Source organism: Magallana gigas, chromosome 1 (assembly GCF_963853765.1).
Source record: "Magallana gigas chromosome 1, xbMagGiga1.1, whole genome shotgun sequence".
Taxonomy (NCBI): Eukaryota; Metazoa; Mollusca; class Bivalvia; order Ostreida; family Ostreidae; genus Magallana; species Magallana gigas.
In genome coordinates this window covers 44,571,579-44,630,637 of record NC_088853.1, presented here as the reverse complement: position 1 = coordinate 44,630,637, position 59,059 = coordinate 44,571,579, and the positions used below count along the sequence as shown (strand labels likewise).

At 32.8% G+C, this 59,059-nt stretch overlaps 2 protein-coding genes across 4 annotated transcripts; both read right to left on the bottom strand.

Annotated features, from left to right (window-relative positions):
* Positions 1-15,658: 15,658 nt before the first annotated feature.
* Positions 15,659-48,721, bottom strand: LOC105329698 (E3 ubiquitin-protein ligase TRIM36). 2 transcript variants are annotated; one of them, XR_010708237.1, is made up of 2 exons: positions 48,279-48,721; positions 15,659-17,170 (listed from the first exon to the last, which is right to left on the bottom strand). XR_010708237.1 is itself a non-coding variant. In XM_020067811.3 (2 exons), exon 2 carries the CDS (start codon positions 47,990-47,992, stop codon positions 46,880-46,882), a length of 1,113 nt encoding a protein of 370 aa, XP_019923370.3. In that variant the 5' UTR covers positions 47,993-48,013; positions 48,279-48,615; the 3' UTR covers positions 46,170-46,879. The 2 variants fall into 2 exon arrangements, 1 of the variants encoding a protein (XP_019923370.3); XM_020067811.3 differs by lacking the exon at positions 15,659-17,170 and adding an exon at positions 46,170-48,013 and having other exon boundaries at positions 48,279-48,615.
* Positions 34,381-36,968, bottom strand: LOC117687575 (uncharacterized). 2 transcript variants are annotated; one of them, XM_066067979.1, is made up of 3 exons: positions 36,818-36,952; positions 36,197-36,321; positions 34,381-36,026 (listed from the first exon to the last, which is right to left on the bottom strand). In XM_066067979.1, exon 3 carries the CDS (start codon positions 36,009-36,011, stop codon positions 34,395-34,397), a length of 1,617 nt encoding a protein of 538 aa, XP_065924051.1. In that variant the 5' UTR covers positions 36,012-36,026; positions 36,197-36,321; positions 36,818-36,952; the 3' UTR covers positions 34,381-34,394. The 2 variants fall into 2 exon arrangements, with proteins under 2 accessions (XP_065924051.1, XP_065924046.1); XM_066067974.1 differs by lacking the exon at positions 36,197-36,321 and having other exon boundaries at positions 36,818-36,968.
* Positions 48,722-59,059: the final 10,338 nt, after the last annotated feature.

The following is a 59,059-nucleotide window of genomic DNA, read 5'->3' as shown; positions in this document are numbered from 1 at the left end:
AACTCTTAGAATTCCATCGCCTTCTATATACCCGTCATACCTGCTTGTGGACGAAACATGGTTCATGAAAGCATTAACCTTATAGTTTCTTATTACTATTTCGATAACTATACGCGTACTTGTATTATGTCATTGACAAATTGGAACAGAAAATTTCCGGTGGTTGGTTTTAATTATAAGTTATTTGTTCCATCTACTCTATTATATTACATGTATATTATTTGAACATTCGTTTAATAAAAGTTTATAGAAATTAGACTCTGTTACGATATTGAAAGGTCCAGAGTGCAGATTCAGAAAAAAAATTCCCGAAGGGAGGGGGGGGGGAGGGTGTGGGGGTTGGGGTTGGATTAGGGTGATTGGATGTTATTGATAGGTCGTTTGGCTTGCAAGGGAGTCACAGGCCTATTTCCAGTACATTTACTGTTCGAATTTAATAGTAAAAATTTTCTGCGGGGAGGGGGGGTGTCCGGAGCCTGATTCCCCTCTAGTTTCGAGCACGGGTCCACTATATCAATGATCGACACATTTTTACTCATTTAAGCATTGAATGTTTATTTTTGTATGTCATCGGTCCTATGATACACCAATTAAATGTTGCGCGTTAGCGCGGTTTTATTATTTGTCTGCATCGCTTGGTGTGTCATAAAACCGACGACTTTCAAAAATAAGCATTCAATGCTTATAAATATTATATATATAAAATCTAATATATTTTCATACTCATGTCTATCGTCGTATCGTGTATCTTCGTTATAAAACCATTATTTTGCACTCTTAATCAGGGATATGAAACTTGCATGGAACAGCCATATAAAATATTATCTAGTTAGCTTCCGCGACAAAAAATGTAGTGCCAGAAACTTTGTTGAATTGTTTTTTTTTTTATTAAGGAGTAGATATATATATTAATGATTGTTTTTCAAAAGTTCATATCAAATTGGTTATGTAAAATTGAAAGTTTCATATAATTTTATAAAAATAGATATACTCAAAACACGTGAAGACGTTTGTATTTGTTATCATGGCGCATGAATTAGCAAAGTGTATTTATTTAAACAATCAAATGCTTTCTTTGGTTATTCATTCGGGATATGAAGAAAGCGACATTGCGGAAAAAACACATTTGCTATGTAAATTTTTTGTGCAATGTCGAATGTATGAACATCTGCCCGCGATACATAATGAACCCGTCCTACATTTTTCTCATGACGTTAATTAGTCAAACCGCGTTCTTGGTTACCCGGTTCTGGAAAGTTCTATCCCATTCTCTCACCAAGCGTTCTATCCATCAAAACTAAAATCGCGCATTCAAGAAACAAATTGGCTCATTTATTTTGTTCAACATTTGTGAAATCTTAACTTCTGTGCATACTTTAAATAAGTTACCAGTAAATATATTCGTTCTTTAGTCTTTACGTAATCATTCATTTATTTCAGTTATTTCATTGCAAGTAAATTTTGATGCAAACTACCCCTGACTTGGATCCGCCAAAGCGTGCCGACCACCTTACTAACATTTTTGCTATTTCGGGCTTGTTGATCGAAAATGAAAGAAGCTTTTTGATTATTTTCACAATAATTGCTCATCAGGTTGAAATTTAATTATAGCTTTCGGACATCATCTCACAGGTGTTGAAATACCAAAGGTGTGAGCAGTTACTCAGGTGCAGGCATTTTGTAGTTAATTTGCGAAATATCTTAATTTATATGTATATATGGTTTGCTGTGTAGGTCAAGACTGTTATTTTATTCATATTAATGAGAAAACCGAATAAATGCCTTTAAAATTTTACCCTTACCCATCCTTTTAAAAGCAGTAGGAGGTTTTTCAGGCCATTGCTTTTCAGACACATAAAAGTATGTTTTAATATTTAAGATTTAAAGACATGGAACATACAGACTAGACAAATAAAAGATGTGTTAATTATACATTGCTGTTGTTTTCTTCAGTTTGGTTTAATCCCTATTTCAAATAAGAGTTGTTATTGTTGTTCTAACGAGAAGCAAAATTCGGTTGAAGGTTATCATACTGTCTTTTTCAATGAACCACACATCATTTGTCAAAATATAAATTTACATTCCTTCTAATGATCAGAAACACTCATGGAATCTATGAACAACAATCTTTTTGTGAATCATTTGCTTTTTAAGATCCATCAAGGACATAAGTAAAAACCATCAACACTGAAAAACAAGCAGATTCAGAATTTTTTCTAGAAAGAGGAGGAAGGCATACGAGGGAGTTTTCTATAATTAACATTATTTCGCAATGACCAGGGGTTCGAACTTCATGATCCCCTTTTTAGATCCGTGAGTAATTTAATTATAAGCATTTTAAAGGGAATATGTCTTTGCTTTGCTTTCTTTGGTGATGCTGTAGTATTTTAGAGAATGTCCAATTCCGAATGATGTGATAGAGAGCATTTCCTTTTGGGGTTTTTTGTGATGCTTTAGTATTTAAGAAAGTGCTCGACTTCAAATTCAGTGATGGAAGGCTATGTTGAAAGACTGACGAGACATCGATTCAACATTTTTCCTGCTTTCATTTTAAGCATTACATGCTTAAAAGTGCCTCGAACTAAACAACTTTGACTTTCTCTTCAATATCAGGATAAATACTGTATGCATGGTTTTTTTTCCCTGTGTAATTTTCACCCCTTTAACACTTAAAAACAGTTTCGCCCCATGATAAATTCACCGAGACAAAGTTGTTTTAAAACGATAATCTGAGACACTGGAATTCGCCCAGTTTTAATTTCGCCCGCTGACAACGAGGGCGAAAGGGGCGAAAATATAACTGGGGCGAACATTTACCCTCCCTGTATACGGTACTTGAATTTGCATATTTGATAACCGAAGACTTACAAATACATTCCCTGTTGTGTTTCATAATCCAACACGTCTGAAGCATTTTATTCATTTGCATTCTGTTATTTTAGTCTCACTAAAATTTGTTTAATGAAACTGTATATTATTTTACTTGTTCTATAATACATGCATGACTATGCGTATACTTGTACCGGGTACTTATATAATAATTATGTAGTTTAAAAAGCAACTTCCAGCATGGCCGGACATTTTTTTCGAATCTTGTTTATGACAGTTGCTATGTTATCATCTGTTAAAGTCTTTATTATACTGAAGAAAAAACGTTTTATCTACGTATCTTTTTGAAAATGACATGGAAATCATATCCAAACCCAAGGATCTATACAATAAGAAAAATAAAGCGAGAATGCAATTCAAGTGTAACCATTATTTAATGTCTTAATGAAAACACAACGTAATGTTGTAATTATAATTGTTTATTGTGATAAAAATGAAAATATTTGTGGATTCGTACGTTAATTTGCGTAGATTAAGAGTGATTAAAGTTGCAAAGAAGATATAAACGAGATATATATTAAAATTGATAAGCTTTGATTCTCCACAAACACATACACACACTCACTTTAATTTTCTGATTTGTATGATATTCTTCAGAACAAGAACCTCTTTTATAGACTGATGAGTGTTTTTTAACCTTAGAAATAAATCGAAATAACTTTTTTATTCTGCTAAATACATGTACATGCATGAAAAAGTGTCTTTTTAAAGCATGCTCAATGAATAATAACACATACTAGTACATGTACTGAATATGCAGGCATAAATTTGTAGCATAAAAACACAGTAATAGAGTACTTACTGTTTGTGGATTCTCCAAATATTTGTACTACTACTTCATAAACATTTAATTATATTTTCATACATAATATATTAATAAAACTAGACTTTGACCCGTGCACGGGTTGACATTGCATAATTATGATATAATGACATTTACGAAACAGATACATCGACACACCGTATATTCTTTTTGTTGATATTTGCATAATCAAGCTTTAAGCCTACAATAATGCTGTTAATTTCACTACACTCTGCTGAGTTGGAATAATCTAACTGTGTCTCCGGAAAAGCCGTCACCATTTTTTTCGAAGAAAGGTATTTACAGTTTCAAAATGGTTTGTTATGAACAATTTAACTGTCATTTTCAATGCAACTTAATTTCTCCAAAATCGTTTTGGAGCGATTCTGCAATTTTCTGCTACATTTCGGGTTTATAAGAGGCAAAATGCCTCTCCAAAACGATTTTAGAGAAAATTAAGTTGCATTGAAAATGACAGTTAAATTGTTCATAACAAACCATTTTGAAACTGTAAATACCTTTCTTCGAAAAAATAAATTCTATTATTTCAGAATTCAACATTTTTTCAACAACGTTTCTTTTACACATCATGTTTACATTCGAAACTCTCGGGATTTTTTTTATAGTAAATGCACAATGTAAGAGTTATCTCCTGTATTTTCTTTGATAAACAGAAAACGACTTCAAATAAAAATTAACATGAATTTGTTTTATCGTTTCCAAGTTTATCCATGCAAATGTAATATTGTGGAAACATAAAAGCCTCCCGTGATTTAGCGTAAATGTAATGCGCATGCATAAGATTGTAAAATCCAAAAAATTCAGATGATTTCCGGAATTTTTTTAGGAATTTTTGTTGATTTTTAATTAACGAAGCTTGATTGAGAAAAAATAAAAACAAATTGGTAATTTTCAAGTACCAATGATGTTTAAAATATGTAAAACTAAAGGCAGTACTCTTCCGATTTATCGGAAATTCGAGTCTAATATTTTAATATAGTAGTATAGATAATTTACGAGACTAAAAGTCTTTAGCGATTAGTTTTCCACCGCCCTTCTTGAACATAAGCTACATTTTAATCGTTTTTTTCAGACTGCAAACCATCCCTGGATGTCTTGCTTCTCCTACTTAGGCGTGGTCTTGAAAACCAAAAAGGCAAAAGAAAAAGTAAAATAACAATATATTTTACATATTAGATAAAAGTTATTTCCACATATTGTGTCACTGAGCGCGTTTCATTTAGTTTTGTATGGAAAGCATGTATTAATTATCGTCAATGGGGCATGAGGAATTCTATGTTTTTCTAAATATCAAAGATTTTTTTTGGAATTTTGGTCGATTAAATTCATGTTAAGTGACTTTTACTATAAAAAAATGTAGTTTATGTTAAAAATACAACCAGCCAACAAAAAGATATTAAAACATTACGTATGTAAATATGTCACTGAAAACTTTACTCGATGTATTTAATTATCCGGATGATACCCGTCTCTTCTTCTCCAACGACCAAATTGCAGTCAGTATCGATACTCATACCTCCATTGCACGGATACTCAATATAACAGATAAATTTACCGTCACTGTCAATGATATGTACAATGTCATTTGGGAAATCTTCAACAAGTATTTGTTGGATATCATTTGTAACTATATGGGAGGGCTGAAATGGCTTGTTATGTGTACGTTTCGTGATATTGCCCCTGTACTTGAAACGCAGATCTCCACAGATATCTACCACCACCACATTCTTCCCGGCGAAGTCAGACACACAAATATCACCATTCCTATTATCGGCTAGTTTGAGCACGTATCTCTCACCCACTGAGAACAGTTGCTTCCCCTGACTATCAGTTTCAATTATCTGTGTCTCTGTGGTCCCGGTATACCTTACTATTCTACTTCTTTTCTTATCCAACGAGCGCATGCTTACCAGGAGATTGTCATTTACCGTATAACAGAGTCCTCTGGGGCACCAGTGAGAAAGATTTAAAAACGTTGTGACTCTGTAACTTTCATACTTAAAAACTTTTGTATCAGGCCACCTCACTACAAATAAAAGGCCCAGTTGTTTGTTTATAGATAATGAAGATACATCATTAGCAGCTTTGACCGAAACCGTTTCTAATATATTTCCACACTTGTCAATTTGATGAATTTTCTCGTCGTTTCCACTTATCCAGAATTGCTCTGTTCCAGTGCATGCTATTTCCCATAGCGCAAAATCAAGCCCATAAGGACTTTTAATTATATTTAAACAGATTGGATTACCAATTATATTTTTGGGGATAGATTGTGTGCTGGTCTGTCCTTGAAGTTCTCCAAACATTTCCTGAATTTGGTCTTCAATTACTACACCAGGTGAAAATATTGGACAAGTCGGTCCTACTTCTGGAAACCTATATCTAAATGATTCGTTTCTTGATTTGTAGGTTGTGATTGCTAAAGCGTCAACAGATTTAAGGACACTTCTACAGTTATGGATGATTTCGTTAAGTTCTTTTTCAGCTTCTGTTGTCATATATTGCATTGCATTGTTGTTATCTTCAAAGTCTCTTTTTTGTTCTTTCATCTTATCTCGTAATGTTTGGCCAATTTTATGCACAGCCTTGCAGATTTTATCCTCTTGATCTTGAATATTCGATATAATATCATCAAAATCCTTGGTTAATCTTCCTTTGGTTATCTTATTGTACTTTGGAGCAATGATATCTTCAAGCTCTTTCAGGTCAACAATGACTTGTTGTTTAATGTCCTTTATAACTTCATTTATCTCTTTAATCTCGTGATTTTGGTGAGTACTAATCATGCACAGTACGCACGTTGGTTCATTGCAGTCTCTACAGTACATCTCGCATCGTTTTTTATTGTGGATGTTGCACTTGGGCAACACATGGTCTTCTCTTCTGTTGATGAACTCAACGATTTCATGGTTCTTTGTCTTGTTCTGCATGTGAATCTGAGTGCATGATGAGCAAAGGTCCACGTGACAAAGGTTACAATGCCATTCTACGGGATTGGAACACAACCGACAACGGACGATATCTTGTCCGTGAATGGTATTCATTATTGTTGCCGTTACCTAAAAAAAGAAATAAAAACACTGTTAGGTTAACAAGTAAAGAAATACTTTCAAAATAATCAAACTTGTATTGTCAAACAATTGATGTAAATATTTGTAAAAAGAGACTATTAATTCGTGCTCGAGTTTCAGCTGAAGTCGTCCAACATTCCAAATGAGACCAAAATTATCATAGACTGTACACTAGCTATATGGATCAATTTTTTTTTATTGTTAACAATGCTTTAGAAATGCATTTCTAAAGATAAACCGAGTATCAGTTGTAGAGTTACAAGCAAGATACAGAGATCACAATTCTTTGTCATCTAAACAAGGCTGCTCGTGCCTTGTTTTTGTTCACATAGGTTCAATATACCAGTAAAATTCTTTTTAAAGCTTTTTTTAAAATATTTTTTGAATTTGTTTCAAGCATAAATAAACAGTTCCTTGCGTTTATCACATCTGGTTTTGGTCTGAAACAAAAAAAGGCATAATGCTTGTTTATATAGGAAATAATTGGAAGATTTGTATCTAGCTTTTAACTCAACGACTGACACACAGATTTTGGTGTATTATTAGAATTACCGTACTGAAGAATTGTAAACATTGAAACTGGAATAAATTATTTTTGTCCAAAATCGTTACCATGCCCCTTTAAAATTATTAATTTAAGCGTCATATAAATATGGACAAAATTAAAAAAAATACAAATAAAAAATCAACAGAACTTACTTTGGAACACTGGGTCGCTTTTAATTAAGATATGCAATATCCAAAAGAGAAAGAGGTTTCTGTTATGAAGCAGGCGGCTTGTTCAACTGCGAACAAACATATCAATATGGACACCTGTATTATTATTATCTGATAGATTACGAATGTGATAACATCAGGAAGTGTTGATCGTGATTTGGACATTAAGTGTATATCATTTGACAGATGGACACATTTGTTAACGTATTATATAATACTTGCAATCATGTCAGGTCTCATATTAAAGATTCGAAAAATCGGTAACACATAATCAATACATCATGTTTAAATAGGAGCAATAACAGTTTTTTTAAAATGCTGCATGAAAAACATTTCGAGATCGATCAGTATTTCATAATCATTAAAACCAATTACAGCCTGAAGATATGCATGGTGTATATGTATAGTTGGTATGTTTAATGAAGTGTATTGCATGCTAATTAACTGAACGCATACTTTACGTAAAATTGTTAACTTAGTTTTCTCATCTGTCATTGACTGCTGTTAAATGAATTTTGTAAAATTTTAATTTTTTTTCAAAACTTCTTGGCACACCGTGAATTTACAGAGTTTTCAATATTCCGTTTACATATTTTAATGACAACAGGTACGACTATGATGCTTTTTGACACATATGAAGTAGAAATTATGAAAACGTTTTGGTAAATTTCCATTTGAATCACTCGCATGCAATATCGTTTTATTCACTACTTTAATACAAATAATTTCGGGGTTTTTTTGGCCACCGTCTATAGTCGAGAACAATTCAACATATCAACATGTTTTTTTTTCTATTTTAAGTTATCCATATACCTTTCTGCTTGCTAGCCCGTTAATAATGAATAAATAAATGATTCTTTGTTAAATTACATAACACTTTTTTGAATATCTAATCTAAAATTTGATAATATTCATTGCAGCAAGTGCAAATGTTTCGTCTGATCGATTTATACTTTTAAACAACGGTAGCTTGAAAACAACAAATAAAATGCATGTCATTCATACAATTGATTAAACACTTCTTGGTCGCTATTGCGCAGGTACAATCACACCATGCTTACCAACTGCAGGAAATCTATTGAGCGGATAAAACGCTTTATTTAAATCTTTTATATGAAAAACTGTGCACGCTACCTCTTAACACTTAGTTCATGCCAAGTTTAAATTGGTTCAATATACCAGTAAAGCTATTTTTAAGCTGATTTTATCTGTTAATTCGTTTTGAACATAATGAAAAAATTCCTGGCATTCGTTACATTCATTTTTGGTCTAAACCGGGAAATTCAAAATGTAAAGAAAAAACATTATCTAAGCTCTGTTTACATAACAAAGAATTGTGAGCTCTGCATATCGCTTATAACTCAACAACTGACAATCAAATTTTGGTTGACCATTTGAAATGCCTTACCTAAGCCTTGTAAACATTTAAAATTGGAAATAAACTTTGTCCAAAATCGTGGCTATGTTCCATTATATTACACAAGTAATATCAAACTGACTAGTTTTATCAACATTCTGTATATACATTTTATTTATTTCAAATATTAGATTTTTGTAAAATCTCTCCAAGTATAAATAGAGTATAATGCTGTTACGATAATCATGTTGCATACAAGAAAAATTGCTAAACTCAGTAAAATATGTTTAGGTTAAAAAGAAAAAAATAAGGTACAAAAGGCAATCATTTACAAAAAAATGCAATTGAATGTAGAAATTGGTGATTGAAAATGACTCAAGTACTCTCAGCGACAGGCTTCTGAGAAATTTTGTTTAATGAAAGAATAATAGGAAAATAAAAAAAACCTTGGTGTGAAAAGGAGAATAACCAGGAAGTAAAAATTCATGATACATGTGATGTGTACTAGGACTTTTCAAGCATAAATTACTGAATTAAGGTAACTCCATGCTCATATAAATTTTTAATGAAAGTTGAGAAACAAGACTGATTCAAACTTGTTTGACTGAAATTTCATTAATAATTAAATAAAATTTGCACTTGTACACTTGTATACTTTTTGAGATGTCGGGTAATCATAAACATCAAATTACAAGCAGGTTAAGATCAACTATTATTATTAGAATATTACAACATTTTGCCAAATAACTGAGAGAAAAATCAGAAAAGTGGTTTAAAATGAAAATCAATGGGAAATTACTTCCTCGTTATAATATTCATGTAAAAAACTTAAAACTTTCTTGCCCAGTTTTTAAAGAATTTAAAGTTTTACAAAAAGTAGGATACATGTGTCACTGAAAACTGGATCTATCTTATGAAACTGTGATGTTACTGGTAACAATACAAGTACCTAGTCACAATTCGAAGTTTGCGTATGACCAGCCACCTTGAATTAATTTACTTGTCATATTTAATCATTCGAATTTCACCAGTTCTATCGTTTCCAGCATTTAAATTACAGTCAGCATCGACACAGACGTCTCTCTTATAGGGAAACTCGATAAAACGAACAAAGTTACCTTTACAATCTGTTATGTGAATTAGATCGTTCGAAAAGTCGCCAACAAGAATTTAAAGTTTTGTATCATTTGCGATATGGAGAGGCTTAAACAAGCCGTCCATAGATTGTATCGTTACATTGTCTTTGTACATAAATTGAAAATCTCCAGAAGAACCAAACACGACAACAGCATTTCTTGCACAGTCAGTTTTACAAACATCTTCATTGCCATTCTCGGACAGATGGAGCACTGTTTGAGAAAACACCGGATTGATTCCCCTGACTGTCATTCTCAATCACCTGAGTCTCCATTGTTCCAGAATACCTCACTAACTCTGCATCGCGTTCTTTCCAAAGAGCACATGCTTATCAAAAGATTGTCATCAGATGTGTGACAGAGACCTCTAGGACGCCAGAAAGAAAGCTCCAGAATAGCCACTTTACTATTATTTTCGTGCTTCCAAACTTTTGTGTCGGCCCAACCCTTAATGAAAACAAATTCTCGCTGTGCGTTAATTGACAATCCTATCACATTTTCAGTAAGATTGATATTTTTCAAAATGGATCCATTTCTGTTCAACTGAATGATTGTGCCATTGTTTCCACTAGCCCATATCGTGTCTCCATCACATATTATCTCCATAGCAATGGATGTCCACCGTAAGGACTCTTTATGATGTTTAGAACTAAAGGGGTTTCAACTGATGTCAGCGTCCATTATTGTTCGTCTGATTCGTTGTTTGTTTGTATTTGTACAATATCACGCACTACCTTGCAGATTTCATCTTCTTGGCCTTGCATGGCAGAGACAACTTCATCAAACTCTGCAGAGGATGCACCTTTTGCAACCCTTAATGAAAACCAGTTTTCGCTGTACGTTAATTGATAATCCTATCACATTTTTCGTAAGATTAATATTTTTCAAAATGGATTCATTTTCTAATTTCCTGTTTCTTGGGGTCAGAACAATCCCATAGGGCCATGGCCTACATTGTATTGATGCATTATAATACATTAAAAAAGAAAGACCCTTTCCTTCCTATCATAACTCATTTTAAAAGTCTCTACACTTACATGTAATACACAAATTTAATACGAAATGTCACAGGGTCACAAGTCTGACAAAATAAAAAATAACTCTATTTAGAGCAATTAAAATGACAGAAACTTTACAAATGCGATATGATAGGTAAAGGTGATAAGCTTAGTTAAATATCAAAAGATGATGAAACAGTATGCTGGCAAAGGAAGATCACTTATTTAGAAAGTGAAAGTAATCCTTATGTACATACATATGTCTTATAATATTATGCTACTAAACATGTATTATGCTTACCTATATTGGTCAACGTCATAATGATAATCCAAATAGAGCACAATATGATTCCCTTTAGCTGATCATCACAAAAAAAATGTTATGGTATGTTAACTTTATATTTTTCTGCATATGAAAAACATGTATACATACACCATGTGAAACCCTATCTAAACGAAGAGCTGGGGAAAACTAGTACCCGCTAATGAGACCTGCAGTGTGTACGTTACTTCAGACAAAGATCAGTTATTTGTAACATGCATGTATTTTTATGACCTATTCTTCAAAACCCATTGCACTATTTTACAAGGAAAATGACAGCTTTAAGGTGTCCTGTTTAGGACACCTGCATATTGTGATGTATACTTCCTATTGAAATAAACAATTAAAAATAAATACATATTTTCACCCAAAATAATGTTACCTAATATTGAAGCACAAGGGTTAGAGCGTTTACATGTCTGTAAGGGCATTAGGGTCTGGGGTGTATGTTTGGTAATATTACAATTGATATAAATGAATTTTCATTGGGGGGGAGGGTCTGAACCCCTCACTCCCACCCCTTTTCTAAAACCGTGCACACGATGATGTACAGCCGGCAACTGCCGCATGGAGGGGGCATAATTTGATTTTGTTTGTAATAATTTTATAGACCATTATACTTTTTTATGATATGACATGTAAAGATAATTGATAAACTTAAAATTCACATGCAAACAGTTCAACCCGAAATTGCACATCAAGTGCTGCTCACGTGTATTATAATATTGGAAGGGATCTCATCCTTCAGTTATGAAAATCATGATTTTTAAATGTATTACCGGAACTTGCATGTGGCCTTCATTTTTAATTAAACTGGTACAAAACAGTGTTATCTGGAGGCAAACACTCGGTACGGGTATTACTGTCTAATGACAGCACCTAATGCACGTAACATCATGGGGGCTGGAGGGTGCCTGATTTTTCTTAAATTTACATACAAAAAATTGAATAAAAATGGAGTCCCCCCTAACTTTTCTGTGACAATTGAAAAATGGGATTGAAAATAAGGTTATAAACAGTGAAATTAAATTTAAAAGTTTACCTACAACCCCCCCCCCCCCCCCCCCCCGATTAGGAATTTCAGGATTTTGGAAAGTAACCTTCCCCCTCTTTTTTTTTTTGCTTGTCAAGATTTTATTTGTGTACACTGTAGGTACACTGCAACGAATGAACATGAATTCTATATAACCACGACTTAGTTTTCATACAATCTGCTTGTGGTGAATTGTCACCGAAACTATTCAATAGCAGCATTCAATTTTTAGTTTCGGAACACCTCTGATGTAATCCGAAGCGCTAAGTTTAATTCATAGTCCGATAACACTATGTTTACCATCACGAAACTCTGCATTGTCGACTTATAAAGTTGTCTTTGGTATGATAAAATACGAATATAATGTCCATTTGAACGATAGCAATTTTATAGATTACCTGGATAGCAACTATTTAACTCGGCTACGTCTCGTAAAATAGTCGCTGTCTTGGGGAGACCCAGTAAATAGGTGAATGATGTACAACAAAGTTCTAGCAGGTCGTCATCATATATTTTAGAATATAGTGAGAAGTTAAAGAAATTATATTATATTGTCACTGGATCACGACAAACTGACCACAGTATATACGCATATAGAATATTGAAGTTTGAAGTAATGCATGCAACCGCCGTATAATTGATAATCAAGTGAATTATCCAGAAACACTTTTATTTTCGTTTTTGATTATTGACAAATATGTGTGATATTTGGTCCTACTTTGTGTATCAGCCAACTGAATCTCAGGATCAACTGGAACAATATTTTAAAACCTAAAGTTGATAATTTGTATCAATAACAAATAGTTTTGCGCAAAACCCAAAACATTAGACTTTTAAAGATTTAGTGTTAATTAAATTGTACATTAAGGTGACCCTGGTCGCCTTGTTTTAATCAAAGAGTTCTGATATAATTTGTTTACAATTAAAAAGTAATTATTACATTTTTTGGTAAAATGAACTCCTCTTCCATGATACTTATTTACATGTATTTTCTTGTTAATTACAAGGTATGCCATGCATCTAATCTGCAAAATGTTGTTGACTTCACTTTGATGCCACCACTTTGCTGCTCAGATTAAAATGAGAATCCTTAAATTTGTACCTACCATAAAACAACATACAAACTTGTAAAAAAAAAATTTGGGTCGCATGCAGTTTATAAGTCTTAAAAAGATGACAGTATTCATGCAAACTGCATAAATATATGTGCTAATAACTTTTTAGAAACGTTATGCAGTCAAAGTGAAAAAATAAAACCTATTAAATTAAGCTTTACATCATGACGCAATACAAAAAGGACTGTATTTTTACATGATAATAAAATGCACCTTAAAAGCGTCAAAATTTGACGGCTAACTAACTAAACAATTAAAACAGAATGCAAGATGAAATATTTTGATTTGTGCGTAATGATTTAACATTTTGGTACAGAAATCTGCATATAGTTTCACTTTCATTTTTTCTGCGGGTTTCAAATCTCGTCTTATCAAACAGCTTTGGCAAGCTGCCTGCTGTTTTGATTTGTAAACAATTCTTTATAAATGATTTACGACAATTGAAAACAAGATAGTATTTGTATAACAAGGCAACATAAACCTCTAAGTGTCGATAACAAATCATTTGATAATGATTACGTACTTTTCATTTGTGTTTTTGGCAAAAACTTCACAGACTTTTCTTCATAACAACGATATCACTTTTCTGATAAACATTATTTTTACCGTCCTACGTTTGATTATGGCCATGCTAGTTGTTATTGTTAAGAAATGTCTTACAAAAGTCAGTTATCATGTTTACAAATCTAGCAACATTTTTACTATTAAGATTAACGAAAAATAAAATTCAAGAACTACAGTTTCACTTCTTTTTTTGTATGTTTCAAATCCAGTCTTTATCAAACAGCTTTGACAAGCTGCCCGCTCTTCAGATATGGAAACATTTAAAGTCAACAAATTTGTAAATACTTTTACGACAACGGCATTTGATTATGATTATGTAGTTTGCATTAAATTTGGTGTTTTGGCAAGAAAACCTCACAGACTTTTCTTCTTGATGACAATGATATGCTTTCTGATAATCTGTAATTAATCCGTCCTATCTTTGATGATGCCCGCGCTTACAATAATTGCTATAGGTCAGAATAATCTTACAGAAATCATTAATTATGTTTACAAATTTAGCATCATATTTACAATTTAGATAAATGAAAAATATAATTCAATGAATACAAATAAAATGAAAAATCTTAGCAAAAGTAAAAATGTATTATTTGAATTCTAAATAGCAACAAAATATTAATTGTTAATAAATTTACAGTGACAAATCAGCAAATTTTATACCCCTTTTATTACATTGAATTTCTCCAAAAAATATAGTTACTACAATGTACATGGATCTTTATTCTCAGCTATTCATTTTAAGGAAATTGATGAAGTCTAAAATGACCATGACTTTTTAGCCCTCTTAAATAAATAAACATACTCATCGATAACAAACAAAAAACAATATAGTAAAAATGATATTATACAAAGTTGCTTTAAACATTACAAAATATTACAAATCACACAACTAAACTGCTCCCAATACATAGATAACACGTCTAGATTTTTCTAATATAATTTTAACCACAATTATTATTAATTGCATACAAAGATTATGATACTTATCTAGACAAAGAATGCTAAAAACAATACAATTTGTACTTAGAAATAGTGTACACCCGCTGAGTCCATTCAGTACTGTTCATGAATTGATGTATTGGTTTATTTAAAAAAATAACTCTTAAAGTGTCGGAAAAATTGAAACGGTATTTCAAAAGAAACTTTAATTTTAAGTTCTTAAAATGCCCGACACCAGGGCTGCATTTTACAAAAGAACTAACGACAAAGTCCTAAATATTTTTAGTCTCATGGAACGGTCATTTGTGAACACAAATCTGTATAAAACCATTTATTTACAATTATTTTGATTTCCATTATTATATTTTACAGATATAACATTAAAAATTAATTATTTTGTGATTAATAAAAAAATATTAATTTGGTCGTAAGTCGTAAGTTCTTTTGTAAAACGCAGCCCAGATATAGCCAAATGAAGTATGTCCACTGTACGGCTTTATATAAACTATTTCAAACATAAACCATATGTTTGCAAATTATGTATTAAAAATAACTAAGAATTGTTTTCAAATATGTTGGTATAAAGAAAAAATTTCAACAGAAGATGACAATATAAATTATTGTAAGCAGTGGACATTCCACAACAAAAATTTAGCTTTACGATCTTTTTTTTTTTATAGTTTTTATGAATTCCTTTATTTAAACGCAAATCTATTAGAAAAGAACATGCAACGGTAAAAGTAAGCACTGTCGTAAATGTCAATATAACCATCATGGTAATTTAAGCTCCTCTAAACGAAATGTTTCTAAACTCAATTTTTAATGGAAAGCTGTTTCCGATAAAAAATAAAACGCAGTTTTAAACAAACGTGATAGCATCTTGTTTAAGCTTTTCAATTGCAGTGCTGTGGAAGTTTCTGAATCCACAGAAACAACACGTTTTCATATTCTCCGTACAATTCCTTTAACTTTTTAATATTTCTTATTCTTACTTATGATTGGCTTTTCCAAATGTAAAGCCTGACCGGTTGTTTGAACTTCCAAACAAACTTGGTGATTGATTAGAGGACACACTACTCCCAAACGAAAAGCCAGGACCCGCTGTGTTGCTGCTTCCGAACAAGCCTTCACTACGAGGCTTACTTCCGAATCCCACTGAGCCTCCACTATGTTGGTTACCAAACGAAAAACCCGCATTTTGGGGTTTACCCCCAAATTCGAAACCTGCATTTTTGGGGGCACTCCCAAAGTTAAAAGTCGTATTACGAGACGTCCCAAAATTAAAAGATTGAGAACTATTTTGGTTTCCGGATGCACCTTTTGACTGAAAGCCTTCCTTTTGGAACATATTGCAAAACGCAGAAGAAATGCTTGATGGTTCTGTGTTACTAGGGCTTCTCAATACACTGAGTGGTTTGGAAGTTTTATTTATCTGGCATCTTCCAAACATTTCGAAAATTTGATCATTTCTGATTTGTCCAGGTGAAAAATTGGGATAAAGCAATCCTAATTCATTATAGCTATCTCTAAATATTTGATTTCTTGACTCATAGCCCATCATGGCTGTGACATCGGATGATGTAAGGATGCTTCTGTTGCTTAGGATAATTGCTTTCAGTTCCTTTTCAGCTCTTGCTGCCAACGACTCTGTTTCTCTATTCTCTTTGGTTTGGTCTTTTTGTTTGGTAACCTCTTCCCGCATTTGATTGCCAATGTCACGCACAATCTTGCAGATTGCGTCTTCTTGATCTTGTATGGCAGAAAGAACTTTATCATATTCAGCGGAAGGTACACCTGCCATAACACTTCTGTATGCTGGAGCAATGTCATTTTCCAGCTCTGTAAGATCACCGTAAATTCGATGCATGATGTTTTCGATAATTCCTCCAATATCTGCGATGTCGTGTTTTTTGTGTGTACTTGTTATGCAGAGTACACACGTTGGTTCATTGCAATCTTTGCAGAACATCTCACATCGATTTTTATTGTGAGTTTTGCATGCAGGCAGAAGGGGTCCTTCCTTTTTATTGATAAACTCGACGACCTCATGTTTTTTTGTTTTGTCTGCCATGTGGATGGAAATGCACGAAGAGCAAAGGTCAACAAAACAAAGATTACAGTGGTGTTCAACCGGGTTTGGACACAATTGACAGCAGACGATATCTTGTCCTTGAAAGGTACTCATAGTTGTACTTTGTACTGAAAACTATTTTAAATATAAGTTAAACAGAAAACAAAAAATAAAACAGAATACAAAGTCTCTCAATTTTCGATCACCTATCAAAACGAACTGTTTGTTCCGAGTTTTTGTTAAACATAATTATAGACACCATAGACAAAGTAACTTAATGATAAAATTAAGACGCAGTTCCTGATAATTTATAAAACTAGTTAGGTCATTTTTTTTACTTTAAATCTGAAAAAATGTAAATTATATGTCTTTATAAGAAAAAAGTCAACTTACATTGAAATCAAGCGTTTGGCTTTGGATTTGGTAATTTTCTTCAAATAACGTTCTTTCGTAACCTGTTCGCCAGAAAATATGGTTAGACGCCGATAGGAAGTTAGTTTTTTAGATATTAGGTAGCTTAATCTGAAACAGGAACAGGTGATCACATGTTCTTCAGATTTAGTACGTCTCGTACTGTAATTTATCAAAGATTAAAGTCTGCCAAAAAACTTTAAAAAAAACACTGGTTAGAACGTTTTATTTGGGTTGACGGCCCCGAAGCAAAGAACACCCAAGAAAACAATATCATTTGATATTTCTTATATATTTGGAGGTTATGATAAAAATTTATGTTACAAAAGCACATTTTTACAGCAAATACCAAACTTCCCCGATCGTTAAAAGTTGCATATTTAAAACCTTTGATTTCTCAAATACTCTTCTCACTCTTTGGGGTAATCATTTTAGTTTTTTTTATCTTCGAAGCCAAATTATGTAGTTTATTCCTTATATTTCAAAGGACCATTAAGTATTGCAGTAAAATATAGGTCATGTGTACATAGTAAGACACGATCTATAGCTAAATAAGTAACTTAGGCTACAAAAAATATCCACGCTTGGGCTATCCGTTTTCTTTTTGTCTTACGGAATAGCGGGATATTTAAGAAATGGTATTGTTTTTGCATGCAGTGTTCCTCTGGTCTTTATATATATCTGGTAAAATAAAAGGCCTGTGTTACTTCTGAATATTGCTGTTCTGTCAATGTACGATGTCATTTAGCTGTTACTGGGTTTATGCCAAACTATAAGACGCACATTTGTGATCATATAAGGACGAAAATAATCAGGAAATGAGAGCTCACAATAGGTACATGTATAGTTGTTTTATAGCAAAAACATTTAGTAGTGTTGAAACTTTCAGGTTTTCTGAAGTACGGTCCTAACCATTCGGATGTGGAAAAAATCTTCAGTAAACGATAAAGAAAATTCAAATTGATGTTGATTTACTTCGATAAATCCCGTGGTTTTCCCTTCTTCGAAAAATCGTCTGTATAACTGTGTTCAAATAATTAATTGTGGTATTTTGCTTATTCGACACGTATGTTCACAACCAAATTGTATCTGCTGATCATTTTTTCATGCATACATGACGGGTCAAGTGGATATCCTACTAAAATGGGTGATTTCTGTAATCTGTATTCGTGCATTAAGACAAATTAAAGATAATAAACATGATAAACATATTTTGTTGCATCTATGAGAATACATGAAAATCAATCTGGGACTGCCTCCTCCATTGATAAACTATCTAGATCTATAAAACATGCATTTACCAATATGAAAAAAAAATACCAAAAAATATTAAAGCAAGTGTTAAAAATCACCGCAACCCATTTGAGTTTGTGGACTAAAATATATGAAATTTTGAAACATCGGGTTTTTGCATTACGTGAAAAATGCACTCACTGATAAATGGACCAAGTTGTTTCCCGATGTTGTACATAAGCCTTAAAAATTATTATACTCATGGACTTATATATTATTATACACATGAATATCTCATGTATTATACGGACATTGAATATCAAATTCAATGAAATGAACGCTAAACGTTTGAAATAAACATAAGGATTTACTAAAAATTATAATAAATCAAAAAAACAAAAATATAACAATTAAAAAAAATAGATAATTTTAAAAAAAATCGTTTTTCAGTTGGATGATTCTAAATACCAACATGTTTACAAACTAAACATGTGATCACCCCCAACCCCAACCCCCCAACCCCCCCCCCCCCCCCAAAAAAAAATCATCAAAAGTTGAATGTTCCTTTATTTTTCATTAATGTTTGAAATAACATTTTTTAAATTACGGGTCTCGTTCAACTACACCCCCTCTCAAGTTCCGTTGCAAGTGTCTTGTTGGACTAGATATAATAACAACGCAGACGTGCAAAGCTATTTTCTTTCAATTTTCATTTCGTTTAACCGACCGCCTTTTAGTGCCGATTATAATTGTTTTATAATAAACGCAAACCTTATGTCCTTCAATATAATACTGTGGTTTCATTAATATTCAAGGGTATCAATCCTTGTGAATAAAGTGAAAATCAGAGTTTCAAGGACACGCAAATTCGTGGCCCATGACCCTATCAATACAAGATATTAGTAGAAGTTGCAGTTCAATAAATATTTAATTTCAAGAATAAACAAAACAACGAAATAAACAAAAAATGGTATTTAATGAATATTGATGAAACCACAGTAACCGTAAAATATAATCACAGGGCATTTTGAATAGACTTTTACGTCGTTATTTGACGTCAACACATGTCTGTCGCACATGGTAAAAGAGTACATGTATTGTGTTTTCTTTAGGACAACCATCCGATGCAACTGATGTAGTATGACTAAGTTTTATTTTTAGTTTTATATAGTACGTGTATTAAAGGTATTCTAATTCACATCTCATTTATTTAATCATTCTTTCATTTATTTATTCAATCGTTCACTCTTTGAGTTGCAATGCAATGCAATACTAACTGTGTGTGTTGTGTTTTTAAACCTAAACAACCCTAATTAATATAATGTTTAAGTCTAGATATATTAAGTAAAGAAATGGTTTTGGAATATTCAAGCAAAGATAAATTGTTTTATTTTTCCTTGCTTTGTTTGACCATTGGCGGGAGTGTTTCTTTTCTGATTTGGTTTTTTAATCTTTTCTGCAATATTTGTTTAAGAGTAGAAACAGGGAATGACTTACACATGACTTATGATACATTCCTCTTAAAATTTCCTGTATGTAATTCTATTTGAAACAATGATAAGGAATTGCTATAATATAGGTTATGGATATTATGGAATAAATCATAAATAAATCTATTTACCTATAACCTGTCCAAAAATATTTATGCAGCATACTTGGCCGATTTTTAATAAAAATACACATACACTGTACGTGTGTAAAAGTGCAATTTAAATCGGCGAAAGAGAAAATTTCCAAGATATCTTCATTGACCCATTATCATTTTCACTAGGAAAAATTCACAGGAATGAAAACAGATTTCATACGAAGATTTATCATGGTGAATGTTTACATCTTTACTCCATTCGAAATTTATTTAAAGGAATAGGACCCTTAAATTGACCTGATGCTTTTTTTTTATTATGCATTAAAATCCGGTTACACAACGCTTAAACGCCATTCCAAGTAAAGCGTTCTAACTGGCGATTGATACCAGTTGAAGTTATCCAATATAACACTGCAATAAATTATTCGCGTAAGAACATTAGTTAAATAACATTATCAAAACATATACGAAGCATTCTTTAAAATTACAAACCGGAGAAGAAAGCAATCGCTTTTTTTCGACAGAAAAGAGAACGCAGGATCTAAATCAAGGTACTAAGTCAGTGTAAGTTTAAATTTGAAATATTTAAACATCACATGGTAATCTTGTAGTTTGTAACATTCTACATGCTTCGAGTTTGAGCTGTAAGGGTGCAGAGCGGAGGAATACATTGTAAACAAGCCAAGGGCATTCTGTGATATTACAGAATTCTGTTATAAAGCTGAGAGGGTACAGATTGCTGTGGGAATATGTTTTTAGAACGTGTTCATCACTGAATCTTAGTCGGGCTGTTACATTTCTAATACTCAAACGATTAATTATATTTACGATATCAATATTAATTCCCTAATAAATAAGCTTTTATACATTACATGTAGCTTGCTTTGATATTTACTCTGCATATTTTAAAGTGATTTCATTTAATATTATCTTGGTAAAATTTGCAAATTTTCATAATTTCAGACATAGCATTAGAAACATTTAATTTTTCTGATCTAACAAATCCGAAAAAAGTTACAAAGTGAGGATTTCATCATGGGCTTTTTACACCGTGTGTAACACTAGGGAATCATATTTACGTTTTCTCAGGGAATCTGCTTTGAACAAATAAAAAGTCCTTATTAATTTATTCAAATATTTCATAGCTGGAAAGTAGGACAGAACGTGTCAACAAAATCAATATAAATATCTCGTGTTTACCATTCCAGACATTTCCAGTTTTTAAACAACGTTACTGTTCAAAATCAAATACATGTATCAAACATCAAATAATTGATTATGATATAATGAAGTGGCTACCAAATCCAACATGTTCATTATGTCATCAGATACAAACAGTTAATTGTAGAAAAATAGCTATTTTCTCATTGAGATGTACAGAACTTTATGCTTTCATTGTAAGAACTGGGTACGCTAAGTATAACATATCGGCCCTGTCGAAATGTGAAAAATCAAACACATGATATCTTTAAAATGTTCGCCGGAATAATTCATGTAGGACACCCCATGCATGAAAGTAACATTCGTTAGCTAAAATTCACGTGCGTTTGGTAATTGTAAACTCCGAAACCGGACCTTGTTTACGGATTTTGTAAAATATATGGGTTTTTGTAATGTTTGATCTGATATTTCTATAAGGCCGCATTCGAGTACATACACCAATATTTCAGAATAGCACAATTTTAGACTGCTTATTAACATAGAAACGGAAAAAATATGTACAAGACTGCGGCCACTTTCGTTTTTTATTTTTTTTTCTATTTTCAAGATGCACAAAAAATGAATATTTCATTGGTTAGCTAAGACGTAAGATGAGTTTCTTTAATATGACAATGCCTAAATAAATACTTAACTGTAAAAATAGACTTATGTTGACAATTGACTTTAATTAAAGAAAAATAAAACCGTTCCATGGACAAATTGGAGTATTTTTATTAGTTTATTAGTCCTTAGACACAGTGTTTTTGAACTCACAATTACATACCGTGTATTGCAGATAAAATTGTCAACATTGTTGTGTAGTAAAAACAAATATACAATATTGATTTCAGGATGGATATAAGAAGAATTATTTTTTTTAAAAACCTCAACATTTCTTATAATTTGCTATTTAACGAATATAAAGTTATCTGTGTGTCGTTGCACTCTACATAAATGACGTAACAAGTGTAAACAAATGACGTCATAAAGTAGCTGAGAGAGAGAGAGAGAGAGAGGAAAGAGAGAGAGAGAGAGAGAAGTCTATACAGATACATTTAAAATTTCAAAACAGTTTTATTATCAAATCAGAAGTCAAATTCAAAACATTATATTTGTGTAGATTTATATATTCGGTACAGAGTTATTAGAAATATATACTAGTAAATCAGACACTGAATGTTTGCCGATCCTGTTGAAGTAATTAAATCAAACTTTAAAAAAATATTTTTACAAGAAAAATATAATAGTGATCATATTCCTATATGCATGCATTTTAAGCGCCCAGTATATTTACTAGTACATGGATGTCATTAGTCTCTGTAACGGGCCATGTGTCTACGGGTTAGGCGCGTACATATTCTACAGTATTTAAAAAAATACAACATTTTGCGTAAGAATGTAGGAATTCAAAACTAATGATAGATCTAGCTGTGTTAAGCTTTTTAAATGACAACTTTAATTCTAGAAAATACATTAAATACTTTTTTTACATCGTTCACGGATGTCTTGCGCTAATTATTTCTTGATAGATCTAAACTATCTATTACGGTAGAATGTTGGTAATAATTGGTGTTGGGTTATCATTATTAATAAAAATAATCAGTTCAGATTAAAGCTGCTTGGTCCGATTTTATATCAATTTTTTTGCACGCTTTTAAACGATAACTATGCTTAGTATATGTAAAATAATAGACATTGCAGTAGTTTTACCCGTCAATTATGCCACATTTCAATGAAGAAAAATACGTAAAAAATTTGCTAACAAAACAAACGACATTAAAAGGTACCGCGTTATTTCGCCTCATGTTAAATTTCACCCCTGACGACGAGACGGGTATGGTTGTATTACGACTTTGACATCGCTTTAAATAAAGGTCGAAATGATCAGACAAATTACAAATAAATATGTGTACGTTTTGTTCGCTAATATTTCCAAAGTCTGCTTTCTTTACAATCGATGCATAGCATGCGGGTTGAATAACCCCAATCATTCGGGGGACGAAACCAAGTTGTTTCCTTTGCTAAACATTCCCATGATGCATTTTGGTTTGTTTTTTCCTTTGCCCAAAGAGAAATTATTTTTATTTACTTTGAATATTTCTAACTTTGAAAGGAGACTGATTCTGTTGGTGTAAATAGGAGAAAGTCCATAACTTTCTAAGATAAACGATTTGTATGGAAAAAAATTTGATACTGTAATTACAAAAAAATCGGACCAAGCAGCTTTAAAACATTGTCAAATATATATTCATGTCGCTGGAATATTTACTGGAGGAATTAAATCGCCGAACAGGGGTATGTCCCGATTTTTGATCAATTGATCGATTTCATTCATCTTGAAATAATATAATTCGCGTATCTTACTAAATGTACATTAATTAATTAGTAGTCAAGTGTACATAGTGTTTCTTCGATAAATTTCTTCTAAAACATTCAATCTAAAGTATAATATGTATAGTTGTTACAAAACAAATGTAAAAAAAATCATTTGACCCCCTCCCAATGGATTTATTCAAAACATTGGAGATTTAATCCTTTGAGTGTTAGGTAATTTAAAAGCAGGTCTTCGCGCGATAACTTCACATGAATTCATAAAGTTTGCGTGCCGATTAGTGGACGGGATCATGAGAGTACCCCAGAGCACACCGTGTGTACACATGCAGCTTTATAAATATTTGAATAACAAAAACTGTTTCTATTACTTTCCTATCGTTGGAAATGACAAAAAGGCCTTTGAGTTTCCATCTTAATATAACAAATACAATTTAACTGCTTTATCTTTCAAGCTTACATGCAATTATTTGATACATGTACACTTCAAAATAATTTGAAATAATGAAATAAATAATTTCAAATAATATACATATACATGCTCCAGGTATTATGGTGTTCCGATGGGGCCACTTCGACTTTCGCCTTGAGGGCAAAGATGCGAGAGTGTGAAGTTGCGAAGGCGAAATTGCGAAGGTGCGAAGGCGAAGGAGCGAAGGCGAAATTGCGAAGGTGCGAAGGAGCGAAAGTGCGAAGATGCGAAGGCGAGAGTGCGAAGGCGAAGGAGCGATAATACTATCGCTCTTTCGCCCATGCAACTTCGCACTCTCGCCTTCGCAACTACGCACTTTCGCCTTCTTCTTTTTTTTTTATTGCATTCAGCATGAGGTATCGGTCGATTCCAATGGAATCGAATTTGTTGCAGGCACCGTACTCGCCCGAGGTTTGCCGATTAATCTCAGATGTTATTGATAACCATGCGCTATAGACCATCGTGCTTACTATGAAAGTTAATTAATATTTTGCTGTGTTATGTGACATATATGTTTACCGGTGCTCACTATGCCTAATCATTATATGTCCGCAATAATGTGTACACATACACTTCCAGACTCCCGTCAAGACTCCCGTCACTTATCAGCTGTCTGTTTACCTTAAACCAACATCGTGGTTCAAACACAATACCATTTTAATTTAATTATGCGACATTCCTTTTTCATGCACGGATGAGCTGGAGAGGGGCCGGGACCCCCCCCCCCCCCCCATTCCCCCACAGATAATTAATTTCACACAGTAATGGAGAGAGGGTCGGACACCTCCCCCCCCCCCCTCCACCCCTGGAAAATTTAGTATTATTGATTTCACACAGTAAAATTACCAAAAATATGCCTCGGACCTCCCCCCCCCTCCCCACTAGAAATAATAAAAAAATATTGATCTGGGCGGGGTGTTGAAAATAAATTCTCAAAAGTTAATCTTCTGCCAAATATGTTATTTTATACAGCTAAAAATATCTTTAAACGATAGAGAGCTCCAAAAACATAAAAAGGCGAAGGTAAAAGTGCGAAGGCGAGAATGCGAAGTTGCGAGGGCGAAAGAGTGATAGTAGTATCGCTCCTTTGCCCTCGCAACTTCGCACTTTCGCCTTCGCATCTACGCGCTTCGCCGTCGCATCTTCGCACTTTCGCTCCTTCGCCTTCGTACCTTCGCCTTCGCAACCTCGCATCTTCGCCAGAAATTGCAAAGGTCGAAGTGGCCCTATCGGAACACCATAAGCTATATATCGAAGAAAAAGACTGAATTTTCTACTTCCGTTTATGAATTTATGAACAACAGCGAAAATTAAAATTCATGTCATAAGATACGGTAGCCCTTGAATTATTTTGTTTAGTCGAGCAAGCTTTTTGGAAGGCTATTACTTGTACAGCTTACACTTCTGTCAACACTGGAGAAATAGTATGTCACATGCTCAAAACAAGGATGACAGGCACGTGTTATTGCTGTTTTCATTCTCTTGTCTAATCATCTAAAAGAGAGGACAAGCATTGTGGGCAAGTTTATAAGATTATAGGAGTTGACACTGCTGCTGATTTCTATAAAACCAAGCGATCAATCTGGAGCGGGCAAAACCTGCACTTTCAATTTTTTAAAAAATCCGTCAAACTAGATAATGTAATCATGCAGTTTTTAATTTTTACCTCGGCTAAAAAGCTCTTATAGTAACTTTGAAAGAAAGATGTTCACATGCATTAGACATTTAAATTGATTTTAGATTTAAAAAAAACAACAAACAAAAAAACTACATTGATTTTAAATACATTTTGCCGATCGTCTCAATTTGTACATTAATCTTGTACATTGGGCGTTGTCAGAGGTGCAAGCGAAAGTTGCGTAACACGACCTCTGGTGAGAGAATGCAAACTATTATGATGATGATGATGATGTATAAATTTATATAACATGAAACATAATTAATTCCTTACTGCAAAAGGCAAAGAAATAATGGATTAAATAAATCTTTATTTACATTATATACCAGAATATCCTTTCTATAATTATTATTTGAAGAACGTTGTCAATACATTTCATGACGTCATGACGTTTTTGGTTAACTGAATAGCTATAAACAATGCTATGTTTAGATAACTATTATATGGAAACCGGAAAAGATATTTTCAAAAATCAAACTGTTTTGAAACCGGTTAATTCTCCAAATATTTCACTCAAAATTTCATTAACTTTGAAAACAGGGCCGATTTTGCTGCTTACCGTACCCAGTTCTTTAAAACATATTGTAACGGCATTTAATTAGTTCATTATGTTTGTGTATATTTCTTTACATAACATTGCTCCTCGCAAGCAATGTCCAAGTATTACGTAATGGTCAAAACGCATTGCTCCTCGCGAGCAATTGGCACACAGTATGTATAGGGGAATGATTTTATTGAGTGGGTCAGTCAGTCTTTTTGTGTGTGAAAGGGGATCGTTTATGTTTACTTTATTTTGGATTTATAATTACTGTATTATTTTACTGTGGATATTTAACTGTGAATAAATTCTAAACTTTTGTCCTGGCGTATTATTTCAATAGGACACATTTAGTAAAAATGAGATTCACTGGGAGTTATTTCCCTTAGACCCATGGACGAGAACGCTACAATATACAGTTGAACTTGTATTTTAAGTCATTAGACTATTAGAGAGATTCAAACAGGCAAATTCAAATTGACAAGGAAAATTTTCAAAACTTTATTTGCTCAAGAGATAGGATATTAAAAGTAAGTTGTAAATAGCAAATTATCATTTATTCTTCAGAACAAAACTAAGATAACTTTTGTTAATTTGCGATACATTAAATAATGCCCACTATCAACGCTTATAAATAAAATACACGAGTAGATTCTGGCTCTAAATCGTAAATATATTGGGAAAAAATTAGACTGAATTCTTGAAAAGAAATTTCTTGACTTATTTACTAGTAAGAAAGTGTTGCAAAGAAAAAAAGCTTTGTTAACCTGGAAGGATAAAATCAAGTCTTTTTTAATATAAATTTATTCAGAATGGCTGTTTATTTATGGAAAACAGGACAGAAAATGATTTTGCAATATTCACTCTCTGACTGCGAAAATGTCGGACTACAATTACTTTGACTAATTACGAATTTTAAAGCGTCATCCTAATGAACAAAGAAGTCATTTCTTAAGAACAGAATCTTGAAAAAATTTACTCTTACTAAGAAAAGCATATATACCTATTGGCAATTACAGACTGTTAAATATAAAAAATGCACACGTCTTTTGTCTAAATTTTAACTTTTGTCTAAACTTTAACATTTTCCTTTATCTTTGTAAAGAGCAATTTATTTAAAAAAAATAATAAAGCCCAAACTTTTCATGACCTTCTCGCCTTCTTTAATGAAACAAGAGGCACAGGGGCCACATCGCTCACCTATGCAACAATTGCCTTAATTCTGATCAAATTAGCAACACAGTATAAAAATATCTTGACAACTATGTACAGTAGATCTTGCTTAAAAAATTTAAAATCTGCCAAATTTTATCCACCTTTTTTTTTTGGTAAATACCAAGCCCCTTTTGTTGTTGTACCTGTAAGATGATATTTCTCTATTCCTATATACCCTCCCCCCATTTTGTGGCCCAACTTTTCTCTAGGGAATCATGGTTTCATCAAACTTAAATCTGCATAACCTGTGTTTTCAAACTAAGTACTGAGTTTTGGACCGAAAACTTTCGCAGAATATTTTTAAAGATTTTCTCTATATATTCCTATGTAAAAATTCAAACCGCCATCACGGCCCCGCCTACCACTAGGGACTGTGATTTTGCAAACTTGAATTTCTACTACCCGAGGATGCCTCTACACAAGTTTAAGCTTTTCTGGCCAAATAGTCTTTAAAAAGAAGATTTTTAAAGATTTTCTCTATATATTTCTATGTAAAAATCCATCTCCCATTGTGGCCTCACCTTACCCCGGGGGACTATGATTTAAACAAACTCGAATCTATACGATCTGGGGATGCTTCCACTCAAATTTGGGCTTTCCTGGCCTAATTGTTTTTAGAAGAAGATGTTTAAAGATTTTCTCCATATATAAAAATTTATCCCCATTGTGGCCCCACCCTACCCCCAGGGACCATGATTTAAACAAACTTAAATCTAAATTATCTGAGGATTGTTACACGCCAATTTGAGATATCTTGACCAAAAAGAATTTTTTTAAAGATTTTCTCTATATATTCCTGTATAAAAATGTATCCCCCAATTGTGGCCCCACCCTACCCCCTTGGGACCTTGATTTGAACAAACGTAAATCTACACTATCTGAGGATGCTTCCATTTTACTTTGAGCTTTTCTGGCGTAATAGTTTTTGAGAAGAAGATTTTTAAAGATTTTCTCTAAATATTCCTATGTAAAACTTGATCCCCCTCCTGTGGCCCCTCCCTACCTCCGGGGACCATGATTTGAACAAAATTGAATCTACACTATCTGAGGATGCTTCCACTCAAATTTGAGCTTTCCTGGCCTAATAGTTTTTGAGAAGATTTTTAAAGATTTTCTATATATATTCCTATGTAAAACATGATACCCTATTGTGGCCACACCCTACCCCCGGGGACCATGATTTGAACAAACTGGAATTTACACTCCCTGAGGATGCTTCCATTTTAATTTGAGCTTTCCTGACCTAATAGTTTTTGAGAAGAAGATTTTTAAAGATTTTCTCTATATATTCCTATGTAAAACATGATACCCTATTGTGGCCACACCCTACCCCCGGGGACCATGATTTGAACAAACTGGAATCTACACTATCCGAAGATACTTCCATTTTAATTTGAGCTTTCCTGACCTAATAGTTTTTGAGAAGAAGATTTTTAAAGATTTTCTCTATATATTCCTATGTAAAATTTGATCCCCCTATTGTGGCCCCACCCTACCCCCAGGGACCATGATTTGAACAAACTTGAATCTACACTATCCGAAGATACTTCCATTTTTATTTGAGCTTCCCTGGCCTAATAGTTTTTGAGAAGAAGATTTTTAAAGATTTTCTCAATATATTCCTATGTAAAAATCCATTCACCATTGTAGCCCCACCATACCACCAGGGACTATGATTTGAACAAATTGAATCTACACTACCTGAGAATGCTTCCACTTTAATTTGAGCTTTTCTGGTCTAATTGTTTTTGAGAAGAAGATTTATAAAGATTTTCTCTGTATATTCCTATGTAAAAATCCATTCCACCATTGTAGCCCCACCATACCACCTGGGACTATGATTTGAACAAACTTGAATCTACACTACCTGAGGATGCTTCCATTTTAATTTGAGCTTTTCTTGCCTTATAGTTTATGAGAAGAAGATTTATAAAGATTTTCTCTATATATTCTTGTGTAAAACTTGATCCCCCTCTTATGGCCCCTCCCTACCCCCGGGGACCATGATTTGAACAAACTTGAATCTACACTACCTGAGAATACCTCCACACAAGTTTAAGCTTTTCAGGCCGAATAGTTTTTGAGAAGAAGATTTTTGAAAAATACTAACAAATTTTCAATAATTCTCAATTATCTCCCCTTTAAAGAGGACGTGGCCCTTCATTTGAACAAACTTTAATTCCCTTTACCTAGTGGTGCTTTGTGCCAAATTTGGTTGAAATCTGCCCAGTGGTTCTTGAGAAGAATATGAAAATGTGAAAAGTTTACAACAACGACAACGACAGACAACGGACAAATTGTGATCAGAAAAGCTCACTTGAGCCTTTGGCTCAGTTGAGCTAAAAAAAACAACCCAGTATTTTGCCTATGAAAAACTTTTCAAAAGTAAATGTTCATATTAATTTTTTAAAAAAGACAACAGAATGATGAACAAATATAAAAAAACGCAATACCCCATCGAGAATGTTTACAATTCATATATAATAAAAGAAGATTTTTTTTATACTTTTAATAACAATGATAATTGATTGCACACAAAAATTGAACTTCGACCTAGACAAAAAAAGACTGATATAAAAATCCACAATTTTGACAAAAAGTGTTCTTTATAGAATACCTGCTGAAAAAAGCACTGTCCATCAAATGATGTATCTGTTTATTTATAAAACATCTTAGAGACGGAAGACCGGAATTGAAATCTCTTTCCAAGTCAGTAAAACCTTTTTTTTATAATTAAGGTTGCGACACTATCGAAGTTACTCAACGGCGTCGTAATATTCTTCATATTAATATTATAATTTTCCAAGCTTTTAATCATTATTTATAATTTGCTTTCCCGAACGTAATACCTGAAGGGTTATTTGAAATTCTAAACAAACTTCCTGTTGGTTGATTAGAGGGCATACTAGTTCCAAACGAAACAACATTGCCTGCATCATTGCTGCTTCCAAATAACCCTTTACTACGAGGCATACTGCTTAACCCTATACTGTCTCCATTAGATTGGATTCTAAACGCAGAGCCCGCATTTGGAGGAGCATTCCCAAAAGTAAAAGCTGTATCACGAAACGGATCCCCAAACCTAGATACCGCGTTACGAGAAGTCCCAAAATTAAAAGATGGAGAAACACTTGTTGATTGAGAGTCTTTTCTAAATGGTATATTACCAAATCTAAAAGAATTGCTTGAATATCCTTTTGAAGATTTTAGGTTAATATGGCTTCTCAATAAACTGGGGATACTTTCCATTCTAAATCCTCCAAACATATCGTATTTCTAATTCGACCAGGTAAAAAGTTTGGATAAAACAGACCTAACGCATTATAACCATCTCTAAATATTTGATTTTTGACTCATAACTCATTATGGCTGTGACATTGGATGTGTTAAGAATGCTTCTGTTGTTTAAGATAATTTCATTCAGTTCCTTTTCAGTTCTTGCTGCCAACGACTCTGTTATTTTATTTTCCGTAGATTAGATTTATCATTATGTTATTATTTAATTTGTTTTCTATTGGTTGTAATAAGTATTTAGAATTTGAGTTGCATGCTTTTGTTTAAATCACTATTGATAAGACGTAGTCAGAAAACCAAGATAATAATTTTAATGTTTAACGCTGTTTTGTTTGTCAAAACTATTTGCAACATACACGAATTCCAGTGTCTACGCCCGAGTCTTGAAATACAACATTTTAGAAATGTATATATGATTTAAATTATTTTAATGTGATTTTTTATTTGAAGATGATTATAATGTTATTTTGTTTGCATGATGGAATTACAATATTCTTTGACCTCAGCAACATTTCAAACTATATAGAATGATTGCTTTTTTAAAATGGAACAACAAGCAAAAGATTGCGTTGAAAACACAATGCATATGCATACAAGATAATATGTAAAACGTTGCAGTTTTCCTTGCAATACAAAGTAACACTAAAATGTCATTTACTACCTTCATTACCACGAACAAATGTACAAGCATCAAAAGCAAGATGAATCTGAATTTTTAAATATGAATTTTCTGGATATATCTTGATATCTTACATCATGTATCACAGTCAGTGTCTTAGATGAGACCATTATCTACCATTAATCAGTCTAAAATTATGCTTTTATTTTAAAACTTTATTCCTGTAAATGCATGTCATCTAAGTATTTCAAGAAAAATTAAGCAGAGTATTGACGGAAAATGATTTTTACCAAATGTAGAAGACTATAAATAATATCATTATCATTTCAATGTATTACTAAATTGTTTCATCACAATAAATTTCGGCAGTACTGTTGAAAATAACTATATAGATGACTTAAAGTGTATCATATAGATAAATAGGGAGTTAACCAGATGTCAAAAAACACGTTTTCATTGGCTCATGTATATTACTTGTGTCTGTCCTTACACTATTTATACAGACACAGTCGTTACTGTTACTTGATTATAGCTAGTAATTTCTTTTATTATAACTGAGTAAGCATGTTTGTGAAAGTTATATATAATAAAGTTTTTTTTAATCACAGTTGTTACATTTTTCATTGGGGCGATCTTTACACTTGTATTGAACTCCATAAAAAGGGAAGAATCATATGTGATTATAGACACCGTCTATTCCATTTGTTAGACAAAATGATAAATAATGCAATAAATGCAATACAAAAAAGCGAAATGAAAACAACATACTAAAACTTTAGAGCATAACTAAGCAAATGACAAATTTTTAATCATAAAGTAAACCTTTAATGTAAAGCATATAAATATAAACTGTGGTATGAAATCATAATATTCAATAGAACACGTGACATCGTTTTTTTTATCTAATGAACAAAGCAATGAATAGTACAATCAATATATCACAAAATATTGAAAATAATAAAAGTGTGGACAAACAATTTTTTTTTTGTTTGGCTACAAATATGAACACTCTTTTATCAAAAACTGTACCTTTAATGTAAAGCAAATCAATTTTTAAAAATCGGACTATCTAATGATAATTTTTTATGTTTAAAGGGTACCTGCAGCCCAGCCGATGTGAAACATATGTTAAAGAGTTTATTTACCAAAATTTAATGCAAAAAACCGCATCGAAATCGGTGCAAAAATAACGGAGTTACGCCTCTCCAAAGTGGCTATTTTTACCTGCTTTGGGAAATCTAATCAAGAGAAAACAGAATTAGGCGATAACGAGGCTTCAGCGGAAGTGACGTCACGAGGTCAACGGGAGGGAAATTTCCTTACAAAGCTATACAAATTAAATTCGATTTTTCAGCCAAAATGATCGATATAGGTCTGATGTTTTGACGTATCTTGTTATTTTAAGTATTGTAGATCTAGAAATTTGTATCCGTTATTATTTAATTACAATCAGATTTCTTTTTTAAGGATTTTAAAAGTTGATATTCTCGTCGCCTTTTTACCGATGAATACGATATCTTAAAACGCTAACATGGGCTGATTTATGTTCATTATTCATTTTTTGATTACATAATATCTTTCACACACGAGTGATCCGAGACAATGACACAGGTAAACAGGTAAACTAACGAAGCCACTGCTCCAGACACACGTGTATCCGAGTGGGGTATGTATACACAAGGTACACGAGTCTGGTGAACAAAGAGAGAGTTTCACACCTCTAGACTGGTAAATTGATTTGTGTATAATTAGCTTCTCAATTGTTAAAAGATAAAACAGAAAAATAAATAAGACTGTGTAAAATCAAGCATTCGTCAGTTAAAACGTGTATAGTCCGTCAATCAGTGATTAAAGAATCATGCATGATACTATCAAATAGTAAAACTAATGTTCGAAGTAAATGCCTTTATTGTTACTTATCTAATCACTTTAATAATGACCAAAGTTACAATTCATCAAAGGATGTAAATAAATGTAAAATTAAATTCCATTATCGTATTTTTAAAAGAATATGAGACAGACTTAATCATGCAGCCATCTTGGACTTTCGCCTTGATCCGTTAATAATCCCGTGTATGTTTGTTAAAGAATGCACACTATTTTGATTTTTATTGGTCCGATATCAATATTATTGAATAATCAGGCGACATCATTTGTAATTTTATGCCTTATACGAGGAATAGACCCCGAGTTACCTTTTACGAAATATCATTATGTATTATCAATATTATTAATCAGTTAATAATGTCACTGAGAAAGCATTCGAAAGAATCACAATATTAACAAAATATGTTTCTTATAACAATAATGCTTTGAATAATTGTCATTTTGCTACATATGGTGTGCATTTATATGTAAAATGTGTTACACATTTGACGAAATTCATGAAGCAAACAATTATCCGAATTCGGCATTTTTGATCGATAAAATACAGGTTAAACTCAAACAACAGTATAATTAGTCATCCAGGGTTGATAAGGAAATAAAACAACAGAAAAAATTGTTCATATATTGATAAAACAATGCAAGAAAACGAACAGTTTTCATACGATATTCCTGTTTCTCATACAGCGGCGTTGACCCCGTGACGTCACAGTTCATCTCGCGCCAAATCGGCTTGATTCAAAACTCGTTCAGGTGTGAAATCGGGTTTTCCCCAAATATCTCGAAAACTACTTATGCGATCGCTGTAAAATTTTCAGGATGATGTTTTTACACATAGATCTCAATTATATCAAAAATTGACCGGCACTGCAGGTACCCTTTAAGTTACTGCAGACAATCTATTCAAGGTATTTGATGATTCGAATTTTTCCAGTAAAAAATTCTCCAACGACAAGATTGTGATCAGTATCGACACTGATGCCTCCATTACACGGATACTCGAGATACCGGATAAAGTTACCATCACAGTCTATGATGTGGACATTATTATTTGATTGATTATTAAAAAGTATATGATATTTTTCGTCATTAACAATATAGAGAGGTATAAATGTGTCGTTCTTCCCATTTGTGTTCATATTGCCTCCGTAACGAAATCGTAAAATTCCAGATGAATTCACCGCCACTACAGCATTCCCGGCATAGTCGGCTACACAAATATCTCCATTGCCATTTTCAATCAGATGAAGCACCGCTTGAGAATGAACAGAAAACAACGGTTTCCCCCGTTTGTCATTCATAATCACTTGACACTCTGTAGATCCTGAATACCGCACCACTCTACTTTGTACTTCATCCAAAGATCGCATGCTTATCAAGAGATTGCCATTTACTGTATGACAGAGTCCTCTAGGATGCCAGTTAGAAAGCCTTAAAAGTGTCACAACACTGCTATTCTCAAACTTGAGAACCTTTGTGTCAATGCAATCCTGAATGAATGTAAGTTCTTGCTGAACATTAAGAGATAACTCTAATGCATTTCCCGAAAGGTTTATGGTTTTCAAAATAGATCCATCCCAGTCTATTTGATGAATTGTTCCATTGCCTCCACTAACCCAGAGTTTTCCCGTTCCTTCGCACGTTATTCTCCAAAGTTGTGATTTACGTCCATAAGGACTTTGAATTTCTTTTAAGGAGACAGGGGTTTCCATCAATTGTAGCACACTTTGTTGTTTGTCGGAGACATTGCTATCTTCCAGTTGAAGCTTTCCAAACATATCAAGAATCTGGTTCTCTTCAACCAGAACAGGAACGAAATTCGGGCAAGACAGAGCGCTTTCTTTCATTCCATCTCTAAATTCCCCGTTTCTCGATTTATAACTCATAACAGTCATGGCATCAAACGCTTTTATCACCTCTTTATTGTTCTGGATTATTTTACTTATTTCCTTTTCAGTTTCCAGTGCCAAAGATTGCATTTCCTTGTTTTTCTGCTCAGATATTCGTTTTTGTTTAGTAACTTCATCCCGCAATTTGCTGCCAATACCACGGGCCAAATTGCATATCTTATCCTCTTGGTCTTGTATGGCAGTGATGACTTTATCAAATTCTCCAGACGGTACTGTCGGTGTGAAGTTTCTGTATTTTGGAACGATGTTATCTTCAAGCTCTGCCAAATCAGTGATTATTTGTTGTTTTTTATTCTCGATTATTTCTTCAATGTCAGTAAAGTCGTGTTTTTTGTGAGAAGTTGTGACGCACAATGCACACGTTGGTTTACAGCATTCTCTGCAGTACATTTCACATCGTTTTTTCTTGTGTATGTCGCACTTAGGTAAAACAGGTCCTTCCTTTCTGTTGATGAACTCAACAATTTCATGTCTATTTGTTTTGTCCGCCAAGTGCTTAAGAGTGCAGGGAGAGCAAAGGTCAACATGACAAAGGTTACAATGATGCTCTACGGGATTGGGACACAACTGACAGACGACGACATCCTGTCCTTGAGTGGAAGCCATGCTGGCACTTTGATGCTGAAACAATTATAATGAATAAAAAGGCACGAAATAATGACAATAAACGATGTATTAAAATTTATTCAAATTGTCTATATAAGACGTGCAACTATTAATTTTTATTTCAAATAATATTTGAGCTATTCAATTGATACCTTTTAAAATGAAAAAAGCGGATCGTTACTTACGAGTGTTTTGCGTTAATCAATCCTGCGTAAGTTTCATTGTTACAACATTTTCTCTTGATTTTTAAGCTTCAGTTGTTTTATCAGGCTATTTTTTTCTTTCTTGTACTGGCAACTAGACTTGCAAACTAAGAATGAGGTTAAAAAAAATTGTAATTAGTTTTTGATTTTAATACCCAGTAAATATGTATGTTAGATAAATGCAGCAACACTACATAATGTTGAAAACTATAAACATATAAAAATGTAGGCGCTAATGTTGTAAAAGTCAATTATATTGCCTACTATCGTCCAATTTTTTAAATAAAGATAACAAGAAAGAGTGTTGGATACCAGATACCATGCCCAGCAGAATCGCAGTATAGATCCGCCGATGTATTTTATTTTAAACTAGTTGAAAAATAAAGAAAGATATCTCTGTCCTGTTTTTCTATGACAATAAATAACCAATTAAGATGGCATTTTAGGTTCATTGATTCCTAGGTATACATATCATTTATCATCAAAGATAGATGGTTACTTTAGACAAATGTACATATTTATTGTCTCTTGTATCATTTTATCCAGAAACGATTGTAACACCAGATGTATTTGAATTGGCGAAATGGTAACTAGCGTACTTACCTGATCAATCTTGATTTCTTCGGAATTATAACTCTATATTTTGTATGTAGAACTTTCGTTTTGTGTTGCCACAACAAACATGTCCGACTCGATCGTGACAACGACCCTCTTTAAATGTCAAGGCGTTTGTAGGGGTAAAACTGGGCTATTTCTAGTAATATCGACTGTCTGCTGACCTACATTGCGATCTAGTTTAAATATCTAACAATAACTGCGCGTGTACCAAAAAGATTTAAAGAGTACAATTAGTTCATATATATTAGATACAAATACATGTGGCACGCCTTATTAGATGAAATATAAATGCAGGATCTAAAATCATACAACCCTAATGATGAATGCGATGAACCGTGATTAAAACACAGTATAAAAACCCCAGGATTTATTGGTTGAGCTAAAAAAAAAATTCAAACCTCCCTGACGCTCGTTTATTTCCGTTTCTGTTGATATAAAAGCTAAGGATTCTCATTTGATTGTCACAGTGAAAAAAGAAAGGTAGAAGATAATGATAGGGATGGGTTTATAAAACATATTTAGATGCAATGAATAGACACAACATTTCAATTTAAGGAAGAACCACATTTGATTCAAAATAAAATAAACTGCCTTTCTTCGTCTCAAGGAAAATTGACATGTACATTTGTTTAATTTGTTAACTAGAAAAAAACTTCATTTCTCAGATAAACTTGATCATTAATCTCTTTAGGGAGAATGAATGAAATATTACTTAAACACTATTCTACAAAAAATGGCTATAAGGAGTCGGGTTCATTTTATATTACAGAATACTTTGAGGACAGTTATAGTGGTCCAAAACAGAAGGACAGACCGTGAATCCCTAGCTGGTGCCAAATGTTTAATCACGAGAGACAATCTTATTGTATATAGGGTTTTTATCAAGGTTTTGGTATATCATTAACAAGTGCATTTGATTGGGAAAATTACTGAGTCACAACAACACCTATCAAGGCATGTTTACCGGCGGTACTTCAAGTTTTTCATTAAAGTTATTGTTGAGTTATGCTAGTGTTGATTTTCCAATCAGAGAAATATGTGATCTAATCACATTCAATAATGAGTCAATGATTGCTACATGTGTATAGATCTAATATGATGAGACGGACATTCAAATTCTGTATACAGGGTCATTTTTGCCCCGTGCTATTTTCGACCTTTTTTTACTTGCTAACAGACTGCGGTATTTACCATTACCAACATAATAACAATGTGTAACATGGTGTCCGCGTCTATCATTATGAGATTTGTTTTTTGTTTTAGAACAGATGATGTGTTACATCAAACAAACATATGTATATTTATTCCTTTATCTGCGTAAGCTTGAAAAACATGTTATGGAATCTGACATATTAAATTTGCATAATGCCGAAATCTGTGCCTGCATTTAATTTATATAAATAGTGCCTGTTTGGGAAGGTGACATTTGAAATTGACTTCCCGAGAAAACCATTGTCAACCGACGCAAAGTGGAGGTTGACAATGGTTTTCGAGGAGTGTCATTTTTGTATAATTCATCATATACTCTATTATACTGAATGTCTTAATTTTAGAGAAAATTTTACTGCTTTATATAGAAATGACGTGAATTCTACGGAAATCCGTACACGCATAATTTATGCGCATGTGACAACAATTACTTTTGTTTCTGTGGCCAGTAGTTGTTAGATATTTCAGAAATCGCGGCTGGGTTTTCCAGAAAGACAATGTCCCATGCCATGTGTCCTTAAGATCAAATCAATGGACACCAAACAACAGTATAGAAACACTTCCCTTGGACCCCCCCCCCCCCCAAAAAAAAAGCCCTGATCTAAATGTTAAAGAAAATGTGTGGAAAGTTCTGAAAGCTCGGGTGCAAAGGCGAGTAAATGATATACGAACTGCCGATGACTTGAAACAAGGTGTTCTTGACACTTGGAGTAGGCTCCCTTTGGTGTACATGTATATTTGCCGCCTTTACTAGAGTTTACCGAAGAGAATTCGGACAAATTGTTGTCAATCATGACAAAACTTTTACATATACATGCAGCTTTATTTGAAAAAAAAACATACAAACTTCTTATAGCTGTTTCTTTCCCGTAATGAAAAATATAACAGAAATGCCTTTGGTTTGCCATTTTGATATATAAAAACTAGATGTACTCTGCACTCTGAAGTTGACATTAAAGAGATGCTTGAGTTTCTGATAGACAACACCTATGTAGTTTTTGGAAATCAAGTCTTCCAACTATCTGTTGGAATTCCCATGGGTACCAATTCTGTCCCATTGTTAGCAGATCTAATTTTGTATTCTTATAAAGCAGAATGTGTTCAAAAACTTGTACGTGAATAAAATAAATCACTCGCTGTGGCCTTCAACTCAACTCAACATTCAGGTATATCGACGACGTATTATCAATTAACAATTGTTATTTCCTTACTTATGTCGACTCGATATATCCCAGAGAACTTGAAATAAAAGATACCCAGAGTCTGCGTCATCTGTTTCGTTTTTGGATATTTTACTGGAAATGGACATTGATGGTAACCTAACAACAAAAATTTATAATAAACACGATGACTTCAATTTTTCTAAAGTAAACTTTCCTTACTTAAGTAGCAACATACCTTCATCACCTGCATATGGTGTTTTTCGTCTCTCAGTTGATTCCATACGCAAGGGCATGCTCTTCATATGAACCTTTTCTAAGGCGAAGCAAGCTACTGACAAACAAGTTAATAAAACAGGACTATCAACAGTCTCCTTTAAAGTCATCTTTTTGTAAGTTATATGGTCGACACAACAACTTTGTCAACAAATACAATCTTCCACTGGGCCGCATGCTGACTGACGTTTTTCATACTAATTGTTAGACCATAATTAATCACCTAATTGTCTACGAACTTCTCCGTTTATTTTTTTTCAAAATTACGACAAAGAGCACACGGCGGGTGTGACCGGTCAGCAGAAGATGTTAACTCCTCCTAGGTACCTGATCCTACCTCTATCTATTTAGAGGTCCGTGTAGCTCTGCTTTGAATTTCGTTTTATGGATTTTTGAGGTGGTTGACGGTTTGTTATTGTCAGTTTTTCTTGATGCCCCGCGCAAGCGCACGAATTAACTCATTTTTTTCATATAATGCTTAGTATGTTGAATCATTTTTTTTTTATTTCTTTTTTTTTTTTTTACATTCTTGTATATACTTTGTCCTATTTTTTCCTAATCTTATTCTTTAAAATTGAAATAAAAAGCTAACTGCATTGTTGGATATTTCGAGGAGCGGGCAGAGATGAAAAATCTAAACTTAAATTGATAATATATATATGTATATGGCCTTAATCTTTTTTGTTGCAGCTGACTGAAAAAAAATAAATTATTGTATTTATTTCAAACCAGTGAATGGGTATTTAGTGTATCGCTCTCCAAATTTCGTTTCTTTATGTCAATTTTCAATACAATTAGTTTTACCGTCCCAAATAAGAATTTCAGATAAAAGACTGTTTTTAAATGAAAAACGATCTGGAGGGGGGGCGTAGAATACAATAACCTGTTCATTAATGTTTACAAATTAATGTTTAATGTTTACAACCAACCTGTCATAAAACACGCTAGTTTATGCATTATTATCCATTTGCATGCATATTGTAAACCAAAGTTGTTAGATTCAAATTATCTGCCCGATGGTTAACTCGCCCTACACTTCCCGCCATGATGTCAATTAACCAACGTTCTGGGCACCCCGTTCTGAAAATTTCTTTCCATCAATACTATATTCGCATTAATTGTAACATTTTATTAGGGTCTCCTGTTTTCAACGGAAGACCTTCTTGTTATTCTTCGGTTTCTTTTCCGGGTATCTGGTATCTGCCCGCAATGCATGATGAAGTCGTCATAAACTTTTCGTTAATTAGTCAATCCGCGTTTTCTGGAAAGTTCTATCCCATTCTCTCACCAGAGGTCATGCTTCACAAGTGAATGTGTATCAAAACTAAAAATCGCCTACTAAAGAAACGAGTTGACTCATTTTATTTATTCAACATTTGTCAAGTCTATCCTTGACTTTAATCCGCCAAAGCGTGTTCACCTCCTTACTCTCATTTTTAAACGGAGGCTGTTTTACAGCCTCAGTATATTGTGATTGTCTTGCCCGTGACGTCAAATAATGAGGGTTCCTTAAGCACCATCTAGCGGTGGATGAAATAATGAATAATTATGAGATTCAATGAATAAACATAGTGTGCTTTTTTGTCTATGTCGTATATCGTTCGCGTATTATGAATTAATCTTCCGCGGAGACGTATCTTTCTTTACAGCTGCAACCCCCCCCCCCCCCACTTGCAAGTGATTTGGGAAGTCAGTGTGTTTTTACAAGCTGATAAGAGTGTCGCGCGTGAAAAAAAAATAGATAGAAATAACAAAACATCTTTTATAAGAAGCAAACAATAGCCATAATATATATCATTAAAAATGGTACCATATAACTGAACTTGATTTCTCTGCAAATTCAAAATAAATAGCAAAATTAAGTTCATGTGTTTATTTTGTCTATAGTATCAACGAGAGCGAGAGAGAGAGAGAGAGAGAGAGAGAGAGAGAGAGAGAGAGAGAGAGAGAGAGAGAGAGAGAGACAGACAGAGAGAGAGACAGACAGACAGAGAGAGAGAGAGAGACACAGAGAGAGAGAGAGAGGGAGATTTCTGTTAAAAAGAAGTATACGAATCAAACATCACAAACACAGTATATCAATCTTTGAATCAAACATCACTAACAGTAAAGAATACATGCATTTCATTGTTTGGCATGCTTCCTTTCTCTTTACTTGAAATCAAAACATCACAAACAGATTAGAATGCTACATTGTTAGGCATGCTTCCTTTCTCTTTACTTGAAATGAAAACTATTAGAACGAAACTTTTTCCCCTTATCTTGGAAGGAACAGTTGTGCACCTCGCGCGTTGATTTGATTTGATTAACAGGGGTAACACGTGGACTCGGACTAAAACTGCATGCTGGATTGAATAACAGTGTACTATATTCTTTTGTGGATACTAATTCTATGAATACACAATATTAGTATATTTCAATATTTCAAATGAATGTACATAAAATTAAGCCTAAAACAAACGCTCTCTCTCTCCCTCTAATGAATGACGTTGTGCAATATCTAAAAATAGATTTGATTTCATCAAAAATATGTATCGGTACTCGGAATATTTCAAAAATTGTATGGATCCAACCAATAATGAACTCTAGTCTCGTTTAACCAGATGCTCGACTGTCTCCGTAAATCTCTGACAAGTAAGAGATACCAGGTCACGTGATAGCTTGATGATGCGACCTCTAACTATATACCGACTCTCTGCTTGTCGGAGATGTACGGAGACAGCCGATGGTTGAACGAGACTATATTGAACTCTGGCGTAGGAATACATACGACTGCAAAAAACTTCTAAATTGTTCTTACTATTTCAAATCTAAATATTTTCAAGGTATTTATAAATAAGTTTCTTTTTTAAAAAATGATTCAGAGTATATTACATCGAATTTATCGATTATTTTCAAGAAATAAGTCTTGTCAGCGGTGATGATTTGTGCTTAGGTCCAAACACTGTTTCAGTTTCGGTCTGCGAGACTAACTGCATAGGAGAGTTGATTAAAATCAGCTCCCAATCAAGAAACCCCTTTTGTAAGATAGAAAGAGGGGAGGGGGTTGTACGGTTAGACGAAGTTGTTTGCAATTTAGAGGTTATCTTTTGTCTTGAACAGGTGTGGAAACATGTCGTTTTCTACCTTTGGTTTGCAAATCACTATACACGGAAAATAATTATATCGACTTAAACTAAATATACACAAGGAAAGGAACGTGTACATACATGTAAATAGTTTGCATTGTATTTTTCAAGTTCGAGTTGTATGCCTTTAACAACATGTACAGTTTCCCATGCTGTTTTGTGATGCAAAATAATTTCCAAATTCCTTTCTTGTAAAGAACAAAAACCTTTATGTAGTAATATAACAAGCTTATAAGGTTAAAATAAGAAAACAACACTTTTTATTTTAATATTATCTACCTAACTCTGATGTCAACCTGGAAAATATCTTCGCGACCTTAAATTACCATAATACTAAACCACTTCGCGAATATTCTTGTACTGGCTACCATCAAGGAAGAGTCAACTTGTTGCTAATGCACATCTTTATTCAGTCATTGTATAACTAGAATGATGATTTACGACATGATGACGTGACTTGATGTATGACACGTGATGTGACTAGATGTCATTAACTGGAAAAACAAAGAAAACATACATAAGTTTTGATGCTATGAATAAACAAACAAAACACACTCAGCATATGACAAATATCACTCTAGTAAATATACATGCCCCTGTTATTGTAAACAATACCTTCACTTATATATATGCTCTAGTAAATTAGCAAATATAACAAAACTCGTACTACTAGCAAATTACAAATTTCAAAATGAATATATATGTACGCCTATGGTAGAGTGCACAAAACATCGCATCCAAACAATGAAACCTTAAATTCCGATATATCATACAATAGAAACATGCTACGATGATACTTATAGCTTTAAATTTATATAACATTCTAGATATATCCCTTGTGCCAACATCTAACATGTTACTAAAAATACATTTTCACAGTTGAACACTTTTGTTTACACATTTATACCTATTCTTTATACATAACTTTCTGCACAAAACAGTACACAAGCAGATTTCATGTTAACTTACCAACTTAGAAGTTTTCTCTCGTAGAAACAAACATAGTAAACATGGTAAATGTAAATGGTTTTCAGCACAGGGACTAGGAAAAAATCTAAATTGCTCTAAACTGCTCGTGCCCCGCGAAAAATCATAATAACAAAACCAAATCCAGAAATCCTGAATATTCTAAAATTCAAACTAGATCCGGAAAAATGTATATAATATTAAATTGGCTATAACATTATAACATGATAAGCGATAAGCGCGCTGTTTTTTCTTAATTACAAATATCATATATTGTCATTAGTTGAATTTCTTCCGAAATGATGCCCCCGTCTATCAGTACTTTCAGTACTTTGCTATTTCGGGCTTGTTAATCGAAAATGAGAGTAGGTTTTTGATTTATTTCACAATAATAACTTATCAGTTAAAATTCAATTATACCTTACGGACATCATCACGCATATGTTAAAATACCAAAGGTGTAGGCAAGTACTCCGGTGCAGGCATTTTGTAGTATATTTGCAAAATGCCTTAATTTATAAGTATAGATATAATATTAAACTAGACATTCGTTTTACACTTTAAAGCTAAATGGCACTCCTCTTCCCTGAAACTTGTCTGTTTTCCAGTTAAACACAAGGTATTCCATGCTTCTCATCTGCAAATTGTGGTTAACGTGGTTTTACTTTGAAGTCAATTTGCTACTCAAATAATAGTGGGATTCTCATATCTGTGTACATCATAAGACAACATATAAACTTTTGAAACTGTGTGTCAGGACGCATGGAGTTCATAGCTCTTATTCAGATGACAGTTTTCATGCAAATGTTAATAACTTTTTATATCTACATTTTCCAGAGTCTTTTCCTGTGATAACACTACGTATCGATTTTGTACTATATAACTCATAAAGGCAAATTGAGGCACCAGCGGGGTTTGCTTATTTATATTTAATATATAATTGTACGATGGTTTAAAATTATATAAATATAAGTAATAAGGAATCATTCTTTGAATATTATGAGGTGATAATTTCGGTCGGGGCGTGATCAAATCTATCATGAAGCCCTTCGGGCTTTATTGGATTTGATCACGCCCCGACCAAAATTATAACTTCATCATACTCAAAGAATGATTCCTTATATAAAAGCTATGCAGTCCAGATGAAAAAAATGAGATATATCAAACTACGATTTACATAAATATGTTATACAGTCAAAAAAAAAGACTGATAGGTTTTTTCTTTTAACGAAGCGTCAAAATTTTGCAGCAAACAATTAGATATTCTTAATTAAAAGTGCACTAAAGCAGGGTAGCATTTGAATATTGAAAAAACCCGATTCAAACAGAATGTATGGTGCGCGTAAATAATTAATTGATTTATGCTTAATTGCACAACATTTTGATACAGAAGGAAATGCCCACACACTTTTTCTTTCATTCTTTTCTTTCTGTGTTTCAAATCCAGCCTTTATCAAAGAGTTTTTTCAAGGTGTTCGCTCTTTAGATGTGTAAACATTTCAAATCGACAATTCTTTTTAAATATTTTTACGACCATCAAAAACAAGATAGTAATCGTTCTACAAGGCAACATAAACCCCTTAGTGTGGATAAAAACGCATTTGATAATGATTATGTAATTCACAATTGTGTTGTTGGCAAAAACTTCACAGAGATTTCTTTCTGATAACAATAACGATATCGCTTTTCTAATAAACTTTATTTTCGTTCTACATTTGATTATGGCCATGCTACACTAGTTGTTATTGGGTAGAACTATCTTACACAATAAAACATTCTGTTTACAAATATAGCATCTTATTTACTACTTATATATAATTAAATATTGTTTAATGGAATAAAAATAAAAATGAAAAATATCAATAAATTAGAAAAAATTAACAATAATATACAAATTCCAAACAGAAATAAAAATGTAAAATATTTTACGGTAACAAATCACCAAAATTCATTTCTCATTTACTATATTTAATTTTTTCACAAAATCCAGTTACTACAACGTACATGAATATATTAAAGGCAATTTTTTTCTTCTAGAAAATTGAAATGAGACGTTGTTACTACGGAATTTTCTACAAATTTTCCTGGAATATCCACTCTAAAAAAAAATCACTCATTCCCAAGAGGAATAGACACAGAAATCATAATGAGGCTCGATGGTCAACACACGACCATCAGATCTACCTTATAATTTGAAATATATTCATTGTGACCATTGTTTAGTAAAAATGGAAATACCTGAAATTTAAAATTTGAACATTTTCCTTTACTTTATACAGAGCTATTCATTTCAAGGAAATTAATGAATTCTAAAATGGCAATAACTTTTCAGCCTTTTTAAGTAAATAAACATGCTACAAGTAATTCGCTACTAAAGAAAACCCTTGAAGGATACTAGTAAATGGTATCATACAGGATTGCATGTAATAAGACCACATAAAATTAATGTGATAATAGGTCACATAATTCATGACCAGACAGTACTAATTCGAATGTTTACCATACTTAGATATTACATTAAGATTTTTAATAATTTTTATTAACAATGATAATTAAATGCATACAACAATTTTGATAATTATCTAGACAAGAAGAATCGATAAAAAATAATATAATTTTGACCAAAAATATTCTACACCTGTTAAATCGATCTAGTACAGTCCATAAATTAATATACTGGTTTATTTTTTTTTAAATCTTAAAGAGTGGATAAACTGGAATCGAAATCTATTTCAAAAGAATCTTTTTAAATCCTTGAAATTTCCTACACCAGCCATAGCCAAATGAAGTATTATTTTGGACAAATTTATATTGGATAAGATATTTCAAAACCTAGCAACATGTTTGCAAATTATGTATTGAAAGTGACGAAGAATTTTGGAAATATGTCAGTCTATATAGTCAAGCATTTTAAAGATCTCATTGTGAATTATTGTTAGCAGTTGACATTCTACACCAAGAATTTAGCTGCATGAATTTATTTTAAAGCTTTTTATGGATCCTTTATTTGAACGCAAATATATCAGGGAAGAACATGTAAAGGTAAATATTAACACTGTCGTGAATGTCAGTATAACCAACATGATAATGTGAGCTCCTCCTTACGAAATGTTTCTAAATAAAATTTGTAATGGAGAGCTGTTTTCGCCTAATAAAAATCAAAATGGGGTTTTATACAAACTAAACGTGATGGCATCTTGTTTTTATCTTTTCAATTAAGTTGAAATTTTGTGAAATTTTCTCCACAGATACATTTGCTTTTTTATATTCTTCATACTATTATCTTAATTTTTCAAGATTTTTTATTGTTATTTATGATTTGCATTCCCAAACGTAAAACCTGAAGTGTTGTTTGAACTTCCGAACAAACCTGGTGATTGATGAGAGGGCATACTACTCCCAAACGAAAAACCAGTACCTGAAGTACTGCTGCTTCCGAAAATGCCTACACTACGAGGCTTACTTCCGAAACCCATAAAGCCTCCACCAAACGCAGAGCCCGTATTTTGAAGAGTACCCCCAAAGTTAAAACCTCCATCACGAGACGTCCCAAAATTAAAATATTGAGAACTACTTGGGGTTCCGAACCCACCTGTTGACTGAGAGCCAAAAGTAGGACGACAATTGCTCGCTTTTAAAAGACTGAGTGGTTTAGAGGCTTTATTCATTTGAAATCCTCCAAACATTTCGTAAATTTGTTCATTTCTGATTCTTCCAGGTAAATAATTGGGATAAAATAGTCCCAGTTTATTATAACATTCCTTAAATATTTGATTTCTTGACTCATAGCTCATTATGGCTGTAACATCGGATGACTTAAGAACGCTTCTGCTGTTAATGATAATTGTATTCAGTTCCTTTTCAGTTCTCTCTGCCAACGACTCTGTTTCTTTATTCTCCTTAGATTGGATCTTATGTTTGGTAACCTCTTCACGCAGTTGACTGCCAATGTCTCGCACAATCTTGCAGATTGCATCTTCTTGATTTTGTATGGCAGAGAGAACTTTATCATATTCAGCGGAAGGTACACCTGCCATAACATTTCTGTATGCTGGAGCAATGTCATTTTCCAGCTCTGTAAGATCAGCGTAAATTCGATGCTTGATGTTTTCGATAATTCCTCCAATATCTGCGATGTCGTGTTTTTTGTGTGTACTTGTTATGCAGAGTACACAAGTTGGTTCATTGCAATCTTTGCAGAACATCTCACATCGATTTTGATTGTGTGATTTGCATGCAGGCAGAATAGGTCCTTCCTTTTTGTTGATAAACTCGACGACCTCATGTTTTTTTGTTTTATCTGTCATGTGGATGGAAATGCACGAAGAGCAAAGGTCAACAAGACAAAGATTACAGTGGTGTTCCACTGGGTTTGGACACAATTGACAGCAGACGACAGCTTGTCCTTGAAAGGTACTCATAGTTGTACTTTGTGCTGAAAACTATTTTTAATCAAAGATTAACAAAAAATGAAATTAAATACAATACTTCTAAATTAATTTCCCGATCACTGATCAAGACGACCTATGTTTGTTTCGACCTTTTGGTGTTAAACTAAATAATAGATATCCAAGACAAAGTAACTTAATAATGAAAATGAAACGCAGTTGCTGATTTTTTTTACAATGAATTGTATCATTTTTGTTCAATATATAACTGACAAAACGTATAAATTGTATGTCTTTAAAAGAATAAAAAAGAACTTACATTGAAATCTATCGTTTGGTTTTGGCGATCTAAATTTCCTTCAAATGACGTACTTTCGTTCGATGGAAATTAAGGCTAAACACTGAAAGACAGTGCTTGTTTTTAGATACTAGCTAGTTTAAACTGGAACAGGTGATAACACGTTCTTGAGATTTATCATGCCTCGTACTGTGAATTATCTAAGATTAAAGTCTGCCCAAATCACTTAAAAAACCCGGTTAGAAGGCTTTATTTGAGTGGCGGCCCCGAAGCAAAGAAGATCCTTACAAAATAAACAAATTTGATTTTTTCACATAAAGAAAGTGGGCGCTCAAGATAGTAAGTTTGCAGGATTCATTGACACGAATCAACTGGGATTTAAATGTCTATAACCTCAAAGCGCTACAGGCTTGTACAAAAATTGATTACTAAAATATTGGAAGGTATTACTTTCCTGGAATCACGACTATTTTAAAATTTTGAAACTATTTTTGAACATGATAATTTGGGGTTAATCGATAAATAGTTAGTGATTAGTGTATATTACATTAATATACTAGTATAGGAACAGAATATAATATGTATTTAACTGAAATAAAAACGAAATGTTGAAATAACAATTTTATATCAACATAATATTTAAAACTCGTAAACATCAACATTTTACTGAGATTCCTCTCCAGAATCAGTCTCCAATACAATATCGGCCGTGTCGCAAAGAGATGGCGTGTACATGTCATGGGTTGCCGTGTAGTTTTGGTGTCGAGCAAAGGAAAGGTACCATTTGACAGAGCAAATATGGGCACAACAACCGACTGTTCTAGATCCTCCTTTACACTCACAGAACCATCCCTTCACATCCTCCCTGCTGAACTCAACCCATATATTATAAAGTTTTCTAGAGGTATGTCTAGACTGTATTCTGGCATGCAATAAACCAGCTTCCTCACAGGATACATCAATTTTATAGTCCCCGTTTCCAAGATGTTCGTTTGTATACTTTTTCGCTTGTTTGAGCTGATAGACCCTAAATGTTAGAAGACGCAATCGGTCTTCAGTATAAATAGGAAAATCTGGTAAAGCATCTTTGGATTCAATAGTTAGCCAGTTTTTTTTTATTTTTTCTCGGAATTTTAACTTTGGATTTTTATTTATCCTATCCTGAAGGGAATTTATTTTGGGTAATGCTGCGACTCTCATTTGCCGTGCAATGTCATCATCATCCTGATTATCTTTTTTTAAAGGAGGTCTGTATTTGTTGATTATTGCACAAATAATTCGAACAAAGTCTCTGTTATGTGGAATTTGACTGTTGCAAACAACATTGTCTTTAAACTTCCACTTTTTGATCCGGCCATTGGCAGCCTCAACCACCAACGCACTTTGGTGACAAAACGTGTCATATTTGCTTCGTTGGTACTATGCTGTTTAACAGACTTTTGAAGAAATACAGGCATGTGTGTTTTAAAACCCAGTTAATTTAAGAAGGGAATAGCATCTCTGAAACCGCGATCTACTATCAAAACATCGTCATCTTTGAGGAATTCCATGATGTTACCAGAATTTTATGTGATTATATGCTTGATAATGGAGGCATCGTTATTTTTGCCATTAGATAGGTAGGGACCCATGACATCAACTATATAGCCATCAGTAGAGGTTATAACAAACGGTTTACCAAGGGGTCTGTTCTCACGCATGGAGTATGATAACCTTTGAAAACGATATGCTGAGCTTTTCTGAATGAACACGTATGTACCATCCATAACAAGGATAACTGTGTCAGATATTGGATCACTAAAAAATTGTTTTGCAATTCCGTCGTGTGGTCATTCCCAATTGTGTCACGTGACAAATGACTGAACCCCAAGTGTAAAGGAACAAGGTCACGTACTAGTGCTGTCCGCGTCTGTTGAATTATACGCGCTACTTGTCGACGACTGCTAAACCCAAAAAGAGTGGCAATAAGGGCGTTAGGCAATCCACATTTCATTTTAAACAGGAAAATGTCAATTGCGTTTCTTATTGTTCTTTCTTTTGTGTTATGCATAGATGTGACATGCTGATTGAGGTCGATAAATTGATCTATTGACACTCCTAACAAGGTTTTGCAATCTTCATCAGATAGCAAGTGGTTATCAAATGACATTCGGCGACTCTGAGATGTAGATGCAACTTTTCTTAAATTGTTAAATAACGACACAATTTCATCAGAGTTTAAAGCAGTGGACTTTTTTCTGAACATTGATGTATGAACATGTGTTGATGGTTTAAAGAAATTGCCGGTTAGATGGAGAGGGTAGCATCGGGTACCAAGTGGTACAAGAATACCAATATATATATAAAATTAGACAAAGTATTTTTGATTGAAAGTCTACTTGAGTCACATATGGTGCTTACATTTGTAGTTTCAATACCTCTCGTTCGAAAAACCTTTGATATGTTAACACTAACTGGCCGCTTTCTTTTTCCTTAAAGTTGTCTTTTACAAATACAACACCCATACTTTTCCGGTGAAACAATTGTTTACATGTATACGTGTCAGAAAACAAAGAGGTAAACGCCTTTAAATTTGGAAACAAAACAACCATTTAGAAGTTGTGTCAAACTTTCGAAAACGGTATACCATAGCTAAAAAAGCCAATGAAGTATTTTCAAAAACCTAATTGTAAATTTATTAAAAAAATAGAAGAAAAAATATTGGTAAAAGCAAATACCAGCAGGATTCGAACCCAAAACACTAAAAGGCCGAGTTTCATAAAGGCGACACGAATCCACTGTGCCAAGGGATTCGTTGATCATAAGGAAATGATATAAAGAATTATTTATCACGAAATTTTCATATCTCATAACTTAGTTTATTTTCATCCTAAAAATATATTAAAAAGTACATATTTGGTCATTTCTGGGTCATCTCTCCATCTTTTTTTAACAAGCAACACATTCTATATTGAAATATGTAATCTTTACACGTTTTAAATTTGTGGAGAAAAGACCCAGAAACAATAAAATCATTTAAAAACAGCTGTAAAGAAGTAGGATTTTGCGTAAATCGCCTCGTGTTGCTATATTCAGACCCATGTTTTGGTAAAACTAACTGCATTTCAAACATTTGTTTTACCAATTTCCTTACCGTAAAGGAACCAAATAACGATTATAGTTTAATAAAAGGCACAATTAATCAATGAAATTTTACTCTTTCTATGTGCCCAGATTCCTGCCGAATTTACATCTTATGCGCCCACTTTTTTTGGAGGTTGGAATAAAAAATATATGTTACAGATGCAGGATTTTACAGTTAATACCAACTTTGCCGATCGCTAAAAGTTGCCTATCTAAGTGTTCTAATTTCTCACATACTCTTCTCACTCCTTGGAGTAATCAAAGTTTTTGACTTTTGAAGCAATATTATACAGTTTTTCTTAATTTTTTATATGACCATACAGTATTGTAGTAAAATATAGGTCATTGGTACATATATTACCAAATAAGTAACTTAGGCTTCAAAAACCAAGCACACTTGGGCTCGCTGGTTTTGTGTGTGTGTGTGTGTGTGTGCGTGTGTGTGTGTGTGTATGTCTCACGTAGTGGTGGGATGTTTAAAAAATGATATTATTTTATTATTTGTAACTGTGGTTATGCCAAACTATAAGAAGTACTGTTTTGATTATTTAAGGACGAGAATGATCCGGAAATGGAAGCTCACAATTGGTATAGTTGTTTTTATAGCTATATATTTAGTAGTGCTGAAAGTTTTTGATTTTCTTAAATACAGTTCTTACCATTTGGATGTGGTAATAAAAAGTCAGCAAACGATGAAAATATTGCTAACTGATGTTGATTTACATGATTTACTGATGTCCTTCATAACCAAAATCGGCATTATTTTTTCTTGATACGTGTATTACGAAAAACAAAAGTGTATATACATTTTTTCAAACCCCTGATGAAAACAAATCAACCTGGGACTGCGCCCTCTTTTGGTATACTATCTAGGTATATAAAATAAAAACATGTATTGATCGAAATAAACTACCAGAAACTATTATTGCAAGCATCAAAAGATCAGCAACATACTATTTGTTTTTCTGAACATAAATGAAGTAAAGAAGTCAAGTTTTTGCATTATATGAAAAATGCACTCACAGACATATGGACCAAGTTGTTTGCTGATGTGTACACATGCATATCTCATATATTATACGGGCATTTAATATTAAAGGATCATAACGCTAAATTTCAAGGATGCAAGGAAACTCAATGCCAAATATTTTACTTTTTATTAATGTTCACAATAACAATTTTATTATTGATCTCGTTCAACTACAAGCCCTCTTTAAAAGAATTGCGTTGCATAGGCAAATTATCTGGTTGAGATAGACGTTCATAATAGCTACGCAGAAATGCATAGCTACTTTTTACTTTGATATCGTATAACTGATTTAGGCCAATGTGTCGCACATGCTAAAACTTGTACATGTATTGTGTTTTCTTTGCATCGGGGCGGTCACCCGATGCCACGCATAGCCGCTATCTCATGTAAGGCTTTTTAATTGTGATAAATACCAGTTAAAGTATTCTAAAAATAAAATTGCATTAATTGTTCGCATAGTTGCATTTAAAATCATACTACATAACAAATACCGACAGCTATTCCTAAATTCGTTATTTTTATGCATTTCAGGTATTTCACTCCTAAGTTTGCCTACATCAAGAAAATTACTTTTTCAAAATGTATACATTTCATATCTTAAAATTGCAAATCAGGCCAGGGGGCAAGTGCTTTTTCGAGATACAGTAAATAGGGGTACATGTATTTCGAATCACCCCATGTTTTGTGTTTTTTTGGACATTTGAGGTATCGTTATGCAATATACAAATGTCATCATCAGCAATATATATTATCTATAAACAAAATTTAAAGACGAAATATTATTCATTAATGAAATAAATTGTGGTTTAATAACCTACTCACCAATCTCTATAGAAGGATTTTGCAATGTGAAAACAATATTTCTCTTTTATGTTGTACCCTTAATATTAAAAAAAAATTGACATACATTATAATGATAAATCGGCAATTTCATAAACTTTCAGAAATTATACTGGTTTTTTTTCATTTTATTTTTACAAAACCTTTCAAAAGTAAAGTTAATGGCTGCGTTATCAATCCCTTTCATTTTGGAGTATATCGAATCAAGTGTGTACACAACTAAACCCGAATTGATAAGGGCTTAACCCGTAATAGTGTTGTGTAATTTTCATTTAATTATTTCTCTTTATGCAATCACAATACTAGGGCTAATAAAGTACATTTTTGTGTATGGTGTTGGAAAAATACTTGTCTCTGCACGTTTCCTCTGTGTGGTCTACAAACAGCGTGCTCAAGCGATGAATAGGGGGTATTGCCAAATTTAAAGTAGTCAAAAGCATTGACCAAAACAAAAAACAATGTTACGTGCTTTAGAAATATTGATCATACGTACTGCGAGCTGAAAATTTGCAATAAAATACCTCGCCATGCAAGGAAAAATTTACTTTTGATTTGAAAGAAGCTTGTGAAACCTATTTTGTTATTGAATTTTTGTTTGGCTGACAAAAATCTCCGCACATAAAGTGTTTCTGGTATCTAAGCCTCAGTCATTGGATGTAAGATTTTCTTAAGCAAATGAATTATTAAGTCATAAAAATGTTATGTTATCTCCTTTTTAGCGATAAATGGAATGTTTAAGCTGACTACTGGATGGAACACACTTTCTTGAACTCAAATAAATATAGAAAGGTTTAAAGAATAAGCGCGTTTGCTTATCAAAATGCATAGTTTTCACCACAAACAAAAAGAATAGAACAGTGCAAACATTCTAAGTATATGTACATATGTGCCAGCTAATATGTCCAAACTCTTGGACTAATGGAGTTTTTTTCTTCATGTGAAAAAGTAACCTAACACTGTCGATTAACTGCCCTCAATGAAAATTTAGAACTACCACAAGGTATGACTATATATGCATCCAGAGCAAAAAATATGTTAGAGTCAGTGACTTGTGTGAGAGTTCATCTTCCACATTAATTAATCTCTCATTTAGGTCCATAATTGCTATGTACTCTTTGTTGATTACACTTTTTCAGTTAAAACATTCCAAATCAATGGTTTTCACTCAAGATTTTGTCTTTGCATGGCATCAGCGCATTGCAAAGAAAATTAAGCATAGAATTTGTAGCGTATTTATTGCGAACAACACTTTTAAAGTTTTTATACAATATGTGAATTACAAAATAATTTTTTAAGAGTAATCGAAAATAATGAGATTGTCAAAGTTTTCCCATATGCAGGTAAAATCTGAAAACATATACGCCACTTTTAATTTTTTACCATAGCTTATAAGTATCATTCATGTTACTGAATAATAAAAATGACGTGATACCACCTTTTAAAAGGCAAAAAATCCCGTACAGATGCGTAATTACGCAAAGAAAAACATTATTATTTATACCGTTTTGAAAGAGACATAGGGTAATCATAATCATAAACGTTATCAATTCGAATGATAATTTTTTTTTCAAGTAATCGACAGCAATCTGTAATCGAAGAGATTTTTGATTAATTGTTATGTCAATTTTCAATCATGAACGGCCAAATATTTCCATGTAAATATATTCACTTTTTAATTATTTTCATTTTCATGATTTCATTATCATTTGAGAGCTAGCTTAGGAAATGTTTAACTCTTCTGATTTAACAGATCAGAAAAAAGTAACAATGTGAGGATTTATACCGTGTGTGAAACTATGGAATCAGCTCCATGGCTGCTGACCTTCTCGTTTTCTTATCTACATAATGTATATAAAATTAATGAAAATAAATTAGATCTCATATTTACCACTTCAGGCATCTCCGGTTTCGGAACGATGTTACTATTCTTAATTTTAAAAATTCAACCGATTGATTATAATAGAATGAATCAAATGATTACCAAATCTAACATGGTGTTTATGTTATCGTATAAAAACAGTCAATAGCAGAACAATTTAGCTAATTTATTTTTAAGCTCTACAGACCTTTTTGCTTTCTGTGTATTTGAAACACATACGTATTTTTAAATCGTTGGAGCAGATAGTTTTAGACCGGCATTGAAATTGACAAGCAATTTTTTTTGAAAATTCATTCGTTCAAGAGAAAGAGAATTAAAAGTAAGTTTCAAATGACAAATTATAATTTAAACTTCAGAACAAAACAAAGATAATTAGTTTTTATTTGTGAGACATTAAATAGTGTCTACTACAAACGCAAAAAAAACAATGTAGACGAATAGATGCTATCTTTAAATCGTAAATAAATTGAAAAAATACCTAAAATTAAGAAACAAATCAAGTCTTTATTAATATACATGTATTTATGTTGTTTATTTATGGAAAGCAGGACAGAAAGTAAATTTGCCATATTCACTTTTTGATCGGCAAAATGTCGGAGTATAATTACTTGACCAATAAGGAAATTTAAAGCGTCGTCCTAATTACCAAAAAAGTCATTCCTAAAGAACAGAATCTTAAAAGAATTTATTTTTTTAAAAACTCAAAATTTATAACTTTTTGCAATTACATATTGTTTAGTGTAGAAAAATGATAATGTGTCTAAAAGTGAACATTTTTCTTTATAAAAAGCTATTTGTTTCAAAAATTAAATAAAGACTAAACTGGTCACGACCTGTTTGCCTTCTTAAGTAAAAAAAAAAAAACCCCAGTATTTTGCAGTATAAAAAAAACTGAGAAAAATTATTGGAGACTTACAAGGTTCCATAAAAAATGACAACAGAATGATGAACAAACAAAAAACGGAGAACAAAGCTTAGACACTACCCAATCGAGACTGTTTACCATTCATATATAATACAGTAAGGTTATTCTTATACTTTTAATTACAATGATAATTAATTGCCAAAAAAAAATGAAAATTGATCTAAAAAGAAGGGTTGATATACAAAAAACCCACAGTTTTGACAAAACATGTTCTATATAGTATACCGCTGAACCAAGCGCTGTCCATCAAATGATGTATCAGTTTATTTACAAAAATATGTTAGAGATTCGAAGTATGGAACTTAAAATCTCTTTCCAAGTCCGTAAAACCTTTTCAATTAGGTTGCTATTAAGGCTACTCAACGGCGTCCTACTATTCTTCATACTATTTATCATAATTTTTCAAGCTTTTTACTTTTCTTTATGACTTTCATACCCAAAAGTAAAACCTGAACTGTCATTTGAACGGTCATTTGAACATTTGAACTTTTGAAAAAAAAACTTCTTTGTGACTGATTACGAGGCATACTACTTCCAAACGAAAAACGAGGACTTGTAGTATTTCTGCTTCCGAATAACCCTTCACTACGAGGCCTACTGCTTAACCCCATAAAGCCTCCACTCCGTGGGGTATAAAACGCAAAGCTCGCATTTTGAGGAGTACTCCGAAACCTAAAACATTTATTAGGAGGCGAATCCTCAAACGTACAGACCCTGAAACATACTACTACATCACAGGCTCGCTGCACGCTCGCTAAACGGTGCACACGAAATGCTGAACGGTTTACACGAAAAGCTGCACGCTTTGCCCGAAACGCTAAACGATTTACACGAATTTACGCTGAATAGTTTACACGAAACGATTCTTGCACGAAACGATTTGCTCGCTTTTCACACGCTTTGGACACGCTTTTTTCCTGATCGATTTTTGTTTCCTTCGGGTCCTCTCGGATTTTTCTTCTGACTCTGTGATTAAGAATTAATTTTAAGACAACAGAAATAATAGAAATACATGTACTGATATAATAAACATGTGGTTAAGAGTGCAAGGAGAGCAAAGGTTAACACGACAAAAGTTACAGTGGTGTTCCACAGGATTGGTACACAAATGACAGAGAACGACATCTTGTTCTTGGGTAGAAGCCATGATGGTACATTGATGCTGAAATCAATCAGAAACAGATGCCTCGGAAAAAGTATAAAATGTTGACAATAAATGCTGTGTCGCATACTACTTAAATTTGATTTAAATAAGACGTGTAACTATTCATTGTGAATTTCGATAAGATTTTGGGTAATCAAGTGTTATCTTGACAAATTAAGTACATTCGTAGTAACCTTTAAATGAGACAGTATCCACTATTGATAAAATGTTACACTGCATCCCCCACCCATCCCAGCCCACCCACCCCACCTACCCCCCCCCCCTAAAAAAAAAAAAAATTACAATACAAGTATGAATTATTCCTGCAAGGTTGGTATATTTCTTGTAGCAAAACTTTGTAGTGAACTTCATGGATTATTATTTACAAGTGGTAAGCGTTAATCAATCCTGCATCAGTATTCATGTGAACAGCTTTAGCTCTATTGATTTGCAGATGTTTAGCCCGGTTTTGATCTAATATAGAGATGCAAGTCTTGTTCTGAAACTGGTATCTATTCTTAACTATACACGAAACTAAGTGATTTAAACCTGTTTTATAATTATTTGTTGCTGATTTTGATAATATGATAAATATACATACATAAAACTCATTTAGTACGAACACGGATAAAGGAATTCTCGGCTATATAAGTTTTATTGAGTACCCGGTAAAATTTGTAAAAAAAACTTTTGCAAAATGTTACGGTTAAAACGAATTCGGCTATAACGAGAGGTGAAAAATAACAAACTTTAACACTATTATAACGAATTTCTTTGCATTTTAAAAATGTATGCACTACTATTTAACATGACAGTTTGAATGGGTTTATTTTCTTACAACTTTCAATTCACAATCACATTATTAAAGGTGTCAAAATAATCATTTTTATTTTAAGCCTCAGTTGGCAAAAATTATAGTCTGCTGAAAAACCATGTACTGTATGTAGTGTATTCACTGTAGTTATCATACAAATTTGTTATTCAGGTACGGATATAACGAATTACGGATATAACGAAGTAAATCCATTGGTCCCTAGGACTTCGCTTTAACCGAGTTTTACTGTATATTTAAAAGATACACACATTAGCATTTCATAGCAAATTAAAGTCAAAAGTTGAAGTTGTGTACCATGGGCAAATATGTTTTAAAAGATTTATTTTAAAATATGTTGTTAACCTTATATCAAGTCCAGTGGAAATCAATCGAGATTTGCAAAAGATGATATAAACAATTCTGTTATCATCATTTGTACTACCGATGTATTTGAATTAATTTAAAAATAGTATCTAATGTACTTACATAAATAAATCTCGATTTTCTCAAGTATATTGTGTATTGGGATCGGTCAAGTATATTGTGTATTGCGATCGGTTGTGTGTTGGATTTTCGTTTTGTGTACCTAAAGAAATATGGTTAACGTGATCCAGACAGAGAATGTAAAACTGTGCTGTTTATAGCACTATTTGTTGTCTTCTTGAATATGTTCCTCCACAACCCTGATTACTTAACATATTTCAAACAGTTAAAGAAACATACAGCGTGCAAAATTATATTTAAGGATTCTATAAATGTAATACTCGTATAACTTGGGACAGTTTAAATAAGTTTAACATATTAAGTGGAAATTGAATTTAATCGTTATAATTTAATTTGTTTTCTTTTGATCAGAAAATAAAATGTATAGCTTAAAAAATGATTCAAATCTGCTCAAAACTTCGATTTAACGTCGAGTTGATCAATATATGTTGCATGAGCGTCATATTTCAAAAGAATTCAATTCGTTATATTGATTTTAGTCAATACTGAATAAAGTAGAGAAGTATCAATGGAATTAGACAAGGTGTGACATCGTTTATTCCA

Excerpts from the sequence above, each read along its gene's own strand:
- LOC105329698 (XM_020067811.3), bottom strand. The coding sequence starts at position 47,992 with ATGAGTACCTTTCAAGGACAAGCTGTCGTCTGCTGTCAATTGTGTCCA.
- LOC117687575 (XM_066067974.1), bottom strand. The coding sequence starts at position 36,011 with ATGGCTTCCACTCAAGGACAGGATGTCGTCGTCTGTCAGTTGTGTCCC.